The 52,520-nt window shown below is 41.1% G+C and overlaps 4 protein-coding genes across 7 annotated transcripts in view; 1 reads left to right on the forward strand and 3 right to left on the reverse strand.

Moving 5' to 3' along the window:
• itpr3 (inositol 1,4,5-trisphosphate receptor, type 3) overlaps window positions 1-3,494 on the reverse strand; it is a 44,063-nt gene extending 40,569 nt beyond the window's left edge. For all 3 annotated transcript variants that reach the window (XM_063884571.1, XM_063884563.1, XM_063884555.1), the window contains exon 1: window positions 2,944-3,494. In XM_063884571.1, the coding sequence (XP_063740641.1) occupies window positions 2,944-3,035 (92 nt within the window). In that variant the 5' untranslated portion in view covers window positions 3,036-3,494. The remainder of the gene's footprint in view (window positions 1-2,943) is intronic.
• A 10,495-nt stretch (window positions 3,495-13,989) lies between these two features.
• gpr37l1b (G protein-coupled receptor 37 like 1b) lies at window positions 13,990-21,137 on the forward strand. Its single transcript, XM_063894122.1, is given in 5 exon segments — window positions 13,990-15,280; window positions 16,760-17,068; window positions 17,684-17,833; window positions 17,835-18,056; window positions 18,948-21,137. Coding segments are annotated over 5 exon segments (1,539 nt in total). The 5' UTR covers window positions 13,990-14,587; the 3' UTR covers window positions 19,113-21,137.
• Window positions 21,138-27,000: 5,863 nt separating this feature from the next.
• Window positions 27,001-39,199, reverse strand: LOC134865025 (ADP-ribosylation factor-like protein 8A). The gene is made up of 7 exons (XM_063884410.1): window positions 38,803-39,199; window positions 36,502-36,582; window positions 35,835-35,908; window positions 34,812-34,905; window positions 33,585-33,652; window positions 32,650-32,720; window positions 27,001-32,336 (listed from the first exon to the last, which is right to left on the reverse strand). Exons 1-7 carry the CDS (start codon window positions 38,923-38,925, stop codon window positions 32,284-32,286), a joined length of 564 nt encoding a protein of 187 aa, XP_063740480.1. The 5' UTR covers window positions 38,926-39,199; the 3' UTR covers window positions 27,001-32,283.
• A 1,429-nt stretch (window positions 39,200-40,628) lies between these two features.
• Window positions 40,629-51,746, reverse strand: LOC134872095 (tyrosine-protein phosphatase non-receptor type 7-like). Of its 2 annotated transcripts, XM_063895227.1 has the most exons (12): window positions 51,628-51,746; window positions 49,561-49,650; window positions 47,409-47,685; window positions 47,112-47,292; window positions 46,938-47,022; window positions 46,768-46,847; window positions 44,036-44,173; window positions 43,741-43,941; window positions 42,819-43,012; window positions 41,998-42,111; window positions 41,822-41,906; window positions 40,629-41,464 (listed from the first exon to the last, which is right to left on the reverse strand). In XM_063895227.1, the coding sequence occupies exons 3-12, from the start codon at window positions 47,507-47,509 to the stop codon at window positions 41,342-41,344; spliced, it is 1,302 nt and encodes a 433-aa protein (XP_063751297.1). In that variant the 5' UTR covers window positions 47,510-47,685; window positions 49,561-49,650; window positions 51,628-51,746; the 3' UTR covers window positions 40,629-41,341. The 2 variants fall into 2 exon arrangements, with proteins under 2 accessions (XP_063751297.1, XP_063751307.1); XM_063895237.1 differs by lacking the exons at window positions 49,561-49,650; window positions 51,628-51,746 and adding an exon at window positions 48,213-48,423.
• Between the last annotated feature and the right edge of the window lie 774 nt (window positions 51,747-52,520).

The raw sequence follows: 52,520 nt of genomic DNA on the forward strand, positions 1-52,520 counted from the left end.
GTCACATTTTTCTGACATTTAAAGACAGAGTATTGCATTTTTAGAAACTTGAACTTAATTTTCTTTTCTACATCCCCTTCTAGAATCACCTAATGCTAACGTGATCACTGTTCAGACTCTGTGTACTTTAGCTCTTTTTCTGTTTGTAATATGTTATATTGTACTATACATCACACTGCACTTCACTTGTCTCAGTAGAATCAAATCTAACCTAAAATATGTAATAGAGATCTCATTGTGTATATATTTTCTACACTCTATCAGTATCAAAGTAACTGGTAAACAAAAGTTATGCTATGTGAGTTTCTCCTCCTTGCATACTGTATGTACCAAAGACGTGCCGATAGCATCTCCCTCCTTACAGCTGTTAGCATGTGACGCTAATGCGGCTAACACAGGGGACCTATTGTTCCATTCAGGTCAACGGGAGCCAGTGAGTCAACAAACACCAGGTAAAGGTCAAGATCAAGTTAAATACAGAGGAGTGGGTGAAAGAACAGGAAACACACACACACACACACACACACACACACACACACACACACACACACACACAGAGACTGGCACAGTGGAAATCTCCCTTGGACATACTCGGTACCACTTCCTTTTCCTGCCATAGCTGCCACTTTCTCTGAGCGTGTGTTAAAGGTTGGATTGTTGTCAGTACGCCAGAACTTAATGAACTCTCTGGAGATCGTCAGAGTGGAGTCATTACTGTTGTTTCAGACTAGTGGAGAGAATTCTTCCTAAACACAGATTTACGGTAAGTGTTTATGTAACTAACTTTGTGTATTTGTGACTGTGGATTTCACTTCAATTTGGCAAAAGTAAGCCTTAAATAATGTAGTAATTGTGACATCTCAACTTCCCTGCAGTGTGTTATATAGGTTTTAGTGCATGTACATGGTCTGCAAAGGCTAAATTCCCAAAGACTCCAATTGGCTAGCGCTCCAACACATTGTAAGTGATAGGCTAAGGGGGCGGGACATCTCTGAAGTGGCCAATCAATCACAACAGAGCCGGCTACCAAACCAATCAGAGCAGACTGGGCTCTGGTTTCAGACAGAGGGTGAAAAGCGGTGCTGCAGCACAGGCAGTATGAGAACAATAAAGAGCTTCTTGAACATTAAAGCATGGAGACATGTCCCAGGAGAGACACACTGAAGATGAGCAGAGTATGTCCTCTTTACGGCCCTGCAGCATTTCACTGCCCCGTAAACACCTCTACATGGTCAGAGTTATTAACCCTGCTGAAGTCACAGCGTCCTGGAGCACTGATCTGCTCTCAGACCAAAATAATAAACCAGCGGACCGGGAGAACGCCAGAAAAGGAGATCAGTCCGACTTCAGTGTGTTTCTGTGAGATTATGGTGTGAAAGCACGGCGCTGTCTGAGAGCAGATACGTGAACATAGCAGGAAAATCAAAACAGAAGCTACAATAAAATCTGCTAATGAGCAGGAAACCGAATTATATTACTCCGTCTTATATGTGTTTATGCAAATCATACTGTACTTATCAGTATTTACATTTGTTCCTCATCACCTGTTAAACAAGTGTGCGTCCAATAGCGCATACACACGTCTGCACTGACATATTGTAACACAGACACTAAGGGCTGCACAATTAAAATACATTTGATCAAACTTGCAATATGGACCAGTGCACAACACTAATAAAAAGTAAGGCATCCATTTATACTTAGTTATATCATGGTGAAAGGTGCCTTAAGGGGGCAAAACAAGATATTTACATCAATAAATAATGTTTTAAAGTCCTGATTTGATGTAGTGAAATGCAATAATGTTGAAATGTGCCTTTAACTACTGAATCTCTGCTCTAAAACAACGAATATTGATTCTTAGTGGAGCTTTTAATAATATATAATATTGTAATAGCTCGAATCACGCCACAGAAGGCCAACAGTAAAGAGAATATAAGTAATAAACGTCTGGAGCCTTTTAAATCACAGAGCTCACAGTGAAGAGTGTGTGTGTAGATGTAGGTGCATTTGAAACACAACCAAAGGAAAGTCATCCGTCCACTTATAATAGCTGCTGCTTTATTTATATTTGTTTGATATGTACCGCCCCTTTGCTGCTAAAAAGTTAATTGAAGTGTGTGTAAAACAGACTGAATATCATGATTCAATAACTTATTAAACATACTGAAGTCATTCAAGGGACATTGAGTTCAAAGTGAGGAGTGTGTGAAGGATTGAGCGCATATTTAGGCTACAGGAGGCCAACAAAGTCAGGAAATCTGTATATATTATAAATGAAAGTATTAAACATGTATTAACTGTTAACGTGCAAGTGAAGTACTTTAGTGCACGTAAAACAGATTAAATAACGTGAGGATTCATGTTTCATTTTCCTATCTTCATTATTCACTTTCTGGTCTCAAACAACAGATCCATGTCTGAGTGGAGTTTTAGGTCAACAGTAAAGGGTTTTTGAGAAGTATTCAGGCTACAGAAGGCCAACAAAGTAAATCAAACCAATTTAAAAACGATAAATGCATTTTAAAATGGTTTAAAGGAACGTCCAATGTCCTTTTATAATAAGTATGTTCGTTTTGAGGTGTGCCTTTGGTAGAATATCCTCAGAAGGACAAAACAATGGATATACAAGGTGTTTAAGTAGTATTCAGGCTACAGAGGAATATACAAGTGTTAAACCTCCTGAGTCATTTAAGGGACACCAAGCTCCCGGTGAGGGGAGAGTAAATTGGGTGAAATGTGCCTTTAACTACATTTAAAACAACACATATAGGGTCTCGGTAGAGCCTCTACAACACAGTCTGAACATGTGGCACTGACTAAGTGATAAAGCACATGTGTAGTAGCTACATGTTAAAGAACATTGGAGGTGTGTTCGAACATCTCCGCAGTAATCAAGTGCACGGGGAGTACACCACAGTGTGCGCGCGGACAGCCACTCACCCCAGGGTGCTGATGAAGCCATTCACCGTCCCCTCTGCGTACAGGGACACGATATCCCCGATGTGCAGGAAACTGGAGGCAGAGTCAGACATCCTGCAGCTGATCCTGGATCTGAAGACAGGTACAAAACTTTCTCCCCCTTTCCTCTCCCCCTCTCTCTCTCTCTCTCTCTCTCTCTCTCCGTGAGAAAACTACAGAAACTACAGCTTCTTCATGCAGCTGGAGGATTCAACTCTTCACGTTCAACCTGTCCCCTCAGTCCGCCTTCACACACTCACTGCCGGGTTCTGCATGACAGCAAACATGGGACAGAAAACTCTTCAAAAAGTTCCGAAAACATTAAAAACACACGAGCCCCAGAGAGGCGGAAACCGCGGAGTGATCCTGCACAGTTACTGCACATATCCCGAAAGTGTCGTAGAAATCCTCAGTGTGTGAGTTTGCACACATACACACACTCACACACACACCCCCATACACACACACAGAGAAAAGTGTAGAGATAAAACACGACTTCACTGTCCCCTCCCTCTCTGTCAGTGTGTGTGAGTGTGTGTCGAAGACTGCTAGAAACCAGGAAGTGAGCCGAGGTGTTGATAAGGCTGACAGACAGCTTCAAGAAACAAAAACCGCCTCAGGGCCAACAAACACACACACACACACACACACACACACACACACACACACACACACACACACACACACACACACACACACACACACACACACACACACACGGGCAAGCCCCTAAGGCACGTGCACGAGTACAGCTAAATAACCCAAAACAAACAAGTTAAGTGACATTTCCAGAAATGAAACATAAAGATTACATTTAAAGAGGTACAAAGTTCTCTCAGTTGATATATCTGGCCTTGACAAATGAATAAAACCTGACCTCAAAGTCGCTTTTTCCTGAGCTGTTCACCCACAGTCTGCAGTGTGTTATTATTTCCTAGATTACTCCTCTGGTCCATACAGTGTTAGAAAACACACATTGATTTTGTATTTGTTGGTCGACTTATCAAAGTAGCCTATTTGGAGTTAACGGCTTTTCTCGGAGCTTTCAACCAAATGTAATCCCAAGATCTGGCCTTTTATCTGCATCTCTCACGTTTGACATGTGAGTCTTAGAACTAAGTAAGAGGAGAACTTGTTCATGTTTAAACAAGAGTTGCTTCTTTATTTTTCCACTGATGTTTAGCAGCTGCGGCGTTAAAGGTACCATCTGTAGATACTGACCACTAGTAGTGCTATGGAGTGTTTCTGTTTGATCCTGCTGTCGGTGTCATGCTACAGCTGGTGTGTGCAAAGACATGGTTTAAACGTGAAGCGAATTTAACCCGGTGGCCAAAGCCCGGAATTAAAATGTCTGTGTGGGATTCAACAATACTTTTTACCCAAAGACATGAAGAAAGTATTATTTTGTGCTTCGCTCTGATGCAGCATTTCACCGTACAGTGGGCGGGGCCGTCGTGTTGTCTGGAAGTGACGTCAGCGTTGCTCTCATCTATGGGAGTCTGGGATTGGCATCTGGAATGGGAATGTGGAATCGGAAATTGAGTTTGAATTAGGACACACATGAACCCTCAACTAATTACATTTTCTTTTCATACTTTATTATTCTGTAAATTCCCATAAACATCATCTTTGTATATATACATAAGTTTAGTCTTTTGCCTTTCATCTGAGCTGTTAAAATGGAATGGAAACTGTCAGTGCGCTTGCCCTGTGGCTCAATGAGTGCAGAAGATTTATAATAATATGTGTTTATTTAACTATTCAATATGCAGGATGATTGTTGGATGGATGGACATTTAAAGTAGTTGGTTAAACAAACAAAAACATGAGCTGAAATCTGTTTATCTTTCATCCTCATCCAACAGGTTTTTTAACCTCATCAAGTTTCTTCTCTGAACTGAACCTAAAAGGGTTGCACAATTTATTTGTTAATAGACGAGTTACAAATTCCTTGAAGTGTCTTAAAGATAGGGAGCGGCTTCTTTAAATGCTGTCGACTTTTGGGGTATTTCAAAGTAAACCATCTGTCATCTGTGAGCCAAACAACCTTTGTTTACTTGAGTAATTCCATTTTACGTCACCTCATACATCAATATTGTACTTATACAGCTTTATTTATTGAACAATTATAATATTTCTTAGACTAAATAAAGTATTTAAAAGCATCTTGGATCAGCAGGAAAAACATCAAAGGGATGAAAAGGGGCAGTTCTTCTGAGAAAGTCATGAAAATGTTTCTTAGCTAAAGCAAAGAATTACATCATTAATGCAGCACGAATATCGAACCAGAAACATCATATAACATAAAACACTGACAGAAAACCTTTAACTGCACCATATACTTTTACTTCCAGTACTATAAATACATTTTGCTGACTTTAACTCAAGTATTTTCACAGCGTAGTATTTGTATTTGTCCTGCAGCCAAGGAGCTAAATACTACTTCCATTCCATCACTGGACCAACCCAAAAGAGTATGACACAGACTGAAGTATAGACTGTGTGTGTGTGTGTGTGTGTGTGTGTGTGTGTGTGTGTGTGTGTGTGTGTGTGTGTGTGTGTGTGTGTGTGTGTGTGTGTGTGTGTGTGTGTGTGTGTGTGTGTGTGTGTGTCAAGTCACGCTGACTTGACTTCCTGTTTTAGCCTATAAAGCAGCGGGCAGTGGTCTGGTACACACAACAGTTCATGAACTAACGTGTTGTGTCTTTTTATGCTGTGATCAATGTTCAGGACACACACACACACACACACACACACACACACACACACACACACACACACACACACACAGAAGGGTGGAGATTGTGGTATTTTCAGCAACTTGAAAATCAAACCACCATGAAACATTTTACTCAGGGAATTACAGAATCATTCGAGAGAGAAGTTTAAACACTCCAATGACTTATGCACACATTTTAGGTACTTTTTATATCTACTATAGTACAATTCAGAGGCAACTCATTTTAATTCCATCTGGACTTTTACCTTCTTTTACTTTACGTACATTTCATAATACTTTTGAATGTTGGACTTTTACTTCAGTTCTGAGAACTTTATGTATTACATCAGTTTCTCAATTAGTAGTCTACTTGCTCCACCTGTCCACATTTAATATATGAGCTGTGTGTTTTTGTGTGTGTGTGTGTGTGTGTGTGTGTGTGTGTGTGTGTGTGTGTGTGTGTGTGTGTGTGTGTGTGTGTGTGTGTGTGTGTGTGTGTGTGTGTGTGTGTGTGTGTGTGTGTGTGTGTGTGTGTGTGTGTGGTGTCCATTGTGAGAGCAGGTTGTCAAGGTTTCCGTGGCGATGGTGAGTAGAAGCCCGCAGCATTTCTGTTTTTGGAGAGGCGTAAAACTTCCACTGGGTACAAAGAATACATCTAGAAGACCGTGTGTGTGTGTGTGTGTGTGTGTGTGTGAGTGTGTGTGTGTGTGTGTGTGTGTGTGTGTGTGTGTGTGTGTGTGTGTGTGTGTGTGTGTGTGTGTGTGTGTGTGTGTGTGTGTGTGTGTGTGTGTGAGTCATTCAACCACGCTGATATGCTGTCAGCCTCTTTTCTACTTTAGAATTTAAACCTGCTGCACTCAGGGAAAGACAAAAAGAAACTTTTAGCCTTTGCAGACCATTTACATGCACTAAAACCTACAGGAGAAGGGAAACCTCAAAAGGAATATGACTTATTGGCTGCAGGCATTCCTCCACATTACGCTAGGTTTCTACAGACATGTATGTTGTGCTCCTTTAGTGCAAAAGTCAGAAAGTAGTGTTAATTTTACGAGCTGCAACAAGTAAACAACACAATAATGCATAAAGGATCATTCCACAACATTATCAATGCTATATATTCTGCATTATCGTTACTTTTTGGTACTTTGAGGATATTTTTATATGATAAACCACTGTAAGATGGGGACCATAAAGGGTGACATTGTCTGACAGTGAGAGCCGAGAAATGCAAACAAAGCTGAACATCCTTGATCATGCGGCTGTGACCGTCCTCCGCCCGTTTATTCAAACAAAAGGAACCAAACCCAACATACCGTAAAGGTTGTGCAAAGAAACCACTAGGAGAACAACAGCTCACACAGGGAAGACTTTAAATATCTTTAAAATGTGGACAGAAATGTATGTGTTGAAGCACGAACCATGGCGGAGAGAGAGGAGCAGCGTCTGCACGAAACCTACAAATGGACCCACAACGACGTGCGTGCATTGATCCACCTGAGGAGAGAGAGGGAGCACCTCCTCTGTGGCAAACTATTTGCCGCGGCAGCCGGATGGGAAGCTGTACTGAAGGAGATGGGCTTGGCTGGGGTGGTGGGTCCTGCCCGAGCAGCCAGGAAGTGGGAGAACCTAAAGGAGACATACAAGGAGCTCAGGAAGCCACCATCAGGGAGTGGCACTGACTCGGGGGAGGCCTCAGCGGCGACATGGAAGTGGTTCTCCCTCATGGATGAGGCAATAGGCGGGAGGCCGTCTGTTCAGTCTCCATGCCTCGTTGCCTCGGCTTGGGGGGAGGGCGCTTTAGTGTCGCCATCAGCCTCCCCTGATAAGTGTGCCCCCAGAGCCAGGTCAGATTGGAGAGACTGAGGATGAGGCAGGGTCAGAGGAGCCAAAGCCTTCTAAAAGGCAGAGGAGGGACCCTATCCTTGAGCTGCTGGAAAGGGAGGAGAAGAGGGCAGAGGATAGGGCCAAGAGAGAGGAGGCTAGGGAGGATACATTGTTAAGCCTGCTCGAAAAAATTGTGGAAAAAATGTAAAACTAATGTTGAATAAAAGTTATTCCAAAAAGAAAGAAATGTACGTGTTGACTAGCCTGGTAATACCAGCCTGTTTGACTTCGCTTCTCTCCGGCATACAGTCTGGAACAGCGTCATTGGATTTGGATTACTGTAATGGGTGGAAACCTGTCCGAAGTTTAACATCATTGGAGTTCCCTTAACCAATCACTGACATTTGGTAATGCCTTACGTTATGCGCCGAAGGGCAGGCTCTGACCTGACGCTTCCTACTTCCGCTTTCACAGTAGTAAACAAATCGCTACCTGCGAGCGTGGCTGTCAAAATGGCTGTCAACGACACGTGTCGATGCTGTCAGTGTAACCTGAGGATTCAGGGGACAATTCGTAACTCGAAGCAATTATTTGAAAAAAAGGAAGAATTCCTTCAAGAGTTGAAACAACCGAGCGGATAGCTAGTGGCGTCTCTTCCTCGATCGCCATTGTTGAACGACAGACTACAATTCAAACTCGGGCACCAACTCCGACGTAATCGCCCTCAACCCCTCCCCCTGTTCGCTGATTGGACCGATAGGATTCTGGGTTCCAGTAATCGTACAGGAGCAAATTGAAGTTGGGCGGAAGTACGTAGGCTGGTATAGCCAGGCTATGTGTTTACATCCAGGGAAACAACATTTAGACCCCAATAAGGAGATAACAAATGTGGACGTGTTTACAACAGGACAGGGAAAATCTTCAACAATATAAATGATTAACCAAAGGAAGCGTTTTACTTTCTACTTACTTTAATGTGTTATGTGTGTGCTCTAAAACTAGTTTCCTCTTCTGTAAACTTTCTGTCCACAGATCTCTGTTATTTTCATTCGAAGACTTAAAGCTCAACTCATTACATTTCCTCAATCACGTGGTTTTGTGTGTGTGTGTGTGTGTGTGTGTGTGTGTGTGTGTGTGTGTGTGTGTGTGTGTGTGTGTGTGTGTGTGTGTGCGTGCGTGTGCGTGCGTGTGTGACACAGTTGCGTCTACCTTTTGAAGTGATGGGGGCTGACGCTCGGAGGATGGACGGATTTAGAAACGGACAGCTGTCTAAATAGGGAGAAGATCTAAAAACGAAGATGACAGATTTTCCGTCTGAACTTCAAAACCACAAACTTCTTTTAGAGGTCACACACTCAGAAGAGGTCGCGTAACTGGGGCGAACACAGGGAGGAGACAAGCAGTCGTGAATAAGGAAACAACAAGGTGACAGAGGGGGGAAAGTGAAAGATAATCATTGATAATTAGGCTATAGTACTGTTTGGGCTGCACTCTGTGGTTGAATTTTGGACAACAATACGATGTGTGCAGATATCACTCTGTTTATTTCAGTTTGATTCCATTTAGTGGGACTGCTGTGAGTCCATAGCACACTTTGATTTAACAAAAGTATTTACAGAATGTTTTTTTAAACAAAATGATAGAAATTGCTCTATTGTTGTCCAAAGAAAAGGCCACATTTCTCAGGAATTTCAAAATAAGAGCGCAGCTTAAAGATGGTGATATGTATTTTCAGTTTGAATGAAATGATATTGCCTTGTTTAAACTTTATCAACACACAAACATGTATTGTTTCCTCCGTAACTAAACATGTGTTACTCAGCCCCTTTGTCACTAGTGACAGAATCTGAGTTAAAAAGACATAAAGGAAGTGATTACTGACATCAAAATATAATTTACACTCATTACAACTGGACTGAATCATTGTTTATCCTAATGAGGGTCATAGTTCTGTGATAAAGTCTCCTAAAAAAAAAGGTCAATTTGTTCTTAAATGTGAGAACTTTTTATACAAACACCGATTTAATGTCCTTTTTATTTCAGTTTATTACTATAAAGTGTATTTATGTGTCCATTCATAGAGGAGATGATGAGTTTGGTTCTGTTTTGTTTCCATTGACCTGCGCTTATGACTGATAAATAACCTGCACCTTGAGGCTCAGTTTGGGTGGGCAGTGGAGGATGCTGCACCGTGTCTCATTAAGGATAACTGTGATTGACTCAGAGAATAAACACATGCGGTCTGACCTGTCAGTGGAAGTGGGTGAACTCCCACGTGAACACAGAAGCTTGTGGGTGTGTTTTTATTTTTCAGGTCATCTCAGAGCTGCACCGAGAGGATTCGCTCCAAAGCAAACATCGAACGTCCGCTCGGGCAGATTTAAATCGGATTTAAGGGAAAAGGAGGAATTTCACGCTCTGCTGTTTCACACCGACATTTTCCACAGACTTTCTAACCCATATAGGGTGTGTGTGTGTGTGTGTGTCCACTGACCCCTGCTGCCCTTCATGTCTTTCCACAGCAGAGACTGACAGCCTTATATAGAGCTGCAGCAGCGGAGCAGGAAGCTGTCTCCATATCCACTATCCTCTCATCTGATTGGTTGATGAAGGAGACCCCTGCTCAGGTTCATATCAGTATGTAGTGTCTCTCCTGGGACATGTCTCCATGCTTTAATGTTCAGAAAGCTCTTTATGTTTCTCATACTGTCTGTGCTGCAGCACCTCTTTTCACCCTCTGTCTGAAACCAGAGCCCAGTCTGCTCTGATTGGTTAGCTGGCCTAGCTCTGTTGTGATTGGTCAACTGCTTAGAGATGTGTGTTGGAGCGCTAGCCAATAGAAGCGTGAGTGTTACATAGTGGTGTCACTGCAGGAGAGGGACAACCCCAAAAGCATAAAACTGTCTCTTTAGATGAGTAGTTAGGGGAACTTAATTGCCAATGCCTGACTTTGAACCCTCACCTAACCTTAATTTAGATCTCAACTTCATATCTGTAATGTTTTGAACTGCATGAGACATAAAGAAAGAACCTCCTCTGTTTTAGTTTCCTGCTGCCGGTTGCACGGACATATTTCACAATGACCTACAGGGTTAGAACAATACCCGCGCTGCTGCTCAGCTAGTGAGTAATTACATTAATGTCTGCAGGCAGGTAGCCACACGCCCTCTCACACTGGCAGGAGAGGAGCATTCGCTTGTATGCGAGTTCTTTGATAGGCTTAACACTGGATCCATGGGCAAAAGAGTTCAATGCATTAATGATATTAAACTGAGAATCCATTTCCTGCTGATTATTAATGTCCTGTGTACGTGCTGACAACAGTGTACACAGACAATCCTACTACTGGGAAATGTTCTGCAGCCAAAAACTGGGATAGTTTTATAGGTAACATGTTCACTGAAACACAGAAGATGTTATATTTGAGTGAAGGGTCGCATAGTTGAACTTTCTAGCAGGTTTTACAGCTTGTTGTTGAGAATAGGAGCCATAAAATACTTATGTTGGCCCATTTTAACCTGCAGGACTTTCGGATGACTCGGGTTAGGTGATTTACTGCATGCAAGATACAACATTCTTGGCTTTTAAGAAACAAAGTAAAGTTATCTACTCACATCTTCACTGCTGGACCTAAATCATCAACAGCGAAGAAGTCCTTCCCTGATTGACACTTAAAAAGCAATATCTTTACTGTTTTGTATTGTTTATAAGGGACCTATTGATTGCCTTTCTTCACATTCAATCCAGGTCACAGGTTTATTTGCATTTACATTATCATTAAACTACATGCAAAGTTTATATTCCAGGTGTACCAACTACCGCCACAAGGTGAAGCCTCTGAGTCACAACAGAGGCCCGTAATGTAAATATTAACTGAAAATGAGCGTCGTCTTCAACATGTCCTCCAAAGATAGCAGAAAGATATACATCATCTGTGAAGAGAGATGCAGTCCCGGAGACTCTGATAACTACAGACTGATAGGGCACAGACTAAGAAGAGTCAGATACTGAACCACAGAGTGTGTGAGAGATGGTGAAGATTTGTCTTTGGGTAAAGACTGAGCTCTTTCCTGAGGCGGGATGAACGCTGGAGAAATGGGGGTGAATCATGTCAAACAATTAAAGAGATTTAAAGCTTATAGTAAGTCAATTAAGTGTAACTCGTATTCAGACCTCGTGGTTAAATTCCATTGGTTTATGACTTGAGGCCAAATAACGGGAACCATCAGAGGAAATTCAGAGCTGTAAAATCTGACATAAACCTTAGACTTTACATAAAAAGCAACATATAGTTTCACAGCCAAGGTTTTTCAGGCTTACAGTTTGGTGTTTTGGACACTGACTGCCTTCCTGTGAGAGAGCAAGCGTTTTAACAGCCAATGTGGTCGAGACCTTTCAATCCCAACAGTCAAAACCTAAAACGTGTGCGTGCGTGCGTGTGTGTGTGTTTAAAGGAAGTTGTTTGAGGAAGTTGTTTGCACAGAGACCTGAAAGCATCCCTAAAGCATGACCTCGTAAATGAAATAAAGTTCTCTGTTTGGTTTCAGTCTTATTTTGTGTGTGCATTTCTTCAAACCTCCGCGAGCCTCACGAACTAAAAAAGGATCTGATTATGTCGCTTGGGATTTATTTTTGGAAGCTTCAGCCATCATTCTCATCTATTATAATAGAGCTGAAGTAATTATAATAACCTTGAGGTTTGGATTGTGGTAATAAAGCACAGAATTTGTCACCATATCATTTTTCTTAGACTTTTTAAGACTTTTTCCTGATCGTCTTTCAGCCTTTTATCAAACAACATTTCTGTTGCAGGACTTTAACTGTAACTAAGTTACTGTGCATTGTGTTCATGGTGCTTTTCATGAAGTAAAGGATATTTTCCTACCACTTTATTACTATCTGCTCATTGTTTCAGTACTCTCAGACCTGGAGGTGATGCTGCTGTCAGTCACAGTTTCACTAACACGGAAAAATATCGATCTCTAGTGGCGACAAGAAGAACTGCAGCTCCATGTACATAGAACAGATCACTGAAGTGGACTTAAGAATGTTAAATATCAATTTACACAAGTAGTGTTCTTGAATATCGCCAAGAAAAAATGTTTTCCAAGTACATAACTTCTCTGCTTTTTGACCTCATTTCCACATGGACATCTGGATAAAACAAAAGTCCCAATATTCAAAAGCTCTCGATGAATACGCTCCTAGAACTCATTGTAATCAGAATTTGAACAATCAGGTCACACTTTGATGAGCCTGGTATTATTTTACATTATTTATAAATCAACAAATCCAAGGAAATGACTTAAACCAGCAATGTGTTTGTGCATCTCAATACTTTTCTGACTTCCAGTCTTTGACTCGAAGCTCCAAGCCCATTGGTTCCTACAGAAGGAAATAAAGCTTTAAAATATATATATATATAATTTTCAGTATTTTCCCTGACACCCTCCCCCCCCACACACACACACACACACACACACACACACACACACACACACACACACACACACACACACACACACACACACACACCACTTTTTTCAAATAAATGGGAAACAGTTCATCGGTGGGGACTATTTTCAGCTGCGAATGAATCCACACAAGGTGCCCTAGTTAGTGTGTGCATCAGAATAATTGACAGTGTGTTTGTTCATAATGAAACATGTTCCCCAGTTCAGCAGTGACTCTCATTGATGTGTTTTTTTTAACAGTTTTTGGACAACAATGGAGCTGTTTGGCACAAAGGAAGAAGGTATAAGGGGCTTTTAGACACGCAGTACTTGGAAGAGACATTGACTGCTGGTAGAGGTCTGACAGTGAAGAGATTAATCTCCAGGTTAGGACCATGATGTCATAAAAGGATCCTCAAACAGTAGAAGTGACGAGTAGTCCAAAGTCTGCCCTCACCCCGAAAAATGTTCCCACTGTGAAACTGGTTCTCACACAGAAAGTGGTTTCATCAGTATTCGAGGCAGACTGGTTTCCTTTAATAAAATCATCTGGCTCTGGTTCCCAGTAAAACCAACACTAGACCACCAGGGGGCGGCAGAGAAGAGAGTGTTTTTAAATGTGTGTGTGTTCTGGAGTTTGCATGTGTGTGTGTGTGTGTGTGTGTGTGTGTGTGTGTGTGTGTGTGTGTGTGTGTGTGTGTGTGTGTGTTTGTGTGTGTGTGTGTGTGTGTGTGTGTGTGTGTGTGTGTGTGTGTGTGTGTTTGTGTGTGTGTGTTTAAGGTTAGAGAGAGAAAAGTGAAAGCCAAAAAGAGCAAAAGAAAGTATGCATGCATGATCGTGCAGACAAATGTGTGTATTTGTGTGTGTGCCAACCTTGTTTGTATGCTTGCAGGATGTCACTGTGTGTGTGTGTGTGTGTGTGTGTGTGTGTGTGTGTGTGTGTGTGTGTGTGTGTGTGTGTGTGTGTGTGTGTGTGTGTCCATCCTGACAAAGGCAGTCATCCAGCCATACTGCAGAGAGCTGCTTGTTCCCAGAGACCCTCAGAGCTCCAGGACGCCCAGTCTCTCTGCAGCCCAGACACAGCAGCCCCGACACGGACTCGGACCCTCGCCCGGCTCCCCCCCTCCTCCCTCCTCCTGGAGCTCCAGTGCTTGTTTGGATTACTAATGGGTGGGAAGAACACCGTCCAGTTTTAAAGTGGGAAATCTGGAGGTATTGGGAGTTTAAAACCACACGCCTGAGAGGAGAAGAGACGAGACCTTCATCTTTCTGGACTACAAACCAATTCAAAATCTAGAGGACCATCTAGCAAACATCGGTGTTTCTTCATCATCTAGAAACTTTCTGAAACTTTGGTAGACGTCTAGGAATCAGCCACCAACTTTGGTATATTTGAACCTTTTTGTTCCCCTGGAATTGTCGCCTATACTCAACAAACTCAAAGTCATTTTACAGAAACTCGGAATCTTTCTGAAAGGTATCGTAGACTTTGCTATAGTTGGTCATTTGGTTCCTGAATATTGGAACTTTTTGGGAACTTTCTTTGCATTTTAATTGAATATCTGCAACCAGTTCTGCAGTTCAATAAGAAGAATCTTAAGAGGAATCTTCCACATTGAATATTTGGATCATGGCCCCTACTCTTGCTTTGTGGTTGGGCCTCTTTCTGCCGCTTCTCTTCACGGACGCAAAGACCGTTCAGCAGCCTGACAGTCAAAGCGACACCCTCAAAAAACCCTCATCCCTCGTCAAACTGGAACCACTCTGGATCTCCAAGCAGCTCAAGACCGGGGAAGCCCCCAACAAGAGTCTCCCCCTCCCTGAGATGCTGGATCTAGATGTGGACCAACACCGACGCCTGGCCCGCGGTGCCGAGGAAGAAGAACAACAGTCCACCTTCAGCCAGTCCTTCGAGAACGACTCTGTGACGCCGCCGCAGGCCACAGAGTTCAACAACGAGACTAAAGTAGCAGAGGGAGACCACAACGATCACGACGTCCACGGAAACACCTCCAGCTCGGACCACGACGCCCCGGGACTCTTCAACCCGTTCTACCCGCTGGTGGAGAGCTCGTACTCGGCCTACGCGGTCCTGTTCCTGGCCGGCCTGGTGCTGGCGCTGGGCGTGGTTGGAAACATGGCGGTCATGTGCATCGTCTGGAACAACTACTACATGCGGTCCGCCTGGAACTACCTGCTGGCCAGCATGGCATTCTGGGACTTCCTGGTCCTGGTGCTATGCCTTCCTGTGGTGGTTCTCAACCAGCTGTCCCATAGGAGGATCCTCGGTGACATCACCTGTCGCATGGTGCCTTACATGGAGGTGGGTGGGGCTTATGCGGAAGTAGGAGGAGCAAGAGAGGTTCCTGTTGCCGGGTGAAACTGATGTACTAGTCAATTCTGAGATTTTTGGAGGGGGAATGCACAGAAATGTTTAAAACATGAATGAAATACAACAAAAGTAAAACATATTATTATTTGCGTTGGAAGTCTTGCTGGTTGCCAATGGCCATATGGCAATTGTATATTTTGTATTTAATTGAAAGATATTGACTTAGTATGACTTTTATTGCCCAAACATCTAATATGACAGTGTTGTCATTTCTTTACAACAGATTATTTTTCTGTATTTTTGTGATCTATGAACAGCTGCTAAAGACCAGAGACTCAAGAGGTTTTTTGTCAGTCACCATGGAGACCTGTTGCTTTGTCTGCTGGAGCGTCCCGCTGCTGCCTTCATGTGTTGACAGGAACAAATTTGGGGTGAAACTCTGTTTGAATGATGTGTGACCCCATGTCTCTGGCGTATCATATTGGAGTCTTTAGTACAGATCATTTCTGACTGTGTTTTGGTCCGTCTCAGCAGAGAAAACATGGTTTGTGATATAGACTAAGCTCTTGGAGTTTATGAAAGGTGGATTGTACCTCTTTGGATGGAGTTATTCTAACAGTTCAGTCAATGTGGTTGGCTAAAACATCTAAAAACTGAGTCTTATTGTAAGCTGAGATATCAATTAGAAAAAATGACAGACTCTTCAAGAACTGAAACTATGGCAACCAATGGGATGCAGCTGAGTGCACAGACATCAACTCATCAGTGAGAGACGGACTGATGCTGATGTTGGATGGGTCTGCATATGGGATGTGTTGATTATAAGACACATTAAATAACACCAGACTGATCACATTCTGATGGCACTGGGTAAAGAGAGGGTGTAGTACTTTATCCTTTTGAATAACAATCATGAAGAGCTTGTACTGAGGAACAAATAATGTCTGTATGGATTGGACTCGACCTTGTTGCGATTGTCAAAATGTTTGTGCATGGATATGAAACTATATACCATGTGAGTTCCTGACTCATAACATCAGAGTTACTCCCATAGTTTTGAAAGCACCATTAAACTAAAACCAGAACATAGATCCCACATGCTCTTGGTTGCACTCTCAATAACATACATCACTCCCTTATACCAAAACAGTCTGATCCAAAATGTAGAATTTTCCATTCCTTGTTTAGTCGATTTTGATTTGCAGCAAGGGTCTGGCTGATTAAACATATTGTGAATATCTCAGACACTTTTATTAACATTGTTTGATTTTGTATTGGTTGACCTTTCTCGGTTTATTTTCTTTAATTTTAACATTTCATTTCTCTTACTACTGTTCTGTTTTGCACCATTTAGAGCACTTTGAATTGCCTTGTGTTGAAAGGTGCTATATAAATAAACTTGCCTTGCCTTACCAAAGCAAATACCTCCAAAACAAGAAGAACTGACCCCCCTGTCGTCCCCTCCTGCAGGCCGTTTCTCTGGGCATCACCTCCTTCACTCTGTGCGCTCTGGGCATCGCTCGTTTCCACGCCGCCACCTCCTCGTCGCAGCCGAAGGCCCGGCTGGTGGAGCGCTGCCGCTCGGTGCTGCTGCAGCTGATGCTGGTGTGGCTCGCCGCTCTGCTGCTGTCCAGCCCCGAGATCTTCCTGTGGCAGCTCAGCCAGTCCGTGTCCCCCACCACCGGCCTGCTGGTCGACTCCTGCACCATCACACCCACCTCCCCTTTGTCCCTCTACCTGCCCGACTCCCTGCACTCCCTGTTGCTCAGGTATCACCAGGTGAGGACATAACACACACAGGTTTAACTAACTGGGTAGATTTTTAAGAAATGAACTCAAAAGTATCTTCAAACTCTTCATTGGCTCACTCTTGGGATTGAGTACTAAACTTGAGTACTTTTTTGTGACAGTTGCTGAAAATGACACTTTTTCTTCACAGTAGTGCATGTGACAGATACTTTAGTAAAAACAACTCATGTTCCTTCCAAAGCAGAACAACCAATCAGAGCTAATTCCTCATTTCTGATTGGTTGTTTAGCATCGAGCACAGTCATATCTTGCAAATGTCTTTAGGAGCACTGCAGGAGGGAGAGCAACACATTTCTGTCTCATGCACTTCTGTCAGGATATATGACAACCAACTGAACCTTTATTAAGGTTTTATAAACAAGATATATCCTGTACTGTCACATGATTCAGTTAGAGATATGATTGCTAACTTATTTACTTTTGAATGTTGATCAAACAATCAAACTGTATGGTGAGTTTGAATGTCAGCAAAATGACTCAACTCTATACCAACGTACTTTATAGATCCAGAAAGTACCAGAAGTTTTATAAAATGCTCCCCAAACTACTACAAAGTAATCAGATTACTGCTGTTCTCTGTTGCAGGGGCGCATGTGGTGGTGCTTTGGCTGCTACTTCTGCCTGCCCATCCTCTTCACCATCCTCTGCCAGATGGCCACCCGCAACGTCAACAGCGACTCCAGCTCCGTCCAGAAGCAGCGCAACCACGACGACCGCTCCACCAATCAGAAGCGGCCAGCAGCACCAGGCGTTGGAGCGGCAGCTGAACTGCACGCTGCTGGCGTTGGCGGTGGTTTACGGCGTCTGTGCTCTGCCCAAACACGTCTGTAATATCACGCTGGCCTACGCAAACATCACCATCTCCGAGGAAACGGCCTCCATGCTGGCCCTGTTGCATCACTTCCTGTTGTTCTTTAAGTCTTCAGTGACGCCGGTGCTGCTGCTGTGTCTGTGCAAGGTAGGTCATGCTGGTGATTGAAGTAGGGTTGACTTAACTGGCCCCTTTTGGTCCTCTTCAACCAGAACCGATCCCACACAGCTTTAAGACCTATATGTATGCTGTATGGTTGTGCATTTAGCTGCCATTCTACATAGTAGTAGTACCACATCTTGCGCAATCACACACGTCCCAAGTAGATGGGACTCATTTACTACATTGGATTTTTGCCGATGTCCGATTCGCCGATATTTTCCAACTTATTTTTGCAAATTGCCAATGCCGATACCAAAACACTCACATATTTTCCCTCTAATTGCAGAAGAACAGCAGGTATCTCCTGTACATACAAACACTGCTTTTTAAGACCATCACATTAACTGGGCAAAATAAGAAAACGACTTCAGCTTAGGTTACATGTAAACCATGCATATTTAGTTTAACACTATTGTGGATATTCTTTAGCCTTTGTCTGACGATACCAACAACTTGCCGATATCATTGGGCAACCTTAGAACTGTTATATAGGTACCCATACTGTTAAGTCTTTTGTGCCATCTTGCTTGGGCAGAGACTCAAACAAGTGCTCAGAAAACTTAATGGGATCACGTCTGAGACAAAGAGTCTTGGCAGATGGATACGCAACCCAAACGTTGTCAATCAGGTGAGACAGACTTGACAACTATTCCCTTAAATTGAATTGTTTTGTATTTGCAGAGGCGTGGCAAAAGGTTGGTTGCATCAAATTACCAACCGGAGCAAGAATCGACGCTCACAATCCTTTTGCATTGAAACATCAAATCTCTGGCCCGTTCAGATCCAGCTGTAATAGTCAGAGGGGTTAACAGTAATGTAGTGGCTCTTTGAAAGTCATTGACGGATGGCTCTGACCTGCATGTGGTTGTGTTTCAGGCTCTCGGTCAGGCCTTCATGGACTGCTGCTGCTGCTGCTGTCAGGAGTGTCAGCCAAACGCGACTCAAGGCTCACCAAATATCAAACTGAAGGCAGCCAATGAGACGTCCATCTTCTTCGACAAGGCTAAAGACACCTCAGCCATCCTGTCGATCTCCAGCTAGAGCTACAGCGTTCAACATCTCCTCTTCCATAAAACAACCTATCTTCTTTTTTATCCTCAAACACTGTTTCTCTTCTATCCCGAGGTTTCCTTAACGTTTCAGTTTCCTTTCTTCACCACAACGCTTGTCGACCAACGACCATCTTTTTCTGTCCTCTTTCTTTTTCTCAGTTTTTCCATTTGTATGATATTCCTTTATGGACACAGTGTTACCCCTCTTAGCTTCCTGTCTGTGCAGGAAGTGACGCTTAATCCGTAGTGATTATTAGAAAACTTGCTGTTCTTGCACACCCACCTGTTGTAAAATCAGGAGCCCGTTTCAGGACCCTCAGAAAAGACACTTCCCTCCAACTTCCTGGAGTAAAAATGTATGATAAGAAAATCATGGATGTCTTCTTTGGTTGGTCTGAAGCTGAATGCAATATCTCTATAAGGAAGATCCACTGTATAAAAGCTAAATTAGCAGTTTAAAAGTGTGATGGAAGCTTGATAAGGAGTAAAAAGAGTCTGCTTTGAGGTTGTTTTGTGCCACACAAACATATTTGTGCAGAATCAAGTGAGTAACGTCTTAGTTTTGCCTCTGACTATGAACCTAATTTGCTGAAAGGAGTGTACAGCATGTTTATTGAAATGGTGTCAACCTGTTGGGCCATTGATCATCCGTCCATCTGTCACACTATCAAGAAAAAGTAGGTTGACATTAATAAAGGAGATATTAAAAACCACCTCCTAGGGTCAAGGAGATGAAAAACGGCAACAAACGCCTAACTACAGAGATTACGAGATTTGGGAAATCATTCTGAAAGAGCAGAGACGGATTGGTAATAAAATAATCTTGGAGTGTCAAGGACTTCATTGTTTGTGATTCAATTACGTACTAGCAACGTGACCAGAGGGTACTCTGTGTCTTCAGGTCATTTGCACGCTACCCAGGTGCCACCCTTCACCTAAACCAGTATTTCCAGTGAGTCCGTTTGACATGGACAATCTTTCTTTGTGGGCTACTTCTGTAAGATGTCAACCCTTGTCAGAGTTAGGATTAAAAATGTGCTCTAGTGTAACAACAACCAACCAATCAGAGCTTGATTATGAAAGAATATGTCTTGTATCTGCTTGCAAACTATGGATGAAATGGACAAAGCTAAACTGTTCATTGTATTTCTACAACGTGTGTTTCTGGGAAGAAAGTGGATCCTTATGTTTCAGAAGGAAGCGAAGTGGGGGAAGGGGAGGCGTTGTGAACAAGACCAAGACCTTATTAGTGTTGAGGCGGTCTCTTTGTACAGGAAGATGAACTGTGTAGGAACTGTTAAAGCATATTAATATGTCTGTATTTCACTCAGACTGTCAAACAACTAGAACAAAAAACGAAGAAGCACAACTCATGAATGTAGCTTGTTTTAATGCTAGATCTACAACTAATTACATCTCTGTGGGAATGGAGATTTTTTTATGTCACAAGAATGTTTATGCCTTTGTTTCACACAATGTTAAATTCATATAAATGAGCCGCCTGTGCCTTAGTGCCTCCTCAGCCCTCAGCTAAATCAACCGAAATCCACACATCAAGTCCGACTAACTTTGTCTTCAGCGAACATATCTTTCACACTGAGTAGGTACTTTTGATCTGAAATTACAATATGGAGAAAGAGCTAGAGTGTCTGGATGCTTAAGTTCCCTGTTTGATACGAGTAGCACTTTTACAGTGGCATGTATTCCACCAGGGTCCCGATCTGCAGAATGTTTGTTTCCAGTTTTGCACAAAAGAAACAAGACGTATACTAACAGCTCGAGTCCCACTGGTGTCGTGTTTGAGTTCCTTGTAAATGTGAATGCAGTTGACATTGAGTGTTTTAATAAAGGGACAGTCCACACAAACCAGATTAACTTTAGTGCCTGTCTTATGTTCTTCTTTTTAAGTGTCTCTGAAGGTTGTTGTTATCTTGTGAACAAGGCATAAACCAACCATTGGGATGTAGAGGTGGTAATTTATAAATAAAGCTGTGCAATTTAAAACTGCAGTTGTCTGGAGAATTTATTGATGCAATTATGATGTTATTGAGCAAGCTGAAGATTACCATAACATGTGTTCTGCAAGTGGGAGAAGCTATGTTGTGTGTCTGTGGTTCTCTGAGGTCTAAATCATCTTTACAGCAGACATGTTTTTGTGATTCTCCGCAGTATTTCCTTTATGATTAAGCTGTGAAACTAGAAAGTATCTGGTTCTTTGATAAATAACAAAAGGTAAGAAGTCGGTGATCATAGGAACCAAAAGAGAGACGTCCGCTACGATAACCAAGGTGCACTTGGGCAACAAATATCCAACCCATAAGCTAAAAAATCAGTCCCGTGTTTAATCTCAATACTGGACAGATTTAAATGGGTGTGAAGAGTTGGGGAAACTAATTTTGGAACCAGTGAACTCAATAAGATAGGATTGATATATTCAGCTATGCAGACGACACTCTGTTTTACTTTGAACAAATTAAAAGGACTAGTAGAGTTATCAGGCTGATGATTAACCCAGGTTAATTATTATATATGACCACACATTCTATAGTTCAATGCATAAGAATAAAATATTACATCGGATGAGGGTTTATCATCAAAGACAAAAGAAACTAGATTAATGTGTGAATCGAATATACTCTTAATCGTCCCACAGAGCTCCATTATGTACGCCGCCCAAGGAGCAGTGTAGGGAACGGTGCCTTGCTCAGGGACACCTCGTTAGCACTTGGTCTTTCCGGGACTTGAACTGGTGACCTTCCAGATCCCAAGCCAAGTCCCTTATGTACTTTGCCACCACTGCCCTAATGTAACTCAATATGTGAGTGACATTGAATGGACTCAGATATTGGCTCTAGCAGCCACATACAGGCCAACAATCTTCATCAACCTTTTATGAAATAAAACACACAACAGGAATAATTAGCTTTGTGCTCCGAAATGTTTTGAGAAGCTCATTAAAAGCTGTTTTTGTTAAGTGTCTGTCATGTCGTTTTAAAGGGTGTAAAGGAATCCCTCTCCGCTCTGAGAAGAGACGAAGATTCTCCCTCTGCAGAGCTGCTGCTGCTGCATATCAACGACCTCACTACTGTCCCGTTGCCATGGGATACCAGTCCAAATTTGCGCGCACACAACACACACACACACACACAGTTCTGTTCATTTAGAAACTCAAACTCTATTCTAATCAATGTGAGCCCCCCCTCCCCCCCGCCTCATATCCTTGTCTTCGCCTGGTTACCCCCGACAGCCCATGCAGAGGATTTACAAAATTAAAGGAAAGTGATGTTCTCTGTCCTGCTCTCCACAAAAAGGAGACAAGGATGCAAAGACTATTTAAAGAAACTTCTGGAATAAACTTGATCACCTTCCGACACCCCTTCCTCACCAATAAATAACCTGAATAATAAAAAGACCCATTTCATCATCATTTAGATTATAATAAGGATCTGCTTTCAGTCGTGACTTTCCCCAACAAACCTCAACTGTTTACCAAGTGAAGTCATAATGTATAGAAGTCTATGAAAAGATTGCCCTACTGATGGCTTGTTTTATTACCTCAATAATGAAAGGACCAATTTCAGAATAAGTTAGATCATCATAATCGATGATCTGGATTCAGTTGTGGCTTTAAAAGAAAATCCCTGCAAAGCTCATCGACAAACTTCAACTGTTTTCCAAAATAAGGCAGATTGTAGAAGTCTATGAAAAGTTATCCTACTGATGGCTTGTTTTATTACCTCGATAATGAAAGGGCCCATTTCAGAATCATGTAGATTGTCTAATCGATGATCTGGATTCAGTTTTAGGTTTTTTCAAAAACGTCTCGGCAATTCGCCTCGACAAACCTCAGCTGGTTACGACATCTAATTTAGATTGTATAGAAGACTATGAAAAGATTCCCCTATGGCTTGTTCTATAACATCAATAATAAAAAGTTCCATTTCAGAATAATTGAGATTGTATAATGGATGATCTGGATTCAATTCAAAACGTTTTGGCAAATTGCATCTGAAAAACCTCAACAGGCGGTCAGATTGTATAGAAGTCTATGAGAAAATTACACTGCTAATGACTTGATTTATTACAACACTTTTTCTTATATATTTGTTTTGTCCCAATGGCTAGTCTTAGGTCTTCTTTAGAAAAGCATAATGTTGATTTTGTATATTATGGTCACAGTAAAGCAGGGTATGCTTTAGGGGTGTTTTTATCTCACAACTCAAACAACAGCTTTCAGTTCATGAAAGTCTATTTTAACAACATTGAAAAGAATACCTTCGAAGCATTTGGTTAGACTAAGCTCCACCTTCCTGTGTCCCAAAAATAACAAGATGGCGATGGCCAAAATGCCAATCATTGGGTCTGTTATGCTAATTGCATAGTGGAAGCGGATGGACACCAGAATTCTTTCAAATTGAAATTCTTTTGCCGGTTTTCTCGAAATTCAGTTACAAATTGCAATTGTTTTAATTGAAATCCTAACTTGCGATACTTCAGGTAAGTGAGAGAATACTTTTGATATAATTTAGGGCTACTGACGCTTTAACAAGTGATAAAGAACAGGTGGAAACCAGAGAGAGAGATTCATGGAGAGCTGGAGGAACAGAGTGTTTCAGGAGGTTGGTGATGTTGTTCTCATTAGTAGTGATGAGAGCTCGCCCCTCTGATACAAACTACTGAACAGACCACCTCTGTTCGCTAATGAAGCCACACACACACACACACACACACACACACACACACACACACACACACACACACACAGACACACACACACACAGACACACACACACACACACACACACACACACACACACACACACACACACACACACACACACAGGGACGACTAGACCACCATTGGTCATGCGACGTCTCTAGGACAGACTGGATGGGAACCAAATGTTACGTAACAGAAAGTTCACAGGTTCGAGTCCCACATCCACCCATTAGGTAAGTCCATGCCTCACATTCACCTCTCACTGTTAGTGCCAGACCAGGCCAAAACATGGGAGAAAAATTGGTCAGATTCTCTAAAACCATTCAGGAAAGAAAACATTCAATGGGAAAGGTTGGCCAAAGTGAGTTTTACAAGGAAGATAATTCATTAAAACACTCATTGAGAGTTTGTCCATCATGTGGTTCTGCACAGATGGAAGATAGATGACAACAATTGCAGATTTTCAAATCAAAATCTCGTAGTTGGCTTTAAAACACCTCTCCAAATATGTCTCCTATGGAGAAATAGAACCACCTCAGCTCATTAGACACTAGCCACTCTGTGAGTTTGTTTATAAGTGAAAGACTTTGATATTCCTTATTTTAACACTCTGACCACGGCGGCACATGGTACTGATTTTAAATGACCATGCCTTTATTTGGGAATTTGGAGAAGGTAAAAACTGTGAGAAAGTTTCAGTAGAAGTGTTGAACCTCTCACTCAGCATGTGAATCCAACTGATATCAAGCACTACTTGTCTACAAGTGTGTGTGTGTGTGTGTGTGTGTGTGTGTGTGTGTGTGTGTGTGTGTGTGTGTGTGTGTGTGTGTGTGTGTGTGTATCGTAGCCCTCTCATCAGCAGCATATTGTGTGTGTTTCTCCCTGAACACAGGCTCAATGAACACAAACTAATCTGACCTGAATGTCTCACACACACACACACACACACACACACACACACACACACACACACACACACACACACACACACACACACACACACTGACACACACACACACACACACACACGAGTACAATGTTGGTTTTGTTCTGTGGGAAAACTGATGAGGGAAGGAGGGAGTGGAGAAGAGGGGGGAGGAAAAGGGGGATACTGTTGCCATGACAATGTGCATGGGGTCCCCGATGGAGCTCTAGGTTGACTCTCACCGGGAGCGAACACACACACACACACACACACACACACACACACACACACACACACACACACACACACACACACACACACACACACACACACACACACACACACACACACACACACACACACACACACACACACACACACACACACACACACTGGTGGGACCACCTTGTACTGCAGACAGGAAACACTGAGGCCTTCTTCTTTGTTGATTGGTATAAAAGTAGTCCTACACACACACACACACACACACACACACACACACACACACACACACACACACACACACACACACACACACACACACACACACACTCTTACTTCACACTGTGAAAGAAAAGTTTTACCCACTTGTTGACAAGTAGCACAGAGGAGGAAGAGGAGGGAGGGGCTGAGGACGAAGAAAGGATGGATGAAGTTTTTATCAGTGCGATCACGTTAGAGCTCAATGAGCAGCTTCTATTTTCTCCTCCTTTCGGGTCTTTTTTTGTCCGTCTGCTTTTCAATCTCTGAGAAAGTTGAGCTCCACTCGATTTTTTTATACTCTCCGCTGAACTGTCAATTAGCCACGAAAAAAGAATAAGAAGAGGAAGCCCTGTGAAGCATGAGAGTGTGTGTGTGTGTGGGATGTGACGTAATCTTCCTCTGGTGGCCTCAAGGTCCACATTTGTGTTGTGGATTTTAATTTGATTAAACAAATTAAATATTATTCATGCGGTCGAGGTACTAAAACATTAAGTACGGTGAAGCAGAAAAAAACACCCTACGTAACTTAACCAAATACACCTCAAATGTTTATCGTGAAATAACTACAAACTTTATGATAAATATGTTTCAAAATGAATCCAAAAAGAAGGATTTCATGTCTTAAAACTCAGGTATCAATAACTACATGATATAAAAGTACAATTCCAGAATTAAAAAAGGGAAGAAATGCTGAACAAGTTATAATGAATTAAAATACTAGCCTATATTATCATGTTTAGTATTTGCACTTGAGAGAAGGAGAAGGCATATGATGATAACAGTTTATAAAAGAGTTCAACAGATCTCAACGCAACACACACATTAATAAACTGGTCATTAATAACAGTTCAAATCTGACAGGGAGCAAACAGCAGGATTTGAACATTAAACTGGGCCAGCCTTCATCAACCAGTTAAACTGCTGAGCTCAGCAAATTGAGAGATGAGACAAATTAGTGAATCAGAACACCCCCCCCCCCCACCACCACCACCACACCGCACGCACACACACACACACACACACACACACACACACACACACACACACACACACACACACACACACACACACACACACACACACACACACACACACACACACACACACACACACACACACACACACACACACACACACACACACACACACACACACACACACACACACACACACACACACAGGCTTAGTGTGTATGTTTTTGTGTGTGTTGCCCCCTGCTGTCTCGTCAGTGACATTGCGGCTCTATAAAAACATCTGAAATTATTCGGATGGAAAAGCTGCAAATTAAAAGACAGTCATGAGACTCTGCTGTGTTTTTATATGTTGAATTCATGTCAAATTGTATAGAGTGTATGTTACCTGTGTGAATGAATACCAGTGAACACACATTTGGGAACTAAATACAAGCAGCCATTACCCGATGGAGCCAGTGCTCGGAACGTAAATACTATAAAATTAAGGACATTTAAGGATCTTTTATTCAATTTTTTGACGTATAAATGGTGCATTGTTTCCTTATTATAGGCAAGTTAGATCAGAGCGTTTCAAAGTAACACTTTCTTTTCCTGCCAAATGAAGCTCAGCGCTAATTCCACCAGGAAGACCGCCTCGTGTATTCTTGGCAATAATATAATATAAGTGTTTTTTATTCCTCCATGTTTTAATGATAATATTGTTAAAGCAATAAAATACCTATAAATACACACATACATTTCCTTTAATACATTGAATAATTCAAAGACAACAGTGTTGTTTCTCCGTAGTATTTAATTAGTATCATACACAAGCATGTTTCTATTAAAACACATCATATCAACTGAGTCAAACAATAACGTACAAACAGGTTCAAAGTGACGGCCGTCTGCGCGTGTTCTCTCTGCACGTACAAACACACACACGGAAAGGTCACAACGAAGAGAGGCGACAAAACCAGAGACACCCAGTCAGCCAATCAGATCAGACCTCCCATTAAGCTTAAACTCAACCAATTAAAGGATCAATTCGCTCCTTTTACTGACAGAAAATGAATGTTAGTTCTTGGTTTCTTCATTTGTTATTGGACCTAGATTTGATCACTAAACTCAACTCTTGCATTTCATTGGTTAGAATTAAAAAGATACCATTTTTAATTCTAACCAAATCAGAATTGCTTAGAAAAATGTATAACCCTTATCTGCTTTGAGAGATTTTGTGTTAGGATTTGAAGTAAAATAAAAGGCTTCTCGATGAATTTGAAACTAATTTCACTATTAGTCTGCTTTAAATAAAACAACACCTCATGTTTAAATGAATGAAGGCCATACAAAGACAGCTTTTTATAGTACAACAAGTCTTAGTAATTATCAATGGATTAGTATTTAAGAAGATTCCCTCAAAAGTCAAAGGTTTCCAGTTTCATTGGTTGTCATTTCATGTGGATTTTGTCCCGTTTTGGTGCCAACTTCTTAAAAAATCCCCAACATTTGAAGAAGCTTTAACCGTACAGTACGCTCATGAACCATCCTGCACGGGTTTAGTTTGTACGTGCAGAATCACAAGACGTCACTAGAGCATTTGCCATAAAAAGATCACGTGAAACTTTACAACACCATGACCTTAATCCAGTGGAAGAAAAGTAAGGTAAGCACCAAAAGTCATTATGTGATCCTTCCCAGACAACAGAAGCATGTGGAAAATATAAGCACATGTTGATCCGTCTGTTTATTGCACTGTGTTTAGTACATCTCATGTTGTGTGCTCACATTGCTTTCCTACATGTTAATACTCACGTCGATTCACCGGATTAAGGCCATTTTTGGGGTAAAATTCCACCAAAATAACCATTTATTTCATCAGGTCCCACAAATATACAATCCCTGCCCCCATGCAAAACAGAAGAGCCAATCAGAACAGAGCTCTAGAGCTTCACTCGCTCGGCCTGATCGACGAGTTCAGAAAACACCGGCAGCGGTCGCCTGCTCTGACGGCACGCTGGTAAACGAGAGGCTGAAGTTTACCAGCAAACCAAGACACAACACATTTAAACTTCAGGTCCAGTCTGTCCTTCAGTCAGATCCCGATGTGTTTTGGGAATAAAGAACAGATTAAGGCTTTTTTGACTCCACAGATGTTGCTAGTGTTAACAGGATTTCTCAAAACCGAGTGCTCGGCCAATCAGCAAACAGAAGTCATTTCCAACCTTCCATTCTGGGGATGCATCCATCGGTTTGTGTCACTTAAAATTGATGTGCTTTTTATTGTTTCCTAAGGGAATTAGTTGGCTTACTCCTTCAGATAAATGGTTTCAGGTGGAAAGGAAATAAGAAGCTTCCACTGTCGGGCTGAAGATGCAGCTTTAAGAAACCTCTCTTTCAATAAGGACTTATTCAAAGCATTGCAGGGAGTTGAAGCTGCTGTTGTTGAGGGGGTTAGAATTTGAATATTTTCAGGGGTTTTGATCTCAAACACTTGGGGGTTTAATCTTGGGTTGTTTGGGGATCCATCCTGCATGGTTTGGTTTTCTATCTTGAGTTGTTAGGTTTTGTTTCTTGCATTGTTGGAGTTTGATCTCGAATATTTAGGAGTTCCATCTAGCAATGTTTCAGGTTCGATCTAGCATGTTGTCAGGGGTTTAATCCTGCGTTAGAGGGGGTTCAATCAGCGTCCTTGGGAGCTTCCTCACTTTATTCGGAAGTTGGATATTGCATTTTTTGGGGAGTTTGAATTTGCATCTTCTAGAGCAGTTGCAATTTTCCCTTTGACTCATTTTATCATATTTCATCGATACCGAAAATATTCTTAATCTGCAGCCTTTGCAACCTCATAAAAACAGGCAGAGGGAGAACATTTCCAAACTCCACATTTGGAGCGTTCTTGTCTAAATATGGACTTTGAGTTTGGAGAGTACTTTGGCCAAAATGAAACCAGACAGACCTCATTTGGCCTGACAGTGTGAAGTGCATTCCCCCTATCACACTGACCGTTTGACCAGTCTCAAAGTACAGAACAACATACAGACAGGTCATGTTGCTTCCTTTTCCTGTTTGTTCTGCGGTCTGATTGGCTGCTGTCAGGACCAGGACGTGTCAGTACTTCAACAAGATCTTGCAAATGATTCAAATAGGAACATATAGGTAGTGCGAGAATGTAAGCTAAATGTTAATGAAGATCTTTGCATAAGTCCTAACATTTGACTTTGGAGGAGAAGCTTCGATCTGTTCTCTCTGGTATTTCTCTTAAAGCCTCCTCTTTATTTAATAAGTATATTTTGGACATAAAGCTGAAGAAACCTACTTGCTCTTGTTTTGCTAAAGTCGATGCCGTTTGATTTAAATGGATTACTTAACCGTCTAAAGGCCTAAATGCTTTAAAATGCTGCCATTCTCTCCAATGAAAACCCACAATCCTTTGCTCTCACCATCAGCTGGTGGTACTTAGACCAGCTAAATAAAATGGATGAAAGTCGATGTTCTTGTTTAGCGTCATTCAGGGTCTCACAGTCCAAATCCTGCCCGTAAACCACATTCCTAACGATGCGTTTATCATAAAGACAGTAAACACTGTTTGAGTGGAAGTCAATGGCTGACAATATCAAATAAAAATGAAACACATAGCTGGCCTTATTGGGTTTGAGAATGCATTATAACTGACAATGTACTACCGAGCTGGACACCAGTTGTTAATCCCACCCTCCATGATCTTTTTGAATAATCTAACCCCGCAGTTTCTCTTTCTAATCTTAATATATTATTTTAAAAAGGCAAAAACTGGGATGTTATTTAAACACAATGTCAAGGTTGTGTTTTCTTTTTTAATTTCCATTTGCAACATCAAGTTGATTGTCCGTATGACGGGTAGCACACTGAAAAGCATCGTTACTGAATGCGTTTTATTGTGATAGCCATTTTTAATTTTCAACAATAAAATCATCATATCTTTGACATTTAAATCCGTTAATACATGCACAAAAATGCACCATCTATTGTTTAAATATTGGCAGACAAAGACTTCCATATGTTGTCATTTAAAGACGGGATTTGGACCTTTTCTGTTTCTGTTGAGATTCTAAAGATATCCAGATTTCCTCCTGGTGCCGAGAACGATGAAAATGTGACAAGAGGAAAATAAAGGCATAAACACTTTTAAATAAATCGATTTTAAAATAAACATTTAATATGTGGGAGTTATAACGCTTAATTAATTACATCGCTCCATTTAATCCGACAAGATGTGTGTACGTTGCATTTGATCACATGACACCCCAGGTCCAATCAGCAGACGTCTCAGAGCAGAAAACACTGACTTGTGAAGTCAAAAAAATAAAAATAACAACAATATAAAACAATAAGAAATAAAAAGCTTATTACAGAGATATGAACAGAAACACATTTCTCCTTCTGCTGTTAGAGTACCACTTCCTTAAGTTCTGGACAGACCAGGTTATGTCACAATAAGAAGATTATTAACATTATTCTCATTATTAATATCTTACAAAACCAAAATCAACAGTGCAATAAAAAGGTTTTTAATCCCTCGCTCGGCGGGAGAGCGAGAGAGGCGGCGAAAAGGGGGCGGGGCTTGGCATCAAGGTAAGGAGGTAACATCCAAAAATAAGGAAGGAAGGAAGGATAGAGGGAACACAGAGGAGGACAAGCAGTTTACAACAGGCGAGAGGAAGAGGGGCTTTTCGGGATTATATAAATGTGAAATAATGGAGGTGTGGCTGGATGGATGGATGTGGAGGTAGAGAGGGGCGCTGGAAGGAGGAAAGGAGGCAAGGAAATCAACAGAGGAGGAGGAGGGAGGAAATGATGAAGGCAGATTTGTGGTTACTGTTGATGAAGGTGAGGGGGGGGATGCAGAGGAGGGTCATGGGAGGAAGATCCACACAACAGGCTCCAGCTCATAATGCTAAATGTGTGTATGTAAGGAAGGGCCTTCTTAACAGTTTGAGATTAAAAGTCAAAATGGACGATGTTTACAGACCAGGATGATTGTTTAGGATCCAAACCAGTTCATAAATACAAATGTATTCATGGAGGCCGTTGTGGAGATCTGTTCAGACGCACTGAGACCACTTTTTAGCATTAAACACTAAAAGTAAATTCACCCAAATTACTCTTTTATTTCTTGTATTGTTTGGGGGATAATCTACACACCTGACTGTCGACTGTTTTGACTTTTCAGGGAGTACTTTCTAGCGGAGAAACGCTCCCTATACTACGGTGTGTGTTCTGTAATTTGGGTGAAATAACACTTAAACTATTGTATGAATAAAGACGTATGTCGTATAAGATTTAAAATACTGTTAGTAACTACGGTTGAAATCGCAGTATTTCCGGAGCTTCGTCTCGTGCTTTTGCAGAAAAAACAACCTGCTGGTATTTATGTGTGCTTTAGTACAGAAGACTTCCGTTTGATGAAGTTCATTTAATGCTTCAAATTAACTGTCAAACTGTCACAGAGGCAAACATGGCTGCATGTCAGGGATTTCCCCTCTGTGTCATTTTCCATCTCAAAGATATTGAATGTATGAGGGAGAGTTGTCCTTCTATCACATGATTCAATGACTCTAAAGAAAACGTGCTTATTATTATTAGAGCCGAGACACATTTCTGATTCATTAGGATCAGGATGCGGTGTTTTAAATCGCATTTTATTTATTGCGGGAAATCCCAGAAAGTGTCAGGTTATAAATGATTTGAAACATGATTAGGTTTGTTTAAATTATGAAATGCCATCGGGAGGTTTTGGTGTCTGACGACCTTCCTGCTTCTGTCACGATGAAATACCTTATTCAATAAAATACTAAAATGAGGCATCAGTGCATCCATAGCTGTAGAGGAGAGAGTATGGAGGGGTGAGGAGGTATAAATACGATGATGGGGAGGAGGGGGGGTATGAGGGGGTTAGGGGGGTTTGATCAAAGAGCAAGTGTATGTATGTGTGTGTGTGTGTGTGTGTGTGTGTGTGTGTGTGTGTGTGTGTGTGTGTGTGTGTGTGTGCGTTAGGACAGGTGGGCATGGCCTGTTCTGTTGGGGGGCGTGTGTGTTCTCAGGAACTCCTCTTAGTCCGGGAGTGTTGGATCAACCACTGAAGAGTGATGTCTGCAGAGAGAGACAGAGGGGGCGTCAGACAGGAAGTGTGTGTGTGTGTGTGTGTGTGTGTGTGTGTGTGTGTGTGTGTGTGTGTGTGTGTGTGTGTGTGGAGAGAGAAACACACAAGAGGAAAAGAGAGAGAGAGTGAGAGGAAGAGAACTAATACGTGTTTTAATTCTGTAAAGCGTTTTTATTGTTTGGTTTAGTGTGTGTGTGTGTGTGTGTGTGTGTGTGTGTGTGTGTGTGTGTGTGTGTGTGTGTGTGTGTGTGTGTGTGTGTGTGTGTGTGTGTGTGTGTGTGTGTGTGTGTGTGTGTGTCGTACCGATGTTGTCTTTCTCCTTGCAGGAGATGGAGTAACAGCAGATCTCTCTGTCCTGGATGGCCGACAGGTTCCTGAGTAAACACAAAAACACACGATCAATTCCAGAGAAAGTCCGAGGGTAAAACGGTCGGCACGGACGACCTGTAATCTGCGATGATGCAACAGCATGTTTACCTACAGCCGCGTCAAGCCCAAACAAAGTGTGTCTGTCTCCTGATAGCCAAAAACCATGTGACCACAAACCGGTCACGTGACTCTGCTGACAAACTGTTTAACTGACACAGCTGTGAGTATTTCCATTCCATGCTTCTTTATACTTTTAGGAGGGAAGTATCATTTACTACTTCATGTTCCCCAGATAAATGATGAGGTATTATTAAAGATTACTGTAAAAAAAAACAGTAATTAGTTGAAATCTGAAACATATTGCATCACTTTATAGGTTGTTCTGTCATTGCATGATAAAGGTTTTACTATTATCCCGTTTAGCACATTCTTTCTTTTCCTCATTCAACATTTAACAGCAGGACTTTCACTGAGTATCTCAAAACAGTGGTATTACTACTTTGCTTAATTAGGATGCGAGTACTGCACCCAGAAGCAGCAAAATGTATGTTAAGCTAATGTAGGAAACTGTAAGTCTTAAAGCAAAAATGATGTTAAACTGAGCAAACAGCTGATCTGTCTCCATGACTATTTCTCTATCAAGATGTATTGTACCAGATATCATTGTCTTTTTAATATCATTTTACGTCACTGATATTAAGGTTCAATAATAGCATCAACCCCCTTTTCTCCAAGCTGTTCATTCACTGAGGCGCAGTGAAACCACACCGCAGCCAGGTCTTATACCAGCTAAACTACGGCAGTACGTGCTAAAATTAAGAGAAAGAAATCAGCAAGAAACAATAAAGCTATAAGGCAGTGAGACTTACATCCTCTCTATGAGCTCCTTCTCATCCAGAGCTCCTGGTAGGTCCCTCTTATTGCCCAGAACCAAAACCTAAAAGAAAGAAAAACACAGAAGGAGTAAACATCAGTTAAATACCAAGATAATACTAACTTTTGAAGATGCAAAAGGTCCAATGTTTGATTTGATTCCCTGCATATCCAAGGCTTTCAATCACGGAGGAAGGGACAAAGTGCTGAGGTCAAGAGACAGGCTTCCCCAACCATAATGATTTTATCACTCTGGGTTTTAAACGGCAACACTTTCACTTCCCTGTCCACAAAGATATGGGAGCAGAGTTTGTGTTGAGCTCCGGTTGGTTTCGCTCGGGTCAAATCTAGTCAAAGTCAGTGCGGTTCAGCCCTGAATCACACCGAGTCACTTTGTGCTTCGTAAGCAGCTCTGGAGATATCTGATCTAAAAAAAAGTGAACCTTAAATGCATCCAAGAAGCATTTCACAGGGAAATCCAATTATGTCACATTCTAGCCAGATGATAAAAGGTATGGCTTTTCAAAATAAAGTGTGTTCAGTAGAACTACATAAGTAAGCAGTCTGTGGAAACAGCCGTAGTCTGCCCTTTTCATTTTCTTGCCATAAAAGCATTTCAAGTTTCACTGAATGACAATAAGATTAGCAGTTGTTGTTTTTCACATTGAAGCACACAGGAAAAACAATCCTTTCTACATGAAAAACCAAACCATGCTGCTTTATCTCTGATGCGTTGACTTTTTTTAATGAGAGGTAATCCTACAGACACAGTTGTTTATTTTTAGGACAGCTCTGTGTAAGCACCCTGGAATTTTAGTGGCTCTAAAATGCAAAATACTGAACAAATTCTACATTACGGCTTTAAATCCAGTTAACTTTTTCCACCCGTTGGTTCAGTCGATTCAATCCCTCTGCTGGGTTTTTGTATTTTTTTATATGAGAAAAAGAATCTATAGGCCGTCATATAGCTCAGTGAGTAGAGCTGGCGGCCATATACTGGGGTTTGATCTCCAGGTTCGGTGGACTCAGGTTCGAATCCGGCCTGAGCATCAGGCTCCCCATTAATCACTGTCACTGTATTAAAGGGTTGCCCAAAAAAATCTATTTGGTTTAGTGTGTGTGTGTGTGTGTGTGTGTGTGTGTGTGTGTGTGTGTGTGTGTGTGTGCGTGTGTGTGTGTGCGTGTGTGTGTGTGTTTGAATCAGTGTGTTTTGGGCTCCTTACAGGAATTCCCTGCAGCTGCGGTTTGTCCAGCAGGTTGTGGAGCTCGTTCTTGGAGGCTTCGATCTTCTCTGGGTCTGCTGCGTCCACCATGTAGCTACAACAGGAAGAACACACCATTAAAACATCTGTGTATCATTTAAAACAGACTAAATGTCGTTGACTATCGGAAGAAGAATTGATTATACTTGGAGGAGAATTAGGTTTGTGACCCTTGCTCAATTTAAGAATAGAATACAAAGATAAAATGAAATAAATAGAACATACATGTTAATATACATGAGAAGCTAAAGTTAAAATGTGCAATTAGAAAAACATATACATAAACATATTGATATCTATTCATTAGAAATGGGCACATTGTTGTTCAATATGTACAACAGTTCATATTTTAAGATGTGTATGTTACAAAATATACACTAGAGTACTAATTAAGAACAATAATGAAGAAAACTACATTTGTATCTTGAAGTGTTACAGTAGAATACAGCACAAGTGTTTCAGTATTGCATAGCTGAATAATTGCACAGATCATAAAGCAAGCTAATGTTGAATGTCTCTGTCATTTCAGCACTATACCAAAGTATATTTAGTTATCATATCATGCTTATTCTGCTGAACTGGAGTAAAACATACTAATTGGAGTTGTAGAATAAGCTCACAGCCAATCAGAATCACTTTTACTACATGCAAAACCACTAGTGTAACCCTGACCCAATTACCCTGCAGCCTCTCTGTCCCATCGCACCACAACTGGGTTTATAAGACTGCAGAACTGCTCTCTCCCTATTCCTCATTTTCTCATAATTCGGGCAAACACTTGCCAATAAAAACAAATATTAGATTATTAGATTGAATCATATTCAGCTTTCCGTCTGTTTAATGTACTGAAGTGTGTGGAGAGATGTGCGTGACTGCTGGCTCATTAATGTCTCCAGTGATTTATATCGTGTTTGGTCCCAGCAGAGACCCCCAATCGGCCTCTTTAAGTCGACAGTAACCACAGTTTAGGAAGCCGGGACTTACACGATGGCGCTGACTCCTCGACAGTAACGCTCCCACATGCTCCGGAACCGAGGCTGGCCGCCGATATCCCACAACTGCAGACACAGGGAGAGCTCAGAGTTAGAGGAGGCTCCTCAGAAACAATAACTTGAGTTGCTTCCTCTGATTGATATATAAATAGCTCAGGGCTAATACCTGAGTAAAATCAGTTGTAAATCACTGTTTGGACATCATCCGTCACATGAGCTGTACACAATAAATATGTTGTAGTAAGTCAAAAAAAAAGCCTAAAGGGACTTAAAACCAGTTGTAATGTTAATAAACATCTGGATTATGCAGGTCTGGTAGATTTGATGAGTATATCTATTATATTATAAGCATAGTCTCTAAAACATATGAATATCCATGAATCGTTTTTAGAAAGAATTGTCAGAAAATGGCATTTTAAATTCTCAAATATGGATAGGTCCTGCTTTTCTCTGTAATTTGATATATTTCAGATTAGGACATAAAGACGACTTTAATGAACATCATCTTGGTCTTTGAGAAGCTGAGACGACATGACATTTTCACTATTTTCGGACATTTAATAGACCAATAGATTTATCATTTAAAATCGTTCAATTAGTGGATGATGAAAATGTGTATTATAATGTATAGCACTGATAAGGGGACTGGAACTACCAACCTTTATGGTGACGTTGCCCTTTGTGATCTTCCTCATGTTGAATCCAACTGTAGGAATCATGTCTTCACTGAACTGGCCCGACTGAAACAAACACACACACACACACACACTCCATTGATTTTGATGTCATGAGATATGTCGCAGGAATGTCGGTACGGTAAGGCCAAAGATACTGGGTTCCTGCTGAGGGAGGGGTTAGGATGGCAGCTGGGTTTCAGTCCAGCTGGAGTACCATTACTCGGCCCCCCCCCCACTCCCCTCATTTCCTGTCACCTCTTTAAAAAGGAATAAAAAAGGCTTATAAAGTTTATAGTTTGGACCTTAGCGCTCTAGCTCTACTATAAAAGATTGCTCTCAGTGCACTGAGGACAACATCTATAGAGAGACAGATTTAAGAGATGTTTATGTTGCTGACTAAAACACAGTAGAGATGAATGGAAATGATATATAGTGAGCAAAATGCTTTAATTCGCCAAGGTGAATTTAGAGACACGTATACACACATGCAGCAGGCCCAACATTTTGATTTAAATATCAGCTTTATGTTTATAGCTTCCTATGTTTATGTGTTTGAGGTGGTTTATGTATCGCATATTTGATATTGTGTATTCTTTAGATTCTCTATTAAACTACGTCTCATGTCTAGTGCCTGTTAACATGCTGCTGTGACAAAAGAATATGGAATGAATAAAGTATATTAAATCTAACCCCAATAAAATAAAACAGTAACAGTAATGCTCTTGTTTTCACTCCAAACTGCATTTGAGCTTTTAAATAGAAAGAACTGTGGGTTTTGGAATTCACAAATCCACATTAACTCAGTTCTTCCTGTTACATTCACTCAGACATGTTGGCCTGTTTTAAAAGCTACAGCACCTCACCTCATTTTACCCTACACATCAATAATTCCTAGCTGCACACACACACACACACACACACAAACTGAGATGTAGACATCCATATTGGAGGGGGAAAATTGGATCTTTGGATCTCTAGAAATTAAAACTGTGAATATTGGGCAATATAGTATTATGAAAGAGCTAAAATACTTATTTCAGCCTAAAAAATCCAGCATCATTCGAGTATTGTCTGCAGCCTGAAATGCATTTCATATTCTGAAAACATATATACATATATAAGCAAATATAAATAAGGAAAAGGGAAAATCTATGTTAGTGGGTCACCCAAAAAGTAATGGTGTGCATGGTCATCAGAGGAGGCGGATGTCGGACAGAGTGAGTCTAAGAGAGGGAAGGTCACTGACAGCAGGAGGCTGATCGATCCTCCATCACCAGACCTATAAAAACCCTTCCTCCGGCCTTCCCCTCCGCACCGGTGATGGGGAGTTAATGTCCCAAAAAACTGCCTTTCATTCCATTACAAACATCCCAATTGATGGTGGCGGTTAACACCATCCACCGGTGCAGATGTGAAAGCAGATATATATTTGATTTATCCCAAAGGTGTTAATAATTTTGTCCCAGCAGCAATCTTGACAAGCATTACACGAGTCAGAAATATAACATTAGTGGCAAGTATATAGAAATAAAATCAATTAACATTAGCAGCAGTGTATTTGACATCTCTATTAAATCTAAATAATACACAATATAACCAAAATATTGACTTCTCTACAACATAGAGTCTCACTAAGCGACAAGAATATATAGAAATAAACTACAGACACATATGACATTGGATTAAATACACATTACAATTGTGCAAAGTAGCAGACGTGCACATTATCTAGCTAATATTATTATATGCACTGGCTGCTACTTTTCAGGTAGTCCATTCCAACAAGTCTGTACGTTATTATGTAAATGTATAATTAGATTTATTTACCACTACCCTCTGCCACACAGTACTCCACAATGTTACGCTTACTTTTACTGCTTACTCATCTATTTTCCCAGATTTAGTTCATTTAAATAATATATGCATGCCTTTTTATTTAATAGTGTGTTATTTGTATTTCTCGTCTCCATCTATACTGCTGTAGCAATATAGATGTCCACTCTCTGGGACGGTTAAAGGAATTCTGATTTCAGAGGTTTCTGATTAAACAACACATCACAGCCGACATTAGAGTTAAGTGTTTAACAGTAACATCCTGTTTTTTCAGTGAAAAACACAGCTATCTGATACAATTGTGACTTATAAATCATATTAACTCATTCAGCAGCTTACAGTAGTCATACAGCCACAGCTAGCTGACCTCACCACTGCAGGATAACAATGGATGCAGCCAGATGCTAACTGACAGCTGGCGCTAGCATAAAAACCACCCTCCACACTCACCGCTATCACATTGACGAAGGTCGTTTTCCCGGAGTACTGCAGCCCCACCAGGGTCAGCTCCATCTCCTCTTTCCAGAAGAGTGCCTTGAACCAGTCCAGCAGTTTGTTGATTAGCGCTATCATCTTGTTAATCGTCTGATGCTAATGCTAGCTTTGGTTGCTAAGGCTAGGTTGCTATGCTAGTTTGCTATGCTAACGCCCCAACTGCCTTTTTTCTTGGGGACGCTGACAGTTGCTGTGACAACCACCGACGGTTACAGCAGAACGGACGACACCGACAGGCTCTGTGTGAACCGAGTATGATGTTAAAAGAGTCGGTGTTTTTAGGCTCTAATGTCCGCTGTGTGATTTCGGCTTTCTGTGATGTTTACTAGCTACGCCTTTTCCTACCAGCCGCGTCAAGTCAGATGTTATACGTAACATCACATCCGGTAGACCCTTTCAGAATAAAATCAGTACCTTATCAGTCAAAACAAGAAGTACTCAGATCTTGTACTTGAGTAAAAGTAGAAGTACTCAGATCTTGTACTTGAGTAAAAGTAGAAGTACCAGAGTGTAGGAATACTCTATTACAAGTAAAAGTCCTGCATTCAAAATGTTACTTAAGTAAATGTAGAAAAGTATCATCACCAGAAGTTAAAGTAGTCATTGTCTGATTGGTCCATTTCAGAATAATATTTCTGATATGTTTTATAATGATTGATCATTAAAGTGTTCTCAGAGCTGGTAAAGGTGCAGCTAGTTTGAATGGCTTTGTATACTGCAGGGTAGCAGCTGGATTTACTGCAGGTGAACTAAAGTCTGATTTAAGGGCTGATTATAGTTACCATCATTCATCCAAATCTGTAAAGTAACTAAAGGTATTACATACACCTACTTAGTAGAGTACACCATTTACCTATGAATTGTAGTGGAGTAGAAGAACCAAGAAGCAGAAAATGGAAATACTTAACTACTTAGTTACTTTACACCACTGGTTAAAACTAACATACATTTTATATTTTTAAAAGTGATCTGCTGTGAATTGATCTTACATTTTCTTTGTATTAGTTATTTTTATTTTATTTTAAATACTGTTGCACATTCTCTGTCAATGTTTATGTTTCTTGATTTTTGCTGTAGCCTTTTTTGCTTTTATTTGTCTTATTATACACCATGGTACATTCCTTGCACGGGAACCTACTTAATAATAAACCTGATCAACCTGTTTGCAGCATGCATGTATTATTAGAACATGCATGCTGCAGGCTGCAGGTGGTGTCTGCTTCCTGTTTGGGTGGGGTTGATAGAGGAAGAAGAGGAGAGCAGAAAAAGAGGAGACGGATAGATGGGGATCCTCTGTGTGAGTGAAACACTGCCCCCTGCTGTTGGGACAGGGTACGATCATTCTCTCCATCGACACATTGTGTACCTGGTACTTATACAGAGCTGGAAGAAGTACTCAGATCTTGTACTTGAGTAGAAGTAGTAGCAGAATGTAGGGATACTCTTTTACAAGTAAAAGTCCTGCATTCAAAATGAAAAGTACAAAAGTATTGGCATCAAAATATACTAAATTACCTCAAAAATGTACTTTAGTAAATCTAGTTACTTTACACCTCTGTTCTTAAATTTTTTATAATCACATTATGTGGACTCAGTCAGGTTACTCTTGGTGCTATAGAAGTTAACTTTAACCTATACAATCCAAAAATCAAAGTTGTGTTTATAAATAAAATAAAAATACATCATAAAATACATTAAAAATAAACAGGAATAAGTCTAAATAGGTCAAATAAAACAAAAGTGAGTCATAATGCTTTTCATACCCGTAATTACTCTATATATTAAATATTTGTGTAATTTATTTTAATTACTTAAGTTTACAAAAGTCACAAAGGATACACGGCACTATATCAACAGAAAACCAAACCATGGTGAGAAACGATGAAAGTCAAATGAACACATCAAGTCTGATGATGCAAATCCCCAGTGGATAACAGACAAATGATGGTGAAAGATAAACTGTTCAAAAGATTAAAAACAATTAGAAAACATTTATCAAATATATAAATACAAAGAGAACAAATAAGACATCACATAAATAGAAGTGCATAAAAAGGTGTCGAGTGTCCGTGTTTGAATCCTAAACGTGGCCCTTCTGTCCTGTCTATCTAACAAGTGGCCAAATAAAAATAAAATATCAATACTTAATGTGCATTAAAATTGGGGACAAGCGATCATTACACACTCAATCAAGACACTCAAATGCTCAATACATATCAGCGACAACATCGTTAATGTAAATTATTCCAGCCATGATAATCATGTAGTGAAAACCTGTATTGCGACAGTCCACAGTGAGCATGAACACCTGGGTTCTCTTAGCCTCTGCTGCACAAAGCAACCTTTCCTGTTGGACCCTGGTTCCCAAATTCTCTGCCTGTAAGTGCATGTTTTTGAGTGTTGTTGCTGGTGTCCAATACGTTTCTCCATATTCTGGTTCTGTTAACAATAATTTTCATACATTCTGCTGGTTCTGTGGTCTCCTGGGTTTTTTTCAGGTCTGTATCGAGCTTTGATGGTTCTCCAAGTTCTTCTTGTTCGGTGTGTTGTCCAGCTGCAGGTTCTGTAGCTGATTGCTCACCTGGTCCTCTGGGTTCTGCTGGTTCTGGTTCTGCTCCTGAGGAGGAAACACTGGGGATGAACTTTTCCTCTACTGTTACTCAAAAAACGCTTGTAAGGGCCGTCGTCAGCTAGCATTAGCACTAAAGGCTGTTAAAGTTAGTAGAGAAATTTGCAAAAACATTATTTTATCAGCACTTTTTTCCATTTGTTATTTGGTCAGTTTCTTAATTTGTGGTTATGTGGTTTTATGTTAAATGCTTTGTCATGTTTTTCAGTCTTATTTTGGTACCTTGTTGGAATAAGAGTCTTAACTTTCAATATGCTTGTGATGTGTTTTGTTTCTTGCTGATATAATCCATAAGAATATCAATGAAGTAACCAGCATGTGATTCAGGGGAACAGCGTGGAGTACCTGGTTGAGTTGCAGCTGCTGGCTGTACTGGGCCAGAGTGGAGTACAGGAACTGGTACTGCTCTGTGGTCTGGATCATACCACCTCTGCACAGGACGGGGGGAGGAAGAAACAAAATGTAACACCGGTGACACAGAGATCTGATAAAACACAGAAAGAGTGGAGAGCTTTCCCCACCTGTCGAGGCGGAGCTGGCAGACGGTCTCCAGGATGTCAACCTGCGCGGTGTCTCTGAGCTGCTGACAGCCGATACTGCTGACGATGAAACAGCCGGTCCGGCCGATACCTGCACTGAGAGGAGAGGAAACGTGCAGGCCAGAAGTTTAACGAGGGAGAGCACCTTGAAGACCCTGTTGCACAGCAGCTGGGATTAAATGCTATGACAGACACTATTCAGTTCCATCAAAACATACAATTTAAATTAAAAATTAAATATAATAATTCAAAAAAATATATATATAAAATAGAAAACCATAAAATCAAATAAAATGATATAAAATAATATTTGTATTGAAACAAATGTTATAAAGAAGCATAAAATAACTAAAATAGTTAGTATAGCATGTTGAAGTAAAGAGAGTTTCAGATCAAAGTACAAGATGTTTGCTGTTGTGGTTACAAATGTTCCCATCATGTCTTCAGAATAGCATGAAAGGTTTTGGTTTCATATTTAAATTCTAAATTCATTCAAATTCTGTTAAAAAAAAAGTTGTTCTCCCCTGCGGTCTGTTCAGGACTACTGAGCCGCGTCCTTAATCTACTTCTTCTCTCTAGATGTATCTCGAGAAACACAGAAGTTGCTCTCTGATCGCACACTGTTTCTGTCCTCAAACAGGAAGGAGCTTTCGAAACATCCACCACATCACAGGCTGTTTTACGGTTATGTGACCCAGAGAGCCATAAAGCTTGTTGAACCTGCATTTTGTTGTGCTATAAAAGCAAAGATGGTTAAGACCCTTCACTACTAATAAACCACACGTGTTTGATCAGGAACCAACCTGCAGTGGATGACGATTGGTCCAGGATCCGATGCGGGGGCTGTGATTGGCTGACGGCTTGGCGGTGGGAGGGACTTCCTGAACGCCTCCACCTCCTCGACCAGTCTCAGCAGGGGAGCAGTGCATTGTGGGATGTGGTGGTCTGGCCAAGAGGTGAACCAGTAGTGTCTGACCTTACGACGCTCCAAACCCAGCTACACACACACACACACACACACACACACACACACACACACACACACACACACACACACACACACACACACACACACACACACACACACACACACACACACACACACACACAAACATTAACTTCACATGTTAAGTTCAGAGATTCTGTGTTCAAATTCAAGTGCACAGAGACCAAAATTCAAAACCATTTGGAAAGACAACAAACACACTGTCTCAGCTATATTCTTTACATGCTGTTTTTTTGTTCTTTCCGTGCTTTAAAAGTGTTCTGTTTCATTGGAAAGCACTCTGTCACTGTGGTTATTTTCTCATGTGAAAACACGTTCTCAGTCTACATTCAGTGGACGGAAACACAGATGGGCGTTTATCATGATGAGTATTAACATGCACTTAATTGAAGATTTCTTTATGTTCCTCTGCAGTTTGGACTGATTGGTTTATTCAATGCAGTTCTACATAAACATATTTTGAAATGTATGCAAATGTTTAATGTTTGAGTGTCAGTGGGGCGAAATGTCGCTTCCTGTTTGTTTATCTCTAAACGATGATAAGGCTGTGGCAGATGTTACACTCTGATGAACATATCCGGTTGTTTGTGAACAAGGCCATAAATTACAGGATTACTAATCAATTACCACTACTAGAAAGGAAGTGGAGTATAAGTATAAAATAGTAAAAGTAAGCAAAGTCAATTCTTAATATCTGTACTTGAGTTAAAACACTGCACCTGGATCTCCATGTCAGTGACAGTGAAGCCGTCTTTCTCCCGGCTGTCTGTCACTCTGAGGAGGAATCTGCCAAACTTTTCTGTCTCTCCTTCCTCCTCCTCCACCTCTTCCTCCCTCTGCTCCTCTTCCTCCTCCTTCACACTCCTCCTGCTCCTCCTCCTCCTACTCTCCCTCGGCTGTGGCCAGTACAGCTCACATTTCTGGAATAAAACACAGGCACACACACTTTTTAGGACAAGTCAAGATAAAAAAAAGACATGAAAGCGGTAGAGAGGAGCCGAGGAGTCGACAAACCTCGTTGTTCTCCTTCAGTCTGGTAACCATGACGATGATGCTGCTCCTCTCCTGCCACACCATGTCCCAGAAATCCCCCACGGTGTGCAGCATCGGCCCCTGGGTGGCAATGTAAGCTCTCGGGACCCCTCTGTAACCCTGCAGCACAGAGAAGAGGACTAACAATCAATCTATTAATCAATCAACTAATCAATCCATCAACCAACCAACCAATTAACCAACCAACCAATCAATCAATCAATATATCAACCAAACAACCAATCAACCAACGAACCAACCAACCTTTCAATCAACCAACCAGTCAACCAACCAACCAATTAACCAACCAACCAACCAATCAATCAATCAATCAATATATCAACCAAACAACCAATCAACCAACGAACCAACCAACCAATCAATCAACCAACCAGTCAACCAACCAACCAATTAACCAACCAACCAACCAATAAATCAATCAATCAATCAACCAATCAATTAATTAATTAATCAATCAATCAACCAGTCAACCAACCAACCAAACCAATCAACCAACCAATCAATCAATATATCAACCAACCAATTAACCAACCAACCAATCAATCAATCAATCATCAATCAATATATCAACCAAACAACCAATCAACCAATCAATTAATCAATCAACCAGTCAACCAACCAACCAACCAACCAACCAACCAACCAATCATTCAATCAAGCAAGCAACCAATAAATTAATATCTCAATCACTTCTGATCAATCAAACGACCAATTAATTTATAAAAAAAGTAATCAAATGACCAATCAATAAACAAAATGATATACCAATCATTAGGTATCAATCAATATCTATCCATCTAATCAATCAATAGAAATGCATGTTACTGTCATGCTCTACAGGTGACTGATGGATGGTTGGATGCTGCATTTATTTGATAGTTGATATTTATTTTGGATACCTGGCTTATTCTGCAATCTATTCAACTGCACAAATCACTCATAACTTTCATAGACTTTGGAACTTTCAGGAGGCAGTACAGCTCTTTCTTTGCACGGCTTACAGTTTTACATTTATAGGAAACACATAACTGTATCAGGCAGAGGACATGACTGCTTTTGAAACCACTTGGACCCCATGAGACAGAAAGTGCAGAGTAAAGATCTATTAAACAGTTTCCAGATGTGGTTGCACATCTGCTTTTCAACCACACACACACACACACACACACACACACACACACACACACACACACACACACACACACACACACACACACACACACACACACACACACACACACACACACACACACACACAGAGCTGAGGCTGCAGAGTGTGAGGGATGCGTGGGCCGGCGGTAAGAGGGGAGGGTTTGTCATTCACGGACGTGTCACTTCCTCCCTCACTTTCTGTGGTTTTCCTGGTTGTCACACTCCTACGCTGATAAACCGACGGATCATATCTGAGTTTTTGTCTGTTTAGGTTTCCCACACACACACACACACACACACACACACACACACACACACACACACACACACACACACACACACACACACACACACACACACACACACACACACACACACACACACACACACACACAAATAACAAGACGCCCACGCGAGTGACAGTGCTGTCACACTCTATCAGCTTGTTTTCTTTTGGAAACATATTATCTTCAGTGTCACTAAACTAATTTAATTAGGACTAAATAATGAAATGATAAAGTTCAACCATAAAGAAGAGATGATGACACTCGAACCAATGATCTGTTTACAGCTGACATTTTTCAAAGAGGTTTTTTAAATTAGAATTAGAATTCAATAAAGAGAGAACTTTAAGATCCCTTTGATGTGCACATGGACATTTTAGCTTGTGCATTTTCCAGGTTTCATTCAAATGATTTAAACTCTGCAATGCTAACACATACCTGTTTCTATCCACTAAATGTTTTTACTCTGGACAAACGTCTGCCTCATCAGTTCTCATTTGTATAATATCCTTAAAGGTGCCATTTTCTGCTCATTCTCAGGATCATATCAGATTGTAGTGTCTCTCCTGGGACATGTCTCCATGCTTTAGTGTTCAGAAAGCTCTTTATTTTTCTCAGACTGCCTGTGCTGCAGCACCTCTTTTCACCCTCTGTCTGAAACCAGAGCCCAGTCTGCTCTGATTGGTTAGCTGGCCGGTTCTGTTGTGATTGGTCAACGGCTTAGATATGTCCCGGCCCTTAGCCTACCACCTACAATGTGTTGGAGCGCTAGCCAATGGAAGCGTGAGTATGTAGTGATGTCACTTTAAGTAAACAAAGGAGCCCAATGGAGGTAAGGGAAAGTAAATAGTCCACATAATTCAGGAAAATTCTCAAGTACATTTTAAAAGGTTGCTAAAACATTATATGAGCATTACAGAGTAAAATGTAACTGTGCCTGTGGTTTGGCCTTGTGATGATGGCTAAAATGTGATGACCATTTTTGTTTCACTTCATATACCATTGTTCATATGATGAAATGAGTTGTTCTATTTTGCTTTTAGTTTTGTTTAATGTTTGTTCTGTGTGTGTGTGTGTGTGTGAGGACCCCAGGAAGAATAGCCAACGCTTATGCTAGTGCTAATGGGGATCCTAATAAAGAAAGAAAGAAAGAAATAGGACATGATATTTCACCTTAACCTAAGACTAAATCACAAACTGCCTAAATCAACAAATGCGTGTGCCTTGAGTTGAAATGAAATAATGTTGGTCTCTGACCCTGATGTAGTTAGCGTTGATGTAGCGGTCTGGTTCTGCCTCTTCCTCCGGGTTCCTCAGGACCACTCGGCTCTCTGGGTCTAAAAGCAAACAACAAAACATGATAATAAACAAAAGTAAAAAAGAAACACAAACAGTTTTTTCTACTTTGGAGAAGGACAGCTACTGACTGGGCAGGATGGTTTTGTATCTGTCTTTGATCATGTGCCCAGGAACATCGAGTTCTGCGGCACTCACAAAGTTCGGAGGGATTTTCTGTGGAGGAGACAGGGATGCACCGGACGTTAAAACAGACGCCATGAACGCTTGAATCATTCTATGTAACTCTGAAAGCTCAGCAGTACCTGGTACTCTACATTCAGTGTGTTTTTGTCAGTGGCCGCCAGCTGCAGCAAGGTGTGTGTGAGAGGCCGGGAGGAGGTGTGGAGCAGCTGAAGCCACACCTCCTTTGGGGTGGAGACGGAACACACAGGCTCGGCCGCCAGACTGCTCACGTCCAATAGCAGCGAGAGGTTAGAGCCCCGCCTACACAGAGAACCAATCAAAAACATAATGTGCATAAATCATTTTCAGAAAGTGATTACATTTAAAGATAGTAGAGACATTTTATGATAATTATTGAGTGTTGGTTTGATACTCACCTCTCCTGCAGACGGACCGAGGCTTTGCGGGGAGGAGTGGTCAGGGGAGGGGGCGTGATCGGGTCCTCGAGAGGAAGTGAAGCTGAGTGCACTGCTGACATTCTGTAGAGTGTGTGTGTGTGTGTGTGTGTGTGTGTGTGTGTGTGTGTGTGTGTGTGTGTGTGTGTTTGTTTGTGTTTGTGTGTGTGTGTGTGTGTGTGTGTGTGTGTGTGTGTGTGTGTGTGTGTGTGTGTGTGTGTGTGTTGAGTTGTTCTTAGTTGTCCATCATCGTACCACCCTGTAGGAAAGAGAGAACCCCATAAATGTCAAAACATTGGACAAAATAAACTGCTCTATCTCAAAAATAAAATATGGCTGCAGTCCTTTGAGTTCGTGTAGCTGCAGTTTCTGAAACTAGATGCTTACGGCAAGAACTGTATGTGAGTAAAAGAGAAACTTCCCTTTTGAAGTAAAAAGACAGGATATTCAGCAGTCATACGAAACCTGGAAATGACCAATCACTAATTCACATTGTGTGTGCAGGGAACTCTTTCTCTGTTTTTATTCTAAATGTCAGGGTTTCTTAAACCTCAATTCTAGTCAGAATATTCTAGTTAAAGCAAAAGCCTTTATCAGAAAGATTTAAAATAGAGTTCGACAAAGATTTATATTGTTGAAATGTGGAAAATATCATTGCTTTGATGACGATTCAGCTACTGTTTAAGCAGCTGATTCTCAATGGAGGTATTAAGCATGTTTGTAGTTTCACAGCATGTTTACTGCAGCAGCCTCCCGGACCGAGACCAAAGCATTGATCGTACTCACCGTTATGTTCTCAAGCCTCTATTTTAAGTCAAACTTCTTTCTTTTCTGCACCCGCTCAATCTTTTTGTATTTGAGCTTCCTTATTATGAAAGGTCAATTAACAAAGTTTGACTCGACGATTAACTCTAGCTGCGATGCCAAGGCGAAGCTCCTGCCACACTGACAAAGATCTACATCATAGACTAATCATCGTCAACTTGATTTGCCTGAACCCTGATGGTGTGTGTGTGTAAGTGTGTGTGTGTGTGTGTGTGTGTGTGTGTGTGTGTGTGTGTGTGTGTGTGTGTGTGTGTGTGTGTGTGTGTGTATGTGGGTGTGTGTGTGTGTGTGTGTGTGTGTGTGTGTGTGTGTGTGTGTGTGTGTGTGTGTGTGTGTGTGTGTGTGTGTGTGTGTGTGTGTGTGTGTGTGTGTGTGTGTGTGTGTGATTCATTGTGTTTCCACACCAGTTCAGATCTGAACAGTTTCAGTGTGTCTCCATCGGAAGAGAGTTTCCTCACAGCAGGAAGTCAGCTCACCCACACTGTCTCAAAACACACACACACACACACACACACACACACACACACACACACACACAAAAATACTTACACACATACAGGGGGAGGGCAAGTGTGTGTTATTGATATGAAGAGACATGAGTGTTTTTTTTTTCTCATTCTGACTTGTTGTCTGTTCTTGTTTCATGTCATTGGTCTGATCTGATCACATTCAGACAAGAACAGACCAAATGTTTCTCAATTTACCTAGAGACCTCAAGGAGTTGCTTTATGTAAGAACTTAGGTATCCCAGAATGCACTTCATATCAGCCAGCAGTGATCGGAAGAAGTTATCATTTCCTTTGTTATTGTTCAACCAAAATTAGTTTGAGATTTTTTCAAACTGTGAAATGGTTCATATTGTTTTACAGGGGCCCTATTTGGCTCAATTTCAGGGTCATATTAGTATTGTTCCTCTACTCTGACATGTCTCCATGCTTTAATGTTCAGAAAGCTCTTTATTTTTCTCATACTGCCTGTGCTGCAGCCCCTCTTTTCCCCATCTTTCTGAAACCAGAGCCCACTCTGCTCTGATTGGTTAGCTGTTTTGATGGGTCAACAGCATATTGACAGCCCTGCCCGTGTGGGGGAGAAACTCACTTTCGAGGGAACACGGTGATTTTAGCCTTTGCAGACCATTTACATGCACACAAACCTGTATAACAAACTACAAGAAAGGGAAAACTCCTTTAAGAACATTTGGTTGGCAATACTTTTGCTTTTCTTACCTTAAGACTCTGATTGCAGGACAGAACAGAGTATCCTCCACCACTGACAATCACATGTTTGATAATATATTGATCAGGCTTACCGGTTTTTTGACGGCTGTTGTGTTTTGGAGTAATTCAGGCCTGTAGGGTGTAAATCCTCCTCTTACAACGGAGCCCCCGCTGAGTTTCACCTAAAACAACGACATAAATGACTTTTCTGAACGCATCGTGCTAACTTTGTGACTAAATAAGTACTTAAATAAACAACTAACCAAAATAACTAACCAAATAAGCAAAAAAAAAAAGAGGAAGGAGATACGTTTCCTCTGTCTTTTTCTTTCCCTCTTAAAATCGATGATTTGGAGCAGCAAGAAGGAACAAGTGAAGAATTGGTGAGAGAGAAAGTGATAGTAAAGGAGAGATAGTTAAAATACGAAGTAAAGGAGTGAGAAAGATAGGCAGGAATAGACATGTCCTGTTTTTCTGCCGTTATTCAACGTGTTCAGGTAGAGAGACAGAGAGAGACCTGAGGGGAGAGAGGGATAGAGAATGAGTCAGAGAGAAGGAAAAGATGGAGAGAAAATGAAAAAGAGAGAAAGACTGATGCTCCAGGCATTGATTATTAAAACACCAACAGCAGCTGCTTATGAATCATTCATTTCAAATCATAAAACAACAGCAGCATAAAAACACACACACACACACACACACACACACACACACACACACACACACACACACATCTACAGTATATAACATATTAGAAAATAACAAACATCAATGTGACTCTCTTACTGAACACTGTGACTCAACTTTACGACTCCATGTTGTCTTTCACCCATCATTCGAGAAGATTAAATATGGAGTCCTTTTTTAACTTGATCCATAGACTAAGTACTTGTTTCGTCACATGGACTCTATATAAGAAGTCACTGTGACATCTCACGTTGGTTGTCTTTTGGTTACGGGTTTGAAGCCTTAAGTTTGATATTCGTGCCGTCGATATCTTGGTCTTTGGCGCCCTATTGCTTTTTTCGGAACCAGTACTAGAAAGTTGAGCGAAGTACGATTAAACTCTGAACAAGACAAATTTGCAATCTCACTTCTTCCTGAAACCAGAAGTCCCAAAGCCCTCTGCTGACTATTAGAAATAATACAGGTTGAAGATACTTTTGAATCCTTTGTTTTACTCTAAATGTGGATAAAATTGATAAAATAAACATCATGCTGTGTCATATAAACCTTGAAACTACAGATTGAGACCATAAACTGATCAGATTAATATTTACTGAAGTGATAAATCAAGTGAGAATTAGAAAGAATGCAGGTTTAAGACACTACAAACACAAAATGAACATCATGATGTACGGGAAGACATTTGAAATTGGCGACTGATTCTATAAAGTCATTGTTTTAATCTTTACTGAGGTTATCAGTCATTTTTTCACAGCCTTTTATACAATCTCACTTCGTCCTGAAACAAATAGGTTGGCCCCCGGCTGGCTATTAGAGGGAAAGCAAGCTTAAGTCACTTTGCATCATCTGATTTACTTTTAACGGGACCCTAATTTATTAAATTAACATCAAGCTGTATTAAACAAGACTTGATATTAGAGATTGAGACCATAAAGTCATAAAGAAAAATATTTACTGTGAAACTAAATCATGAGAGAAGAAGGGTCATTTTCTCCTGAACTTATTTTTGACACCGGTAGTCGCCCCCTACTGGAAATGACAGAGAATGTGAGGGGTAAAACAATAAGTGACACGTAACATTCTGTAATAACTCAACATGTAGTTGTACTATTGTTATCATCAGACCCATGTACTTCAGTTTAAGTTACTTTACACAGTGGATAATATGACGGTTGCTCATAGAGAAGAACGTGACATATTTCCTAAAAACAAAGAGGTCCTTCCCTATGTTTGAAGCAGTAGAAGTACTGGGAAAGTTTTTCAATCATACCTTGCATGTACTTCAAGTTATGAATGCAATACTTAATAACTTATGTCTACTTCTAATACCTGATATGGATCATATAACATTATAAAGCTATTTTGTTTCCACACTGATAAATGGTAATGATATTCTTCACAAACACCATTCACCTCACAGTTCAAAGTTATCTTTAAGGTGAAGAAGTTTATTTAAGCCCCCTTTCACTCACCTTATTGTTGTTTGCCTCCCTCCTCTCTCGTTCTGCTTCTTCTTCTTGTCTTTGTTTGAGTGTTGTGTGTTCTTCCTTTTCTCTCATCTGTTGCTTACTGTCGTTTTGTCTTTACGTCTATCTTCTCCTCGCCACTTCCTTTTTCTGCACACCCACCCACTCTCTCATCACCGCACACACACACACACACACACACACACACACACACACACACACACACACACACACACACACACACACACACACACACAAGAACATGCACACTTTGTTCGCACACACATACACTTTCGATTCCACTCATTCAAGGTTATGGGTCCCCTTTAGACTGCACGCCATGGGCTTCAACACTGTGTATCTGTGTATTTATTTTCATCTGCCTGTGTGTGTGTGTGTGTGTGTGTGTGTGTGTGTGTGTGTGTGTGTGTGTGTGTGTGTGTGTGTGTGTGTGTGTGTGTGTGTTAACCCATCAGCAGTGTTTCACAGTGGGGCTGTATAAACTGATTTTCTTCGTCTCTTCTCTCCAGCTGTCAGATGAGCAGCAGCAGGATGAGAACCTACTGGGACTCGGTCACGGAGGCCGACCTGCCGGCATTATTAGCAGTCACCATAGAAATAAAATTAATAGAAGTAACACCTCTTGTTCACGACAGCACTCTTCCTCGATGCGTGATGAGCAGATAATCACACTGTGGGGGAACTTTTAGGGCTTGGTTCAGAGCTGCAAGGCAACATTAGAGCTCTGCTGCTATACTGCTGCTGTTTCTTGTGCCTGGTGTTGAGCAATCTGTCTTACACAATCCTGAAAAAAAATGATACATCAAAATGTTTATGAGTTTAGGTTTTAACATCAAAGGGACAATTAGTGTTACAAATGGCTGCAAATAATGATTATT

The sequence above is a fragment of the Eleginops maclovinus genome, chromosome 1 (assembly GCF_036324505.1).
Source record: "Eleginops maclovinus isolate JMC-PN-2008 ecotype Puerto Natales chromosome 1, JC_Emac_rtc_rv5, whole genome shotgun sequence".
NCBI classification, from domain to species: Eukaryota; Metazoa; Chordata; class Actinopteri; order Perciformes; family Eleginopidae; genus Eleginops; species Eleginops maclovinus.

Excerpts from the sequence above, each read along its gene's own strand:
- LOC134865025 (XM_063884410.1), bottom strand. The coding sequence starts at position 38,925 with ATGATAGCGCTAATCAACAAACTGCTGGACTGGTTCAAGGCACTCTTC. Across the intron at positions 34,906-35,834 it reads CGAGGAGTCAGCGCCATCGT|CTACATGGTGGACGCAGCAG; the intron begins GTAAGTCCCGGC and ends TTCCTGTTGTAG. Across the intron at positions 32,337-32,649 it reads CAAGGAGAAAGACAACATCG|ACATCACTCTTCAGTGGTTG; the intron begins GTACGACACACA and ends CTCTCTCTGCAG.
- LOC134872095 (XM_063895227.1), bottom strand. The coding sequence starts at position 47,509 with ATGTCAGCAGTGCACTCAGCTTCACTTCCTCTCGAGGACCCGATCACG. Across the intron at positions 47,023-47,111 it reads CACTGAATGTAGAGTACCAG|AAAATCCCTCCGAACTTTGT; the intron begins GTACTGCTGAGC and ends TCTCCTCCACAG. Across the intron at positions 43,942-44,035 it reads GACTGAAGGAGAACAACGAG|AAATGTGAGCTGTACTGGCC; the intron begins GTTTGTCGACTC and ends GTTTTATTCCAG.